General features: G+C 31.9%; 1 protein-coding gene and 2 pseudogenes across 2 annotated transcripts; 2 read left to right on the top strand and 1 right to left on the bottom strand.

Annotated features, from left to right (window-relative positions):
- The first annotated feature begins 3,327 nt into the window (after positions 1-3,327).
- LOC111294895 (aminoaldehyde dehydrogenase 1, peroxisomal pseudogene) lies at positions 3,328-4,162 on the top strand (annotated as a pseudogene).
- An 18,214-nt stretch (positions 4,163-22,376) lies between these two features.
- Positions 22,377-29,915, top strand: LOC111276184 (TMV resistance protein N-like). Of its 2 annotated transcripts, XM_089754789.1 has the most exons (8): positions 22,377-22,557; positions 24,991-25,129; positions 25,449-26,598; positions 26,683-27,000; positions 27,089-27,964; positions 28,170-28,626; positions 28,863-28,999; positions 29,194-29,915. In XM_089754789.1, exons 2-8 carry the CDS (start codon positions 25,056-25,058, stop codon positions 29,725-29,727), a joined length of 3,546 nt encoding a protein of 1,181 aa, XP_089610915.1. In that variant the 5' UTR covers positions 22,377-22,557; positions 24,991-25,055; the 3' UTR covers positions 29,728-29,915. The 2 variants fall into 2 exon arrangements, with proteins under 2 accessions (XP_089610915.1, XP_089610914.1); XM_089754788.1 differs by lacking the exon at positions 22,377-22,557 and having other exon boundaries at positions 24,561-25,129.
- Positions 29,916-30,408: 493 nt separating this feature from the next.
- LOC111290503 (uncharacterized) lies at positions 30,409-35,197 on the bottom strand (annotated as a pseudogene).
- Positions 35,198-72,089: the final 36,892 nt, after the last annotated feature.

The raw sequence follows: 72,089 nt of genomic DNA, 5'->3' as shown, positions 1-72,089 counted from the left end.
GCATCTTTTAAATGACCTTTGAAGATAAAAAGATTAGAAAAAAAGATTTTTGAGGAAAAGTTAAAAGTATCAATTTTTCTCGAAATTAAAGTTTCCAAAAAAATATTTTTGGGGAAAAGTTGGCATAAATTTTCGAAAAAGGTTTTTTTTTAGGAATAGTTGAAAGTATCAATGTTCCTCAAAATTAAAGTTTCCAAAAAAATATTTTTGGGGAGAAGTTGAAAGTATCAATTTTCCTTAAAAATAAATTTTCAAAAAATATTTTTTTTGAGGAAAAGTTGAAAGTATCAATTTCCTTAAAAATAAATTTTCAAAAAAGGTTTTTTTCTAGGAAAAGTTGAAAGTATCAATTTTTCTTGCACAAAAATGATCATTTTTCTTTCCCTTTTTATTTCTTTGGATTTTATTTAATGTCAAATAATCCGACAATGGAGCTTTTGCAAGTGAAACAATAGTTTTCTTGCATACTCTTGAGGTGAGGGGATTTTCTCAATTTTCTGCTAAAAGTATTAGAGTCATTGAGAATAATTTTCAATAATTAATCACTTGGTAAATTTTTAAAGCTTATTGGATAACACAAAATTAAGCTGGTACCATCTTTTGATGGGCATTGTGAGGGTGGTATAACCTTCCTCACACATAACTGAACTCTCGAACCTTGTTCTGGTTAGTAGACTTGAACCTATTCTTTTAGGGACCCTTAAGCTTAGGTGTTCCCTGAAAGGATAGATTCCTTAGGTGGCCAATCGCACCTAGATAAAAAAGATTGGTGGCAACTCCCTTAAGTCAATGTCTAGCAATAGATCCTCGGATCTAGACATTATGATAGCTTGGCGACTTCGCTGGGGAAGTCCGAGAGTCAGGTCAGCAAATAAATTTGTGTTATCCAAAAGCCTAATAAAATTGAACCTTTTGTATAGATTTTTTATTCATTCATGTTTATTTACTTTATTAATTATGTCATTCATATGCATATGCATAACATGAGCTCTATACCCGAGCTCTGTCCCTTTAGGAGGGAGTAAAGTACTTATTGCTTTCGTGAGGTTTAATGCCGCCGCAGTGGCTAGCGAAATACTCCCATTCAAATTGAACCTTTTTCGCTTGTAGCCTATAATGGGTGAGGATTAGGATGTCTTACTAGTCTGTGATGGACAATGAGGTAAGGAGCAATTTGGAAACCTTTAGACTTTAACCTTGAACCACATATGTTGAACCTTAGAAGTGCCTGAACCTAAGATAAAGCCATTTTTACCTAATGATAGATATACCCTGAAACTAAGACATAAGAAGAACGATTATCTAATCATTTTGATTGTCTGACTTTGTGCATCATTTTCATTATCATATGTAACATTATGCATCGGTATCACTTTCATTTCATTTATGAAACTAACCATGTTGTTTGTCTGATTTTATGCATCTGTATTATTTTCATGATCATGTTTTAACACAATCATTTGCATCCATTTCATATCAGATTTCATCCATAAAATGTACATTTCATTCGTGCATCAACGTATCATACATAAAGCATAGCATAGCATTTTTAATCATAATTGTGGTGCTAAAGGTTCAAGGATAGCTCTACCAAGCAACCCCACTCACCAATACAATATAAGAGCTCAAGCCAGACTAATGGAACAAGAAAATTTCAATCGTCTCGAGAGAATAGAGAAAGCTCAGGAGAAGTTAGAAGGGTAATTGAATAATATTTTAGAGGCTTTAAACAAGTTAAACAAGGGAAAGGCAATAGAAGAGAATGCTAGCCAACAAGATCATCCCCTACAAGAAGAGGATGACCCACTATACCCTCATGGTTTTAAGCCACATCAAGTCTAACCTGCACAAGGTCCATCATCACAGCAGTTCACCTATCTTGTAGGGTAAACATATCCCAGAATGCCATGAGATTCAAATTAAGGACAGTACCAAAGTTATATAAATTCTGTCTTTACTGAAGAGGCAGTAAAACCAATATCAATTTTTAATTTGGATGATCTAAAAGAATAAAAAAATTGAAGCCCAAAGAGAAGGAGCTTGTAGAAGCCTTAAAAGCTGAACAAAAGATAAACTTGTTAGAGGAAAGGCTACGAGTAGTGAAAAGAGTAGGTTTTTATGGTTCTGTCAATGCTGATAGACTTTGTTTAGTCTCGGATGTGGTTATCTCTTTGAAGTTTAAAGTGCCATAGTTCGAGAAATACGATGGTACAAGGTGTTCAAAAACTCACATTACTATGTACTGTTGAAAAATGGCTGCCCATGCCCATAATGAAAAGCTTTTGATGCACATTTTTTAAGACAACCTAATAGGCTCTGCTGCTAGATGGTATGTCCAGTTGGATATGACTTGCATTTGTTCTTGAAGCAATATGGCTCATGCTTTCATTAGTCAATATCGGTATATAATAGACTTGGTCGCTGATCGTCTTCTTTTATAGAATATGGAGAAAAAGCAACTGAATCATTCAAAAAATATGCCCAAAGGTGGAAAAACATGGCTACTTAGGTGCAACCTTCTTTGACTGAAAATGAGACCACTGTATTGTTTGTCAGCACTTTGAAATCCCCCTATTATGAAAAGATGATAGAGAATGCCACAAAAAATTTCGCTGACATGGTGATCTCAGGCGAAATCATTGAGAATGCCATTAAAAATAGCAAGCTGAAAAGAGGAGAAACCAAGAAGGCACCCGAGAAGAAAGAGACTAAAGCTCAAGCTGTAGGCTTTAACAGACAGTTCAGGGGATATCAATCCTATCCACCCCTAGGGTACTCTCCATGCTATCTTGCAGTGAACAATGCTTCATCTTATCCATACCAACCAGCCCCACAACCACCTAATTCATCCATATACCAGCCCATTTTTATCCCCCAAGCTCTCATATATAGCCTTAACAGTCAAACTCCTGCAAGACCCTAAATTCATCCTATTAGCCTGAGAAGTGGTTCACGAGAGCAATGGACTATTCAAGAAAAACTTGTATCTGATCCAATCCTCATGACTTATACCGAGAGCTCTATAATAGTCACCTGATTGCCCTAAGCCGTGTAGACCCACTCAAACCACCCTATCCTAAGTGGTATGATCCTACAGCTCACTGTGACTATAGCATTGTTGGCCATTGCACTAAAAATTACACTACTCTAAAGCATGAAGTGCAATGATTAATCAAGGATGGAATGGTAAGTTTTGATCAAGGAAGAGCAATAGGGGAACACGAGTACAGAGATTAGGGAAAGATCATAGAAGAAAAGAAAAAAGCTTCTTAGACACTGGTTTGAGGATGAGAGTGAAACCAAAAAAAAAAGGCAAATTGATTTAATATGGTGGTCCAAATTTTGAGTCGAATGTTACTTATCAACAGTGAATGGAGAGAGCCTGTTCTCAAGAAGTGAATTTCAATTATCTATCCTGTAATTGAATAGAACATCGGTCATATTCCAGTAGCTATAGCTGAAGATGTGGAGCTTACAGTGGCCGCTGCTCAGAGAGCTTTTTCTATAAACAAAGGCAAAGATTGGGCTTCAGCTTCTGGCACTGTTCGTGCCAAGTATTTATGGGCCATCATTTCCAAGATAACAAAGAGAAAATCTGAATTAGCAAAGCTTGAGCAATTGATTGCGGGAAACCACTTGATGAAGCAACTTGGGACATTGATGATGTTGCTAAATTTTTTAGTACTATACGCACCTTGCTGAAGGTTTAGATGCGAAGAAAAAGGTTGCTATCTCTCTTCCTATTGAGACATTTAAGAGTTATGTGCTTAAGGAACCACTTGGGGTCATTAGATTGATTACTCTATGGAATTATCCACTGTTGATGGCCACCTAAAAAGTAGTTTTTGCTTTGGCTGTAGATTGTGCTGCAATACTAAAACCTTTCGAGTTGGTATCTATCACCTGTTTGGAGCTGGCTGACGTGTGTAGGAAGGTTGGTTTTCCTTCAAGTGTCTTGAACATTCTGACTGGATCGGGCCCGAAAGTTGCGATTCTTTTGGCATCTCATCCCAATGTTGACAAGATTGCTTTTACCAGAAGCACTACAACAGGAAGCATGATAATAAAAATAGTCGCTCAAATGGTCAAGCCTGTATATTCAGAACTCGACAGGAAAAGCCCAATCATTTTGTTTGAGGATCAAGAATATGAAAAATCGTAATGATTCAATAGGGCGAGATAAAAATCCTTCACCTGATTGCATAGGGGCATGATTTTAAAGAGGATGTTAAAACTAGTTGAATGCTACTTGTCATTCTAAAAGTTCTTTTAAAGTAATGTTAGAATTTCTTTTTTGCAATATGATTTCACTTGTTATCATTTTAATAAGGGCAAGTTAATGCATTTCATTACATTTTCTCTTTCACTCGACCATTATTCCGTGCTCTGTTACCTTTCATAATTTTACATTCTCGTTCTCAAATTTTAGATGATGAATATTTAGACAATGATAATAATAATTCTGGAATTTAATTTTGAGAACTCATCCACATTAATATAGGGAGATGATTTGAGCAAAAAAAAAGGTAAACCGTTACCAGAGGTGAAATAGATATGTCTTGAAGATGTGCAATCTTTTATACAGGTTCATGAGCTTTGTTCAATAGATGATGTTCAAGAAAAGTATTCATAATTGAGATGAAAAATGGCCATCTTTCTTTTACCATTCGAAAAACCATTTATTGTTACCCCTTTGAGCCTATTACGATTTTTTTTTTCTGAAGAACCCTAACCAAGGATCACCCTCTACACTGGAGGGTAATTTTTGAAAAAAAAAATCACAAAAGGTCTCAAAGATGGAAAGAGAAAGAAAAGCAAAAGAAAAATAAATGCCACACATGATTTGGGGCAAAGTAATGAGAATCCTTTGTGTGAGGAAAGAAAAAATAGTGAAATGATGTGGGGGCAAAATGTCAAGTTGTATCAAATGATCCTTTGGTTTTGAACCTTTTTAATACATGTTTTGAGCCTATTATATCCATTTTTTTATGACCCTTCACCTTGGCCTACATTACAACCTTGAAAAGTCCATTTGGATCAAGTGTGAATGCTCAACTTAAATGATCATATGTTGAGCGAAGGCATGCTCATGATGAAGCAATAGAATCATGCTACATTGCTCTAAAGTTTGATGTGTGGAAAGATATCAACAATGGATGAAAAATGAGAAAAAAGAAAAGAAGATGATGAAAAATGAAAAAATGAAAAAAATGAAAAAATGAAAAAATGAGAAAATAAAAAAAAAAATTCAAATTGAAAACCTGAAAAGGTGATCTAGGTCAAATGGTTTACATGGATGGAAGATCAAAAGCATCTAAAGATCCCTCAAAGACTGGGGCAAAGTTCACCTAGCTCAAAATGACTTCAACAGTAAATGAAATGAGTTTTTAAAAAAGAATCCTAGATTAATGTCGAGAATTGTCTGAATATTCATCATTTGGACATACCATTCATCCCAATGACATATATCCAATTTATTTCCTTTCCCATTTGTTTTGTACCAAAATAGATCTTCATTGATTATCTTTACCATAGTTCACCTTGTGTTCTCTTATTGTTACATCCCTAGAATAAATTAAGAAAATGTATGAGTGCATTATAATTATCAAGAATTGAAATGATGATGAATGAATGACAATGTGCATAAAAAAGTCTTGTATTCCTTTAAAGAGAAATCTAAGATGAGGATGGCAACAAAATAAAGAAATGGTAGAAACCTAAAAGAGATGATTTGAAAGGACATATGATGTGACCAAATGAAGCATACGATGATGGATTGGATAATAAAATGAAGATGGGGCAAATCTTGAAAAGTGGTATAATCAAGTGATGAATATAGGGATGTACTGGTTGATATAACCTATGAGTTATGATTAAGTACTGAAAATTATATGGGGCAATAGATGAAACTGGTGCTGAGAAGCTTATGAATGATGAGCAAGTGACAGGTGATGAAATTTATTTTGAAATGGTTAGTGCTGATAAGCCTGGCATGTGGGGTAATAGGTAAAATTTGTTGGTGCTAAAAAACCTCCTGATGGTGATCAAGTAATGGAAACAATGATGATTAGTTGATGAAGCTTGTTCCAAAATGTTGAGAAGCTAAATAAAGGGAGAATGTGAGATGGTAGGGTCTTGAGGACCATATTCCACAACTATTTAGAATTTTATGACATTATTGACATTCGCATTACATGCATCATGGTGGCATCATCGCTTGAATAGTACATGCACATAATTTGATGAATTAAACTTTGTTTGGACATGCATGGCACTATGAGAATATAGGTTGTCGCGTTTGCATCATTAAGAAGGCATTTGCATCTTTGGTCATAACATTCATTCATGCAAATTTTTGAGTCACTTGAAAAAGAAATTGTGAATATTTTGATGAGAATTTTTGAGAACTCAAATGAGAATCTTTGAGGAGTGAAACCCTAAAGTTCGTCGAATGTGAATCTTTGAACAAATGAAAAGTTTTGAACTTTTGGATGTGAATCTCCAAAATACAAAGCTTCAATTTTTTGGATATGAATTTCTTATGTTTTAAATGAGAATCTTTGAACTTAGATGCGAAACTCTAAGTTTTATTGCATGTGAGCCTTTGAATTCAAATGAGAAGCTTTGAATTTTTGGATGTGAATCTCCAAAATTCAAATGAAAAGCTTTAGATTTTTGGATATGAATTCCAAGTTTGTTAAATGAGAACAAATGAAAAGTTTTAAACTTTTGGATATGAATCTCTAAAATTCAAATGAGGATCTTTAATGCGAGTCTTGCAAGTTGCAAATGCAAATCTTGAGATCTTGCAAATTTGAATAAAACTAAAATTTTGAGAATCAAATTTCAGTAAATTCTTCTGAAGTTGGAAGGTTCTTGCGAATCTAAACCTCTGAATGTTGAACTCAAATTGTGAATCTTTGAGTTCCCATTACAAAATTCCTTCAATCATGATCCATAATTCCTTTGAACATGATTCTCAATGAGCAATTTATTTTTCCAAAATTTTGTTGCCTCTATTTAGAGGAGCAATTTGCTTTTCAAAGTAATGGTGCCTTTGATTAGAGGAGCCATTTATTTTTCAAAGTCATTGAGCCTCTGATTAGAGTAGCCATTTATTTCCAAAGTCGTTGAGCCTCTGATTAGAGGAGCCATTTATTTCCAAAGTCGTTAAGCCTCTGATTAGAGGAGCCATTTATTTTCTAAAGTCATTAAGCCTTTGATTAGAGGAGCCATTTATTTTTCTAAAGTCGTTGAGCCTCTGATTAGAGGAGCAATTTATTTTTCAAAGTCATTGAGCCTTTGATTAGAGGAGCCATTTATTTTTCAAAGTCGTTGAGCCTCTGATTAGAGGAGCCATTTATTTTTCAAAAGTCATTGAGCCTCTGCTTAGAGGAGCTTTGATCAAATTTTAAAAAATAAAAATAAAAAAACAAAAAACAAAAAAAATTACCTCTGTTTAGAGGAGCTTTGTTTATGTTTCTCAAAGTCGTTGAGCCTCTGCTTAGAGGAGCTTTGATCAAAATTTAAAAAATAAAAAAAAAACAAAAACAAAAGAAAAGAAAAAATAAAAAATAAAAAAAAATCTAATTGAGTCTTGAATGGTTGTCTACGTCTTTGCACAATTTTTGTTTCATAAAAAATGTGTAAAGAAGGGCAGCTGTAGATACCCCATTTTGTCCGGGGTCCTTTGTCAATTAAAACCGGTCCAAGCTCGATTGTAAAAAAAAATTTTCATTTTTATATCATATTTTTATTTCATATTTATCATTTTTTAATTTTTATCTTATGGTCTACTTATTGTTTATTTTTTTTCTATCTTCATTATCTGATTATTTTTTTTAAAAAAAAGAAAGATTGAGATTAGGCTTGATGATGATCAGAAAGCATAATTAGTTGCTAATCTTTAGCATTGGATGACTAAGTGGAATTTAACTGAAACTCTATCAGCATGGTTTTATAAATCATTGTGATTCACAGTTTGAAAAGGGGTAGGAAAGATAGAAGAAGAATCTGAATAGGAGGGGGGAAGGAAAAAGAAAAACAGAAGAAAAACAAAAGGGGGAAGCCTCGTCGCCACTAGGCCCTCAAGGCCTCTAATTAGTGGGAAACAGCCATCAGAGGATGACAAGACAGATAGCTGCTTTAAGAGAAGCATAAGAGTCCAATATAACAGCTTTGAGAGAGGTAGTTTCACCAAGCCTATGATACGTTTTTTTTCATATGTATCTTATTCCCAGCCATCCCATTTTCTGCCATCGTCCTAAGGCCAGTTCCTACTGGAGTTTAAGTTGGAGAAGATTTTGGTGGTGATCCCTTCTCGCTTACGCTCGAGTCATTTCATTCCTTCTTTCTTTTTCGCTTTGCTTCATCCCTCTCCTTTCAGTTGAGTGTCTTTCGAACCTTCGAGCCTGAAGCTAGACTCAGTTCTATCATCTCACCAAGGTTCAAAGTCGGAGGCCATCGCCCATTTCTGTAATCATATGTTCATACGAAAACCATCTAGTGACGACAAGCTTCTTTTCGAACGTACTTTATCTATTGGGCGCTCCAAGTCTTTTTATTGGTTTTATCCCGCTGAACCTCCCTTTGTCCCATACGCTTGTTGGAGTTCGAAATCAGACTGCTGTGTTTAAGTCGTCTGGCCTAGCAAAGGGGGCTTGCAGTTTTTCCTTCTATCCTGATTTCTATGCCAATTGGAGCTTATCAGGATTTCTTTTCACTACGAAATAGAAAGAGGGAACATACCGATGCATCAGAACCTTTCTGTTGAAACTTGCTCATCTGAATGGCCTTAGCATGGCCCCTGGCAACCAAGCTAATGCAAAAGGAGAGCAAATGGTGCGCTTGATAGAAGCATCGCATTCTTCAAAGCAACTCCAGCAGATGGCTTCCCATTCTGATAATAGTTCTTAAGGTCAGGTTTCCACAGTACCTTCCGGTCATACACTGTCAGCTGTGCATCAACCCGTACTGCTAGCAGCTATTTGTTCAAACCACCAGCATTTGCAGCTACAATCACAACCATACTAAAAGCAGGTTAATCAAAACCAACCTGTCATTCAAAGGATGTTTCAGCAGAATCAACAAGTGAATTCTGATCCTCCCAGCAAATCCTACGCTGAGCCAGCTCAAGGTGACGGACAGCCCATGAACAATGCTTCACAGATGGGTACAACCACAACCATGGCAATGCCTCAGGCTGGTATTGATTCAGTTAACGACACAGTGCCGACCACCCTCACAACCGGAGAAACACATAAAAATCAGAGAAAGAAACAGAAATCAAAAAAAGCACACAAAATCAGTTAGAGAATTTTAGATGAAGTCTTGAGACTCTGCAGCTATACTTTTCCAATAGAGACCAGCGGAGCATAATACTGGACCCAGAAACTTGTTCGTCTACCTCGCAGGACGACATGAAGAAATTTACTTCCCTTTGACGTATCTAAGCAGCGCATTATCGAGTTGGTTATTATTATTTATTTATTTATTTATTTATTTTACAGGTTGCTCTGGCACAATATTATTTGAAGTGGATAGCACTACACTACAATTTTTTCTTAGTTGCAAGCAACAATAACAGTACGGGAAGGTTGCTAGGAGATTGCCTATGTTACGCCTCGCCTAGTGGTTGAAGTGACCAGGTTTGCTGTTGAGAAGAAGATGGGTGACTCTGTTGGAACATTATATATGTATTCCGATCCTGTTACCAGCTAGTTTGATTAGGACAGCTTTCTTACCTTTGTTACTACTGTCGCCTCTTTTCTTACCTCGGACAAGGGAGGATATTTTTTAACTTCCCGATTAGATGTTCCTCGATCTTGGTGTTTGCGTAACCAGTCCTCTATCAAGTACTGGTAGAAGCTGTGTCGCAAAGCACTAGCTAGAAAGTGAAAGAAGGAAAACCAGGCAATGTAACAAGCCAAAAGGGAGCAAAGGGCCAAGAATCGATGCACCTAAATCCGTCACCATCTCGTACGCAAATGTGATGCAGGAAGCTGTTCATTTGTTCTCATGTTGGACACCAAGTAAGTTTAAACTGTTTCACAGGTAATTTTGATTTTTTGGGCATCTTTTAAATGACACTTGAAGATAAAAAGATTTTTGAAGAAATGTTGAAAGTATTAATTTTTTTCGAAATTAAAGTTTCCAAAAAAATATTTTTGGGGAAAAGTTGAAAGTATCAATTTTCCTTAAAAATAAATTTTCAAAAAAGGTTTTTTTTGAGGAAAAATTAAAAGTATCAATTTTTTCTGCACAAAAACGATCATTTTTCTTTCCCCTTTTATTTCTTTGGATTTTCTTTAATGTCAAATAATTCGACGATGGAACCTCTACAAGTGAAACAGTAGTTTTCTTGCATACTCTTGAGGTGAGGGGATTTTTTCAATTTTCTGCTAAAAGTATTAGAGTCATTGAGAATAATTTCCAATAATTAATTACTTGGTAAATTTTTAAGGCTTATTGGATAACACAAAATTAAGCTGGAACCATCTTTTGATGGGCATTGTGAGGGTGCTATAACCTTCCTCACACGTAACCGAACTCCTGAACCCTGTTCTGGTTAGTAGACTTGAACCTATTCTTTTAGGGACCCTTAAGCTTAGGTGTTCCCTGAAAGGATAGATTTTTTAGGTGGCCAATTGCACTTAGATAAAAAAGATTGGTGATGACTCCCTTAAGTCAATGTCTAGCAATAGATCCCCGGATCTAGACGTTATGACGTATCCTACCTAAGATGTATGGACAAAAAGGAGGTAAACTATGTACTTAAGAAAATCTATAAAGGAATATATGAGAATCACCTCAGACCTTGGCCACTAGCTTATAAGGTCTTAAGACAAAGTTACTACTAGCTAACTATCAGAAAATACATGACCAACCTAGTGACAAAATTTGACCAATGCCAAAAGTTTGCTCACCTCTAACATCTACGCTCAACTGAGCTGACTCTTATAATAAGCCCATTGCCCTTTATACAGTGGGGTATGGATGTGCTCAAACTGTTCACCTCGACCGAATGACTGAAGGCCAAGGTACTACCTACTACAAATGAGTCTCAGGTTAAGAAATTTGTATAGAAAAACATAATCTATTGATTTGACCTACCTCGGTCTATAAGAACTAACAAAGGAAAACAGTTTGAGAACCTGAAATTCAAAGAATGGTGTTCCAACCTAAACATTGATCTAAGGTTCACCTTGGTTGCTCATCCACAATCTAATGGTTAGGCCTAGGCAAGGAATACGACCATACTTGAAGCCCTCAAAAAGAGGTTAGACGAAGCCAAAAGCAAATGGGTCGAGGAGCTTCTTGGAGTATTATGAGTTTTAAGGACAACCACCAAAGTCTCCATAGGGGAGACTCCTTTTAATTTGGCTTTTGGAATGAAGGTCATGGTCTCAGTTGAAATCAGCCTCCTAGCTTCTCTCTTGATAATGACAATAAGTTCATTAATTCATCTTCGGGTCAATCCCTAGGACTCTTTAAAAGTTAGAAAATACCGTGGATTTTTATCTCAAAATTTTTAACTTCAATTTTTAAAAGTAAATATATTTTTCTTGTCTGGAAAAAAAAATATTTTTTAACTATCATGCATGTAAAAATATTGATTTTTTATTTTTTTATTTTTTATTTCAATTTTAAATTGTCAAAAGAATCAAGAAATATCAAATTCTTTATTGAAAGATTGTGTAATTAATAATATTATCATTAATTTAAAAGTTATATTATTCTTTAACATTTAATATCATCATTGTAATATTTTTCTTTTATAATTTTATAAACTTGTTATAGTTACAAGTCCCATTAATGAAGGCTAATAAGAATTGATTTAAAATTATTCAATTATTATTTTAGGAAAGTTTTTACATTTAATGCATTACTTTTACTAAATTCAAAAAGAAAAGTAATGTTTTCTTTCCTTAAATGTCACCTTAATTAAGAGTTTTCCTACCACTGCACTTGTTCGTTAAGAATTGCTCTAATTTTACGATAACATTTCGTTTATATTATTCGATTGCAATGTTTCTTCCACCTAATCAAGGAAGCCTGAACAATAATATAAGACTTATAATATATGTTTAAAAGTTGAAAAAGATAAAAGAAAAATACAAGTATAATTGTCTATAATGCTTGATTTATTAATTATAAAGTCAAGTTTTCAACATTTTAATTCTGTAAAAATATTTTTTATTTTGTAGAAAATGTAATTTTTATTTTTTACTTTCACAAAAAAAAATTAATAATAACAAGCAAACAAAATTTTAATTGTTATTTTAAGTGGTAAAATAGGATAAGCTCCGTATAAAAGCCTAGACTTAGTTGGGGCAAGTATATATATTCTCTATCTTGTACCAAAAAAAAATCTTAATTTTTGTTCATAAATTTCAGTTATTAAATTACAGGTAATTAATAACAAATTTCTAATTAATGAATTAAAAAATTTCTTCTGAAAAAGTACACATAATAAATACCAAATTAATTTTGGTGAAGTGATAATTGTGATTAATTATTGACGTATGATATATATATTTATACAGTGCAAAATTTTTTAATTTTATATATTTACACAGTATAAATTTTTTTATACAGTGCAAAACATTGTAATTTTATATTTTTTTAACTTTTGTTTTTAATAGATCTAAGAGATGAAATATATAACTAAAAATAAGAAAAATTATTTAATTTCATCTCTTGGATCTATTAAAATTAATGGTTAAAAAATTGTGTAAAATTAAAAAACTTTTACACTGAATAAGCTGATCCTTCCGGTATATATAATTATATATCTTTTTAATTGTGACAGAATATAATGGGAGAAATTAACAATAACATGTCTAACTTTTAAAGTGCTAAAATTTTAATTCAAGTGATTATGATTCAATTTTTATTACTTTAAAATAAGAAACAGTTTAACTATTCTAGTTTTATTTAAAAAAGAAAATTTCTTATGTATGATTAACATATGCGGAAAGTGTTGTTAATGGCTTAATGTAATAGTTTTTTCTTATTAAAAGAAAAGTGTGTTCCACTTTCTTTTCGTAGAGAGTATAAATACAAACATACAACTAGCCGTTAGCAGAATTCTTTGATCTTGGTTTCTATATAATATGCCTTGACGTTTTGTTATTAATTTTTTTTCATTTAATGATACTGTTAAATTGTTCTGCAATATTTTAAGTGCCTCGTAAGTTAATCTAGATTTTTCCTGAAGAGATCTTCTTCGGTGGTTGTTCCAATGGATCACGAATCTTCCTCATCAATTCCTTAACATTCTTATCATGTATTCATAAGCTTTAGAGGTGCAAATACATATAAAAACTTTATAGATCACCTTTACATAGCCTTAGTGCAAGTTGGAATTCGCACACCTTTAGAGATGATGATGAAATTGAGAGAAGAGAAAATATATGGGATGAAATCGAAAAAATAATATTCCATCAATTAAAAATATCTATCCTTGTTTTTTCAAAAGATTATGCTTCATCAAGATGGTGTCTTAATGAACTTATGAAGATAATGGAACATAGGAAATCCTTCTAACATAATGTTTTGCGAGTTTTTTATGATGTTGATCCATCCCAAGTCAAGAAGCAGATAGGGAGTTATGCGGAAGCCTTTGCTAGACGTGAAAAGACCTTCAAGTTCAAAATGGATATGGTGCAAAGATGGAGGGCTACTTTAAAAGAAGTTGTAGATTTGGAAGGCATGGTTCTACAAGATAGGTACATTTAAGCAAGTTACATACTATTTGCCCATTTTTTAAAAATGTGTGTTGAATTCTTCTTGTGTAACACCCCAATCTCACGTGGATATTTTGAGGATCTGTTATGATATATATACATAAATATATAAATAAATACTTGTAAGGTTTTCTATATGAGACAAGATCATGAATTTTCGAATTAAAATAGATAATACTTTATAGATTGGATGCAGGTCTCCACAATTGAATCTTTATTGATTGTAATTTTGACTTTTACAAAAACCAAATTAGGTAGGAAAGAAATAAAAATGTTAATGATTTTTATTGAAATTTTAAGGTCTTACCTATTTTAATTTCAAATATCTATTTTAATATCTATCTTAATATCTATTTTTTAAAATTTGTAGGCATGAATCACACTTCATTCAAGATATTGTAGGCATGAATCGCACTTCTTTGTATCTATTTATTGGATTTCTCTTAAGTGCTTTATTTTTTTTAACGTTAATATAATGATTTCCTTTCAAGTTTGTGACTTTGATTTGTTCTGATCTATTGGTTCTTTTAGTTAATTTGTTTTGATTTATTGATTTTAGTTACAGGTTTTTTCTTTTCTTCTTGTTTATAAAGTTTGGTCTTGAAAAATTATAACATAGATGTCATAGTATTGTCAGTACGGTTTCAGTTATTCTATGCATAACCTAAATTAGAGTGCCTTAATCTATTACTTGTGGTGAATGCGAAATAACAAGATACATGGTTTTGTTGCTAATTCCAATTTGACTATTTTTTTATAGTATTATTGTTACAATAAGGTTATGTCTTTATGATCTGAATAATGTTGCTTATGATAATGTAAATAAGGAGCTTAGTACTACAATTTGGGACGCTAAATGTCTCAACATTATGATTGTTTTTTTTAATTATGTTTGTATTTCTAACTTTGTTATAGTATGTAGTACTTTTCCTTGGGTAATACAAATAATTGCGCATAAAAAATATTGGCATTCACATTCATACAGTGTATCTAAGTCATAGTTTCATGATTTTTTTTCCATTTTTTTTTCAAATCAACATAAAAAAAGAGTGAATCAGTGACTTCTAAACCTTTTTTTTTTTTGTTTCATTGACTGCAGGATATGGATTCAAAATTGTAACCTTTGGTATTTGCTTTCCAAGAACTTTATCAATCTAGGTATTTGATAAGTTTCTGTCTTTCCTTGGTTTTTAATCACTAATTAGGCTTGTTTGGTTTTGATATTAATTTGATTTTAAATTGAGTACTCTTTTGGAAGTTTGTTCTACATCGGCCATATCTAATAATCCTTCAGAGAGCTTAGAGCAAGCAATAGACAAGAAAATCAAATTTTCATATGATATCTCAATGAATAACATGGCCTCCCTTTCGAACTCTGAATGGATGAATTCTCGGGATGATGTTCCCAAATTCCAATATGGTGGGCATAATGAAATTAAAGAAAGTATTAGCCATGCAGAGAACGTTGAACCATGTTCTAAGGACAACGAAACCTATTAAGCCACAAAGAGTAATGACAAGGAAAATGCTTTGGCATAGTACATTAAAGTAACTAAAAGCAAAGTCATGGAAATTGACAATAAGGAAAATGCATTAGCTTCTTATGAAAACAGGTATGTAATACATGACATGTTGTTTATGCTTTTGTTTGCCTATCTAGAGGTAATGCTTTTGTTTATAAAAAATTGAATTATGCATTCAAAAGGTATATTATTCATAGGAATCATATTTTTTGTTTAATATCTGTTTCTTAATCGTTTGACACTATGTCATTTTTTTATATATATTCATAATGGTGTAGGTTACTAAAGTAATGAGTAATTGAAAGAAAACTTAACATTTGCAGTCAATGGTGCATAAAAGATGAAGTACAAAAAACCTCAGCTCACATATCCCAAGCCTTTTAGGCTTAGAAGTGATGTATTGTCACGCCCCAAATTGAGGCATAACACGGCCATATTACCTTGAAGAAAATCTCAAAGTAATACGAAGCCTTCTTTCTTAAACATTATAAAATTCTTGAATAAAACAATATACCAAGTAAAATTCATATCTTTAATCCAACTGATGATATATCTTTATATATCCAAATACAAACCATATAAAATACAAAACTGCCTCTTAAAATCTCATTGGCCAACATATTCTCTGACGATTAAGTAATCATACCCATTTCATCTTCTAGCTTCACATAAGACTAATCAACCTTATCACTTAGTCATCTGTAAAGAAAAAGTAAAAGGGGAATGAGCAAACCACATCTCAGTAAGTATAGGCTCACACACCTTATCAGATCAAGCATCATTTTCTTACACATCATATAGATCATTCAAAATATTTATCAAATCATAATATCAAAACATTTCAAGATCATCGTTTTGTCAAATATTTCATAAATTCATAAATCAATGTCAAAATATGTCACTTCATAAATCATTGTAAAATATGCTATCATTCAAACATCATAATCAAACCAAATCATGGATCAATCATTAAAAATCATCGTAAATCATCATTATCATAAATCATTATTATCATTCAAATCGTTAGCTACGGTCACTGCTATAACCCGTGACATTGGCCGTATCGACAATTTTATTCTCATGATCATTGCTAACTATTATAACCCGTTAGCCAGGGCTTACGCTAACTACTATTACCCATTAGCCAGGGTCGTATGATCATGTCTTTGCTAACTACTATTACCCGTTAGCCAAGGTCGTAGAACTAGTTCTGGTGTCGATGATCCCACTTCCCAAGGATGTAAAAACGTAGCCATCATAAAATCATTCTTTAAACATAAATCATTTTCTCATTTCATTTATAAACATGATCCATCATTTATATACAAAATAATCATATGCTTGATCCTATTTTCATACACCGAAAATAATGAAATAAAATATTTATTCATTTAGAAACATATATATATATATACATAGTTTCGAAAACAAGCAAAGTGTGTGAGATTCTACTTACCTCCATTCGATTCCACCACTTAATTTTTCCCCCCAAAATAATTAATGGCCTATCCAAGATCATTTCAACAGATCAAAATTTAATCAACCTTTTTTGAGACCATTTATACAAAAATCAACTAAGTTACACAAAGGGTTAACTTAACTAATTAATACTGGCAGCCTGACGTCTTTTCATTAAAACAGTCATATCTCAATATATCGAAATCAGAATTATGATCTCTTTAATGCGTTAGAAAGTAGACTTGATAAGCTTTCTAACCATATATGGCACACCTTGTAATTCCTTGTAGATTAATTATAACAATTTTTGAAATCCACGTCATATACTGCTGCCAAACAGCCTGTATACCTTCTAATAAAAACTATATATTTATTCACAGGAAACTCCAAATTCAATTCCGTTTTTTCATTGGAAAGTAGACTCAATAAGCTTTCCAAACATATATGGCTTAATCTGTAAATCCTTGTATACAAATTAAGAAGAATTTCGTAATTCAACCCTGATGCTGTTGTCTTACAGCCTGCATATCCTTAAGTTAAAATTAGACAACTCTTCATAAAAAACTCGGATTTGACTTTCATTTATTTCATTAGAAACTAGATTCAACATGCTTTCCAATGATATATAATAATCACAGCAATAATCTATCCATTAATGCAAAATTCTATTTTAATTCATTAGTACAGATCACAACATCTCATCCAAAAATAGAATTTCTCCTTCAATCTTTAAAAACTCAAATCCTTACTTTTAGCCTTCAAACTCCATTCAATAATCATCAATACATCTTAAGAACATGAAATAAACAAAGCCCAGTAATTTACCCAAATAGATCATCAAGATTAATGAAGGATTTCATGATTTTTCTTGGTTTTTTTCTCAAAACTTCAACTCCAAATAATAGCAATCAATTTGATATTTCTTTTCAAATAAAAAGAGGGCATGTACTCACCTTTAAGGGATTAACTTGTTTGTAGCCTCTGATTGTGAATCTCCAACTTGATTTTTCATATTCTCTAACCCTAAGAAAGATGAAGAAAAAGAACTCTATTTCCTTTCTGTTTCATGATAGTTAGATTTTCTTTCATCTAATACTTTAGCCCTTTTTCTTTTACTAAATAATGTCTTAATAAACTAATGGGCTTTAGTATTAGTCTAGCCCAATTATTATTTGGGCTGGGATATTACATGTATGCAAATTGTTTATTTAGATAATACTAAAAAGAAAAAGGTAAAAAAATTTTCATGTTATTTGATTATCTACTAGCTACTTAGGAAAGAGGAATTTTAAAGAAAGCAAACTTAGAGAAAAAGCATCTTCAAGCACCATTGATAGAAACAACTCTTCCAAGATTCCAAGGTGAAAACTCAATGAGAAAAATTATAATGTACAAGTGAGTGCTTTAAGTTTAGACCTATTAGATGGAATAAATAAGCCCTAGACCAATTGTTTTCTTTCCCTGTCTATAGAGAAATGATAAGTGCCTTGGACAAACTGAAATGGTTTGTGCACTTGAAGGTAGGGATGTCAATCTTATTTATACCTAATTGAGAATTTGAAGTTTCACTTGAATAGGGATGGGGATAGGAATGGGTATGGGAATGAATAATATAGCACCTGTCTCAAACTCATACCCTATATATATTTATTTATATATTTATATATAATTAGTAAATAGATTTTTTTATTAAATAATATAAATTATTATTTAAATTAATTAAAATTGATATATTTTTATTAAAAAAATTTTGTCATAACAATTTTTCATCCAGAGACTTTATCACTAGATGTAAAAGTCAAAGAATCACTACTAATATTTTTTGTTGAGGTAAGATTGGCCACCAATCCTATCTTTTGGTCTATGAATTTAAGATTGGGTTCAAAAATATGATTATGTATAGGGAATGTTATAACACCCTTACAGCGCCCGTCCAAAGACGGTACCAATTAATCTTATATTTATATTATAATAATAATAATAATAATAATAATAATAATAAAACAAAATGGGTACTTACAAATATATTAATATACATTTATAAAAATTACCTAAATTTACAAGTTAAAAAAAAATATTTTTTTTATTTTTTTAAAAAGCTATAGGTATGGGTAATATCCGTACCCATTTGATACTTAGGATGGGGATAGATTTGAAATATTCATTGGGTATGAGTACGGGAATTGATATAATATAGAAATTTAAAATGAAGATGGGGAATATTTTATCTACCCCATACCCTAGTCATTTACATCCCTCCATTAAGGCAATGACAATGAGCCAAATACAAGAATGCTGAAGGATCAACCAGCAAGTTAATTTACATAGAACTGGGAAAAGAAAAAAGAAAGAAAACTAAAGTCATAGACCAAGATTCTGGAGCAAAGCACGTTTATTAAATTTAGTTATTTTGATTTCTTAAACAAACGTTTCATATGATATGTGTAAATTTTTTATCCCCTAAATATAAGTTTAATGTTTTTTCTTTTTCTCTATTTTAAATCGAATTCAATATCTTCATGGTTGCTTTTTGAGTTGATCAAGTGATTTAAGTTTATATATATATTTATAAAATTTTACTTTAAGATTTCATATATGTAAATTCATACTTCTTGAAATCTATCTTTAATTCTTTTATTTTAAGTTGAATTCAAAATTTTTATGGTTGATTTTTTTTGTTAATCAAGTGATTTAAGTTGAAATGTGTATAATTTTTGTTAGACTTTACATATATAAATCATAGGTCTGATAGAGGTTATATGTTTCAATGCTCAATTGTCGAGAGTGACAATGAATAAGTATTACTCCTTTAATTTTTGTTTTTAGATATATCATGCTGTGTATTTTTCAAATTTAATCATTTTAATTTCATCTGACTATTCAGATTATACGCTAGCTCCTGTCTTCATATTTTCCTTTTATTCTATTGAGATTGGCATCTTATATATGTAGATTATTTTTCTCATACTTCATTAGTTAGATTTACATTAAAAATAATAAAAAATAATTTAAAATATTAAAAAGTCCTACGACAAAGTACGGGCATGATTCCGGTTTTTATAATTTATAAGGAATTTCAATTTGATAAATTCATTAATGTGTTTATTAAGACTAGAAATCGAAGAAGGGGATTTGAATATAAATGTTGAAATTAATCTATTTTTATTGTAGATTAAAATTTTAGGTTTTCATTTTTATGTTGCTTTTGTTTTATAATACCACTCAAAAGTCTAATTGTTTTTTTTTTTTTACAATTTTGGATAAGAGGGAAGAATTATTTGTATTATAATTTGGATTTTAAATTTGTAGGATGTCACTTTTTTAAAATGGTGGCAAAATTTTATTGAATTAAATTTTGAATTTTAAAGTTCAAGAAATTTTTTTGATACATTAACACTAACAGTGTAACTTTTTAACTCCGCAAGTTAAAAAACTATCAAATGTCTTTTTTAAATTATTTTTTATTTTTTAATATACATTAAAAGGTATGTTTCACCCAATTAATACCCAATTAATACTGTATTAATCTAAAAACTCTATAGTGAATAAGATAATTTTTCAAAATTTAATTGGTTTAATTTAATAGTGAACATATTTATCATAAGAATGTAGTGAAGTGGTTATTAAGTACACACTTACTTTTCCCATAAATCTCTACTTGTGCCAGGTCCATGCCAAACCAAAGGGGCAAAGTAGCCAATTTTGCTTAAGCCTCATCGTATATATTGTATTAATTATAAAGCTGTACATTTGTCTTTGCCGATCAAGGTAATGTACCAACAAGATGAGATTGCTCCATACATGTTTCTTTAATTTTATAGGTTCTTGGGGGCAAACTAGACGAAAGTGAATCTGGCTTAGATGCCGATGCCCTTTTAGATGTGGCAAATGAATTTGTTTGAATTTAACATTTAGTACCACTTATAACTCTTCCAAGGAAGACTTGGCAAAAATGAATTTGCTTCAATTTTCTTCTTCCTGTCGTAGCAATTGGGGGGAGTGATTGACCCGCTAACAAATTGGAAATAGTGATTTTCTTTTTCGTATAAATTGGGGGGAGTGATTGACCCACTGACAAATTGGAAATAGGCATTTGCTTGATTTTCTTTTTCGTATAAATTGGTGTGGAGTAAAAGACGGGCAAAAATATAATTGGTTCACACTTGTTTGCTGATGATAATTATGGCTTACTTTGATAATGTTATTGTGGTTGAAAAAAAATTCGGTTCAAAACAATATATTTGAAAAGTGTTATGAAAAATTATGGTTTGAACATTTTAAATGTTTGATATTGTTGTAAAAATGTATTAAGAAATTTTAAAATGCCTTAAAAAAAGATATTTGAAACGTTAACTGTTAATTTTGTAATTTATGACACTAAAAAAAGTCAGTTGTTTATTTCATTCCAAATGTTGATTTGGAAAACACAAAAACATCTATTTAGAAGCTTTTCTGTTTGAGTTTTGACCCAAACCATACCATGTTTAGCATTAGCATTTGATCCAAAAGATTTTTTCGTCACCGAAACGCAATGCCCCTGATTTTCTCCTTGAAAATGAGTTTATAAATTCATCTCCAAATCTTTGTCTGAGATTGGAATATTGAAAAAATGGCAAAAGTCAGTCTGAGATTGGAAATTTTCTTTTTATGTCTTTTTCTTTGGAGTTTTGTTTCCTTAAAAATAAAGTAATTGAAAAGTTAAAAGTAAAATCATACTAATTATATACTCAAATTATTTTATACTGAATATATAAAACATAATTTAATTGGTTCATATAGTCACATTTAAGAATTAACATCTAATAGGTTTGATATTCGAATCTTAATACCTGTAATCATTTTCTAATCTCCAGAATATGGCTTCTAATACAGAAAATATAAATTTTACATATGATTTATTTAAAGATCAGATTTTCTATTCAAATTCAAAAATCTACTTTATTTTTGAAGGACATTGGTAAAAAATATTAGGCCTATTAAATTAATCTAATAAAAACTAAGAGACTTATTTAAAATTCGAGTCAAGTGTTTAGTCTAATATTTAAGGCACGGATTTAGTCTGACTCATTCCAATAGTTATATGTTATAAATAGATAATTATAATATAAATAAAGAAAGGATCAAGTTATACTTAAAAAGTTTTTACATATTTTATATCTTTTTTTAACTATTAATTTTAATAGATCTAATAGATGAGAGAGACAAATAAAAAAATAGTTTAATCTCATCCCTTGAATTTATTAAAATTAATAATTAAAAATTTTGTAAAACTAAATAATCTTATACTAGTGTAAGTTAATAAATATGCTTAATAAAAATAAGTAATGTTAATCCTTAATAAGTTAATAAATATGCTTAATAATTTTATACTAGTGTAAGTTAATAAATATGTTTAATAAGTTAATAAAAATTTTATATTAGGGTAAGTTAATCCTTCTCTATATAAATATGCTTAGCTAATAAATAAGTAATGTTAAGGATTTGCTAACTGTAAATAAAGATAAAGGATTTGCTAATTATTAATAAAGATAAACAAGTAAAAAAGCACTAAAGAGTAAAATAAATAAAACAAAAACTAGTCATTAGATTAATAAAATTTTCAATCTTACCTAACAAATTAAAATTCAAGTCATTGATGGCTTGGGATGGCGGTCGTTCTTCATCTTTGAAAATTTGGGACTAAGTTCACCATCTACATCATCACCATCACCATCTCTTCTCCTCATATATACTTATATAGCATCATTCACTCCAAAACCATTATCACTCAAACTCTTATCTCTCTCATTTGTCTCCCACCTTTCTCAAGTACACATTTGGTCTCTAAGGTAAAATTATTCTTGTCTTTGTTATTTTCTATTTATTTTCTTGTATAATGTTATCATAATTATCAATTTAAAATGTCTAATATTTTTATTTAATTTCTTGTCACAAATTTTCATTAGCTTGCAGGAGTTGATTTCTTTACTGTATATTTTTTTTTTAGTTTACAAAGGTTTGTTTCAGGTGTTGATTTATAATCTTGTGTAGTTAGAATTTAGATTAAAATTTAAACTTAAAATCGAAGGATGCCGTAAATTAAAGTGATCAAAGTGTTGGTAATTTGCTTGAATTTTAGATTGAATTGAAGGCTGCTGTGTTAGATTTTAGTGTGATTTGCTCATTCTTTGAAATGATTATCATTTCAATTTTGGCTTGAAAAAGAAATTTTAATTTGACGGGTTTAATTGGGCCTTGACTCTATTTTTTTAATTAGGGTCGAACTTAAATAAAATCGAAATTCAAATGATTGTATAGGTTAAATCTAGGCAAACATTTGAACCGTTAATATCATGCCTATGCTCCATCAATAGCATGTCTATTTTATAGTTACGAGTCCCATTAATGGATGATCATAAGAAACGATTAAAAATTATTCAATTATTATTTTAGGAAAGTTTTTACATTTAATGCATTACTTTTACTAAATTCAAAAAGAGAAGTAATGTTTTCTTTCCTTAAATGTCACCTTAATTAACATTTTTCTACATTTATATGTTTTGCATTGTTAACACCAAAATTAATTAGTTTTAGCCAATATTTTCGTTTAAGCTTCTACAGCAAAATTACTACCATCCACCACTGCACTTGTTCATTAAGGATTGCTCTAATTTTTCGATAACATTTCGTTTTATATTATTGGATTGCAATGTTTCTTCCACCTAATCAATGAACCCTGTATAATAATATAAGACTTATAATATATGTTTAAAAGTTAAAAAAGATAAAAAAAATACAAATGTAATTGTCTATAATGCTTGATTTATTAATTATAAAGTCAAGTTTTCAACATTTTAATTCTTTACAAATATTTTTTATTTTGTAGAAAATGATAATTTTTATTTTTTACTTTTGCAAAAAAAAATTAATAATAACAATCAAACAAAATTTTAATTGTTATTTTAAGTGGTAAAATAGGATAAGTTCCGTATAAAAGCCTAGATTTAGTCGAGGTATGTATATATATTCTTTATCTTGTTCCAAAAAAAAAAAAATTATCTTAGTTTTTGTTCCTAAATTTCAGTTATTAAATTACAGGTAATTAATAACAAATTTCTAATTAATGAATTAAAAAATTTCTTCTAAAAGAGTACACATAATAAATAACAAATTAATTTTGTTAAAGTAATAATTGTGATTAATTATTGACGTATAATATATATATATATATTTACACAGTGTAACATTTTTTAATTTTATATATTTACAGTGTAAATATTTTTTATACAGTGCAAAACATTTTATTTTTATATTTTTTTTAATCTTTGATTTTAATAAATCTAAGGGATGAAAGAGACGAATAAAAATAAGAAAATTTGTTTAATCTCATCTCTTAGATCTATTAAAATTAATGATTAAAAAATTGTGTAAAATTAAAAAAAATTTTACATTGAATAAGTTGATCCCTCCTATATATATAATTATATATCTTTTTAATTTTGACAGAATAATGGGAGAAATTAACAATAATATGTCTAACTTTTAAAGTGCTAAAATTTTAATTCAAGTGATTATGATTCAATTTTTAATATTTTTAAATAAAAAAACAGTTTAACTATTCTAGTTTTATTTAAAAATGAAATTTTATTTTGTATGATTAACATATGTGGAAAATGTTGTTAATGGCTTAATGTAATAGTTTTTTCTTATTAGAAAAAGGTGAGTTCCACTTGCTCTTCGCAGAGAGTATAAATACAAACGTACAACTAGCCGTTAGCAAAATTCTTTGATCTTGGTTTCTATATAATATGCCTTGACGTTTTGTTATTAATTTTTTTTCATTTAATGATATTATTAAATTGTTCTACATTATTTTAAGTGCCTCATCAGCTAATTTAGATTTTTCTTGAAGGGCTCTTCTTCAGTCGTTGTTCCAATGGATCACGAATCTTCCTCGTCATTTTTTCGGCATTCTTATCATGTATTTTTGAGTTTTAGAGGTACAGATACGCGTAAAACCTTTACAGATCATCTTTACAAAGCTTTAGTGCAAAAAAGGATTCGCACTTTTAGAGATGACGATGAAATTGAGAGAGGAGAGAATATATGGGATGAAATCGAAAAAGTAATACTCCATCAATCAAAAATATCTATCATTGTTTTTTCAAAAAATTATGCTTCATCAAGATGGTGTCTTAATGAACTTGTGAAGATAATGGAACATAGGAAATCCTCCCAACATAATGTTTTGCCAGTTTTTTATGATGTTGATCCATCCCAAGTCAAGAGGCAAACAGGGAGTTATGCAGAAGCCTTTGCTAGACATGAGAAGACCTTCAAGTTCGAAATGGATATGGTGCAAAGATGGAGGGCTGCTTTAAAAGAAGTTGCAGATTTGGGAGGCATGGTTCTGCAAGATAGGTACATTTAAGCAAGTTCCATACTATTTGCCTACTATTTAAAAATGTGTGTTGAATTGTTCTTGCGTAACACCTCAATCTCATTGTGCATATTTTGAATATCTATTATGATATATATATAAATACATAAATAAATACTTGTAAGGTTTCCACAATTGAATCTTTATTGATTGTAATTTTAACTTTTACAAAACCAAATTAGGTAGGAAAGAAACAAACTTGTTAATGATTTTTATTGAAATTTAAGGTCTTACCTACTAGTTATATTTCAAATATCTATTTCAATATCTATCTTAATATCTCTCTTTTAAAATTTGTAGGCATGAATCGCAGTTCATTCAAGATATTGTTCAGCATGTTCAAAATAAACTCCATCGCACCGTTTTACATATCAATCCTTATTTAGTTGGAATAGATTTTCTTGTGACATGCATTAATTGGTGGTTAAAAGGAGATGGATCAAATAAAGTTGGCATTGCAACAATTTGCGGAATTGGAGGGATTGGGAAGACAACCATTGCCAAAGTTGTTTACAATCAAAACATCGAAAATTTTGAAGGCTACAGTTTCCTTGCTGATGTTAGAGAAGTAAGCCAAGAAAGCAATGGCTTGGTTCGTTTGCAAAGACAGCTTATTTCAGATATCCTTAGGGGAAAAGTAAACAAAATACACAATGCAGATGATGGAATTATTAAGATCAAAGAAGCGTTATGCTGTAGAAGAGTTCTTCTTGTTCTCGATGATGTGGATGATGCGGAAAAAATAACTAAAATAATCGGAACCCAAGTAGCTTGTCATCCAGGAAGTAAGATCATCATAACTAGCAGACATCGATCCATGCTGAATGCTTCTTTCACTACCCAGCTGCTAAATTTGGAATCATCATCATCCAATTATAGAGACATCTGCAAGGAATTTGAAGTGAAAGAATTAACTTTTGACGAATCACTTCAGCTTTTTAACTTATATGCCTTCGGAAAGAGTTGCCCGATTGAGATCAATTCTATGGAGTACGCAAGAAGAGTGGTGAAACATTGTGGTGGGCTTCCATTAGCTCTTAAAGTTTTGGGTTCTTCACTATCAGGAAAAAGTACGAATGTTTGGAAAAGTGCGTTGGAGAAATTGAAAGCAATCCCAGATAGCAAAATTCAAAAGATTCTAAGAATAAGCTATGATTCCATGGAAGATGATCATGATAAAAATTTATTCCTTGACATAGCTTGTTTCTTCATTGGGAAGGATAAAGATTACACAACTACAATTCTAGATGGTTGTGATTTCTGTACAACAGTTGGTATTGAAAATCTTATTTGCAGGTCTCTCCTAGTTGTTAATGAAAAAAATAAGCTAAAGATGCATCAAATGATTAGAGATATGGGAAAGGAAATTGTTCGACAAGAATCTCTTGACCTTGGGAAGCGAAGCAGGTTGTGGCATAAGGATGCATTTGATGTAATACGAGAAAAAATTGTAAGAGATTTCATTTTCATCTTCTTGTTTCTTTTTTGCAATTTAAAAAATTTTTTTGTTCAAGAGAAATTCTTTCTCCAACAGGGTACAAAAACTGTTAAATGCTTGACCATTGACCTACAAGGATTGCTACATCTTGTAAATCAATCAAAAAATCAATTTCTCATGTCAAATGAGGTAGATATGGAAACTGAAGCATTTACAAAGATGCAGAGACTTAAACTGCTTCAGCTGGATTATGGAAAACTCAAAGGAGACTATAGAGAGTTCCCGAAAGGCTTAAAATGGTTGCGTTGGCATGGATTTCCTCTACAATATATTCCAACAGACTTAGAGATTTCGAGGCTAGTTGTTCTTGACTTGCGCAGAAGTAGCCTAAAACATGTTTGGAAGGATTCAAAGGTGTGTGGCTGCAACTTTTTTTTTCTTTTTTCATGAAGCAACAACACATATCTGATCTAAATGTTTTTTATTTCTTCTTAATTTACAGTGTCTTCCAAATTTGAAGATTCTTAATCTCAATCATTCACATGGTCTTCTCAAAACCCCAAACTTTTCAGGACTCCGGAGCCTTGAGAAATTGATGCTTAAAGATTGCATAAATCTTATTGAGGTTGATCAATCCATCGGTCACCTAAAGACTCTTAATTTTTTAAACCTTGAAGACTGCAAAAATCTAAGGAAACTTCCAAGTACCATTGGTATGTTGGTATCTCTTGAAAAGCTAATTTTATCCGGTTGCTTAAGACTTGATCATGTGCCGAAGGAGTTGCGGTGTATGAAATCATTGAAGGTGCTTGGTTTGGATGAAACTGCTACATTTGACTTGAAGTCATGGTCGTCTTGGCTATCATTGAAAAGAAGAAAGGAAAAGAATTTGTTTTGGGAGTTTTTACCATGTTCTTTGGTCAAGTTGAGTCTGGAGAATTGTAGACTATCAGATGATGTTATGCCCAGTGATCTTAGCAGTGTACCCTATTTGCAATCTTTAAATTTAAGCAGAAACCCAATTCATAGCTTGCCTCAGAGCATTATCAGCCTTACAAAGCTTAAGGAACTTCTACTATCTTCTTGCAAACAACTCCAATCACTTCCAAAGCTTCCAATAACTTCTAGTGGCCGGCACATCAAAATTTGTGAATCAATAAATAGAATGTCAAGTCTATATTACCTTTTGTCTTTCAAAAGGTGCATTATTTTTGGTTGTGAAAAGCTAACTAAGGTTGAAGGAGTGTTCATGTTGGAACCAACTGAAAACTTTGATGTGGAACAGATCGAATGCTTATTCAATGTGGGCTCTATTGGAAGTAACAAAGTGGAAATTTATAACTATCTTACAGACACAAAAGTTGTTACAAACCCAAAGGTCTTAATTTTCTTGATCTTTTAAGTTATTATATTTTTTGTTTATACGCGGCTACCAAGATTTCAACTATGTCACTGAAGCTAAAAATTTAACAATCTACCAACATGTCACACTACTAATAGGATACACGGCTTTTGACCATATTTTTCAGTATTGTTTGTCCCTATCTGATTTTTCACAAATACTAACCATTTCAATGACACAGGTACTCCATGAATGTGGTATCACTAGTTGTTTCGTTTCAGGAAGTGAGGTCCCAATCTCATTCGAGCATCGTAGTAAAGTGTCAAAGATTTCTTTTTCTTTCCCATCATATGATTTTCCCGATGAAAAGATCAGTTGGTTCAGCCTATGCATCGTGTTTTCTCTTGTTGATGATAAAGATATACTTTACTGTCCTCCATGTGTGGCAATTTCTAACGATACCAAGCAGATCGATTTTGCTTATTACTCGAGTTTCATTGGAATTCCAGAATCCAATAATGACACAATGTTGTGGTTAATCCATTGGCCAGTAAAGCGTTTCCACTTCGAAGCTGGTGATACTGTGAGTTGCCTGGTGTTTTCTATTTTGAACATTAAAGAATTTGGAGTTGCAGGTAGATGTAAATCGGGAAACAACGTTACTTCTGTATGTGAACAACTTCAACAATTTCATCAAGGTTAGTTTTCAACAATTAATTTAAATTCAAATGTTTAAACGAGAATGACCAGGCTTAGGAAATGAAAAAACCGTATTTTTGGATAATTAAAATTATGAGTGTCAAAAATCGAACTTAATTTTATAAAAAACTCTTTTTTATTACATATGCAACTCAAATAATAAATAATTATAATAATAATAATGATACTTCTTTTTATGAATAATACTGACATATTTATTTATCAAAATTTTTAGGAAAAGATGAAGACAATGAGTTAAACATCGAGTTGGACCTAAGTGAAGAAGACTTACTCAGTTTGAACTTTAATGGAAATGCCAAAGTACAAATTTACAATCTCTTAAAGGAATCAAATATGGTTGCTTCCCCACAGGTTTGTTATTTTTCTCTCTAAGGCTTCTTTGAATTTATTCAAAATACATTCGTCTGTCTGTTCCTTTGGATTTGGATGGAAAATTAATAGAATTCACCACATGACACTTGGTGAACATAGTCTATTCATATTTTAACCATATGTTGACGAATTTATAACAAATGATGAAATTTACTTGTTACTCAATGCAACAGGTCTTATATGATTGTGGGATAATGAGTAATTATGATCCATTGGGTTGGTATGATCTTCATGTTGTAAGCAGGGGGTCTAAGATTTCATTTACGGTGCCCTTTGGCAAAAAGATTAGTTGGCTAAAATCGATCATCCTTCTTTTTTCTGACACTGACAAAACATTTGATTTTTTACCTCGTGTTGAAATTGTTAACGAGACCAAAGACACCAAGTGGACCCATTGTAAACATTTCGTCGGAATTCCTGAAGTCGAGAACTTGATCACGTGGATAAGCTCTTGGAAATTTAAGGGTGAATTACAAAGCGGGGATCATGTTAGTTTTACAGTGCTTTCTGATTTACGTGTGAAAGGATGTTTTATTGACTTCATATATGAATCAGATGACCATCTTGACCTATCTATATGCAACTCCAGTGACCGGTACTCGCTTGGTTCGATGAGATGGTCCACTCTTTTTTTTGAAACTTTTGTATATCATTCATTCCAATCCCAAAGGATCTTACATTGGATTCAAAGCTTAGACAAAGAATAGGGTATATTGCTTCAGTCGTTCTTAAACCTTTTTGTAATATTTTATTAATTTCATATGTGATCTAAAAATTCAATTAATTCTTTATCAAAAGTACTTTGATCATGTTCGTGGCAATTTACTTTTAATATACTTTTATATGTTTTTTATAGTAATGTTGCATAGAAGAGAAAGAGTTAGAAAGCTAAAATTTGAATTTATATCTATTAAATGTCGTTCTTTATAAACCAATTGAATTCTGAATTAAATCCTAAATTTGCATTTCTTTTATTTTTACTCGATTTTTGCTCCAATTATCTTCCCAAAAGTGTATATATATATATTCTTATAAAAGTCAAAAATATCATGTAGAACAACAAAATAAAATCAAAACACTTAAAAAGAAATTTCAAAATCTACTTTAGGTCCTTTGCACATTAAAATCAATATACTTTAGATTGGGCAAAAAGTTTCAAAAAAGTAGAATATTAGAATATTAGTAGGCATTTGGTTATTATTACAAACCCAAAGAAAAAAAATTACCAAAAATGAAACAAGAAAAGTACATAAAAAATCAAGAACTTGTTAAAAAGCCGAAAAAATCCTAGTGTTTGTTTCACTTTGATCATTTTGGATAGTAAAGTTGCATAACATCCTTTTTTTTGTTAAGGTGTTTTAGTTTTATTAATGTGAATACCAGTGAGTCTAATTTGTTTCACTCCCCACCCTTGGAATGCTATTAACTCCTGTGTAGACATCAACCTTAAAAATAGCCTGACAAATCACTCTTTCACTGTTTATCCTTAGCATTGCCCTGATTTTATTCTGCTCAAAGCTCATCAAACCTTCCTCACTGTGGAACATGAATCATGGAAATCCCCACAAATCACCATTTAAATCAGATTCATAATATCACCATTTTAACATTTTATTAGACAAAGATTTCATAGGAATCATTTAATTGGATTTGAAACAATGCAAGATTGAACCAATTTCACTGGAAAAAGAACCTATCAAGTACCTGTTGGGAAGGGAGCAAAGGATTTGGCGCAGCCTTCTTTGATGACGTCAAAATGATCAGATATGACCACTAAGCCATCAGCTGCAATTCCCCAGTACAGTTTAACCCGACCATCAGAACCCTGGAATATCAAAGATGCAACTCCAGTAAGTACTAAGGCAGCTAACAAATAATATTTTAAGGATACCATTTGGATAAAAATTCCATTTTCTTGATACTACAAGTCAATTCTGATACTTGGAATAATGACTTACTAGTGCAACAAAGACAGTTCCAGTTTGGCTATCATAGATAACAAAGGCAAATCTTCCATCAAAATCTTTAACAATCTGATTAATAGGGTATCGACCTCTGTCTCTCAAGGTTCTATATGATTCAATCACAAACATGGCCTCATTGCTTCTTTTGACAAACTATGTTGTCTATTCAGCATAAAAAGATTGTTTAAATACCCAAGGAAGAGGTAGTATACATCATTAAATCCACAAAACAACCTGCAAAAGTAAATATTGTCAACTATTGATCTTCATATCAGCAATTTCCAAATAAACTATTTCCCTAAATAGACCTAGAAACTGTTAGGGCATTTTAGGGTCCAAAGGGCAAAATGGAGCTTTCACCCCAAAATGTGACTCACCAGTCATATGATGGCAATTTAGTGAATTTAACCTAGCTAATGTTTAGAGCCAATTTGCATTTTCAAGCTCCATGTCAACTTGGTCACCTCAGCTAATCACCTGGTGGCACATAGAATGCTGACTTGTCATCCTTTGATTGGGTTGCTGACTGCCAGCCTAGCTTGAGCCAATGATGTCAACCCTTGTCTTATTACTTGGAGCCTAAGCCACTTAGGCTTAGTGCACCTATCGCAAAGGTATAAGTATCCCCTTTTAGGTACTTTTAAACCAACTTGAACTTTATATACATACTTTATGATTTCCTTTTCTTTTTACTCTCTTATTGAGCATTGACTTGAGTGTTAGAGTACAAACGTTGGAGAAATCTCTAACCTTGTTTTTGACCAATGTCCCTCTCTAGTGTTTTTAGATTTTTAACCTTTGCAGATAGTCTAGCACCAACATTTTAGTGCACTAAATTGGGAGATTTTAATCTAGTCGAGCTAATATGGCACTCAGAAAAAAAGTCATTAAGAAAGGATATAATGCTACAGTTGGGACTGATACCTAACTCAACTAACAAAATCCTAACCAACCTGTACTAGCAACTCCAACCATTAAACAATTTGAAGCACTCACCCAACAACTACAATCCTTAAAGGAAATGATACAAAACTTGACTACATTATAAACCTTCAAAGCATCGAACCCAACAACCCCAAGAACCCACCAACACAAAAGTTGCTAACCTACAATGACAACACTACCTATCAGCACCTGATGAAGATGAAACATCCATAACCCACAACCCTACAAATGCCTAAACATATGCCACCACCCAAAAGTTTGAACAGGACACATCAGAGCTATAACCTAATAAAGATTAAGAAGTTTGGATATAAGCAATGGAAAATGAGTTAAAGAATAAAGCCTCTACCTTTGATAACGAGTTGAAGTTCTTGGAAACCTCCCCATTAAGCAAGGACATAAACTGAGCTCAACCACTAAAAGGATTCAAAATGCCAATCTTGGAGACTTACAATGGTAAATTTGATCCTTTGATAAACTTAAACTTTACTAAACTAAGATGATGGTACAAGGAGCTAACGAGCCTCTTATGTGTAAAAGGTTGCCATAACACTCAAGAGGGTGGCCCAATCATGATATTGCAGCTTGGGGCTGAGGTTCATCAACTCCTTCAAGCAACTCGACCAATCTTTCTTATTTCACTTTGTCAACAGTTGACAAATAATGAAAACAACACTAAACTTGATGTCTATCTACCAAGGAAGAAATAAATCCTTGAAAGAGAATGCCACATGTTTTAATGCTAAGGCTTTTCAAGTGAAAAACTTATAACAAGCTATTGCACCAATTGCCCTAACAAGCAGATTAAGTAACAGGGAATAGTACTTCAATCTCACCCTCTTCCTAGAGCCATTGATACATTAGTTAACGTGCTCTTAATTGCTGAAAATACATCAATGCTAAAGTTATAATAAAAAATAGCCAAGGTGAAAAAGGCTCATACCCTATCTTAGCTCCAAAACAGGAAAAGAAATCAACAATTCCCTAAGAAGAAAAAAAATCTAAAGCTCACCTAGGGTAAAAAGCCCTAGTAGATGATATAATAACTACATTGCAATGAATACCTCCTGAGAGTGGATTCTAATACAAATAGAAAGGGACCCCGAGCTCAAATAGCCTCAGCCACTAAGGCAAAATAGTAGAAAAGACCTAATAAAAAGATGTACCTTTCATAGAGATTACGACATAATATCAATGATTGTATTGACTTGATAAGTGAGATAGATAATTTGATCAGCAAAGGTTGGTTGAACAAGTTTGTGTACCAAAAAAGCTAAGGATAGAAGAAAAGGGATTTTAGAAATAAGGATAAAGAAGTACAGTCTAAAAGGAACAAAGAGGAAAGGAAAAGAACGAGTAACTGAGGTGATGTTGACTGCAGGGCTGACTAGAAGAATGATGGAGAAAATAATGTAGAAAATAAGCCCATTGCAAAAATTATCAATGTACTAACTTGTGGGACTTTAACATCAGCCAAAAAGAAGTTTGATCAAGGGACAATTATGGCCAATAGGTGTCATATTGAACAGATTCATGGACCTACCATTGGATATGATTTTGAGAAGTCGCCACCAATATTTTTTGTTTAGGTGTGATTGGCCACCTGATTGAATCTATCCCATTTAAAGAGGAGTCTCAAGATTGACTTAGGTATCTTTAAATAATAAGTTTCGATCCATGAAATCAAATTTTAAGTTTAAAAGTATAGTTACATATGAGAAAAATTATAGCACCCTCACAACACTCATCAAAAGATGATTCTAATTTGATTTCAGATTATTCAAGCCTTGATCATGTTTGTAATTTATCAAAATATTTAATATTGAAAATTAGTCTTAAAATTTTCTCAATAATTTGGTAGCACTTAAAGATAATTCTCTCACCTCAAAAGTATTCATGGAGACTAGTATCCCACCCTAAAAAGGCTTCGTTGTCAGATTTATTAATATATTTTATTCAAAAAAATTAGTAAAGTCCTCCAATAGTTTGATAAGATTTAATTGTAAAAATATTTATAAATGTTTTTTGAGAAAATTCATTAAGTCTTCCAATAGTTTAGTAAGACTTAATTTAGGAAGCAAACCTCTAATAGTTTGAAGGATAAAAAATTATTTTTCATTTTTTGAGATTTATTTATAAAATTTTTCAATAGTTTGGTGGATTTTATAAAATTTAAATCTATGAAAATTCTCCAATAGTTTAATGGGATTTATGAATTTATTTGAAAACAAAAATTTTTACTTATTTATTTTTTTATATTATTTTCTAAAAATAATATAAGGAAACTTTTACAAAATATTAATAATAATAAATTACTCAATAAAAATAAAAAAAAAATGAAAAAAAAAAAACCTGCGATCGAGTTGGGTCTAAAAGCAGGTGCACAAATCAACCAAATCGCAAGTGGGTCAGAGCCTCTCCCAAAATGGCATCATATTACTTCCTTAGAGAAATAGCAGCATTAATTTGTTTGGAGGCTAAGTATATATGCTTTATAAAGGCATTCATCTGATAAACCATTCCCCAAGCCAGAAAATAGAGACACCTAGCCATGATGAAGCAAATTTGCCCATAAAAAATATAAACAACAGAGATGTAATGAACCCAAGGCCAAATATGTCAAATCTAAGCCTGGCATAGATTGGACTGAATAAACCATCAACAAATTGAATAAACCACCATGTCACTAGAAATGTAACAGCAACTGGAAAGAGTACCATGCAACCAGTTATGAACTTTTTGAGACCCAACTTTGTAGAATAGCATAGCAAGCCTTGTGAGTTGAGGAATTAGGAAAGCTAAAAAGAGATTTGGGGAGATCATCCAGGTCTTCAGGAATGAGTTGTGTGTGCTTGAATCACAAATTTATATAAAAATCCACGCTAAATCAATTCTCCTTAAATTTGTGATTTTATTTTATTTTATTTTAATGTGAATTGATTCTGGAATTAAATCTTGAAAACCTCTAAACATCATTTTAATGTGAATTGATTGTGAAATTAAATCCCGAAAATCTTTCAAAGATAAAAGTAAAATTAAGCCAAAAATTAAGTTAAATTATCTTTTCAATTGAGCCCAATTTACAGTTGAAGCCTGTTTTCAATTTTTAAAAAAATTTTGGATAAAATGAGGTGTCCACATTAGGTCCATGACTAATAAGCAGAAAAGTTGAAAGGACGAGATAATCTTTTTTAGCTTGGAGGATTTGGAAGGGACTTAGTTCTTGTATGATGATGCCATCATCATACAAGTCGTGGTTTATAATCATAAGGTCAAGAGGATCCTATTTGATAATAGGAGTTTGATCGACGTTTTGTATTTTTCAACTATGCTAAGGATGGGGATTACTAAGGAGATATTGAAGCAATTCACTACCATTTTGATCGGCTTTAGAAATGAACAAGTACTAGTAAAAGGTATAATTAGATTACTGATCACATTGTGGATCGAGCTAATAAGTATCACCTTGATCGTCAAATTCATGTTGGTAGACATCCCCTCTGCATATAACATGATTTAGGTTGGCCAAGTCAATTTATTATGAGAATTATTGGCTTAACTATTCATCTTAAGATTAAATTTCCTACCTTAAATAGGGTTGAAGAAGTCTAAGGAGACCAATCCATAACAAGACAATACCACGTTACAACCATGAGGGGTATAATTGGGAAGCAAATTGATAGCTCAACTAAAGTCAAGGAAATCTAAGCCAAAAGAGAGACAAAGGTCAAGGTCAAGGTCAAGACTATTTGAGATGCAAAAGAAAACAATCAAGGTAAGAAGCGTGAGACCAACCAGGTTGAAGAAAAATTAGAAATGCTCTTTTAAGAGCTAACACTAAGCTCTTGAGCTTATAATATGTAAATACCTTTTGAAAATTTTTTATGCTAAACTTTTAAGCTAGCATTAAAATCATACAAAGGTAATTTTTGACTAAGCTCTTAAGTTTGTTTTATGAATATGCAAATGACTACATTTACCTAACTATTCAAATCATACTTTTGTATCTAAACTAATGAGTTTAACACCTCAACACTCATGTCAGGATTTATAATTCTCACAGGAAATAGTCATTGACTAAAGGCCTAAAATGGCTATTAGTAGACCAAAAATAACAAAAGACCTCATGTTTGTGTCATATTTTTAAAATAATAAGGATAAATATATGTAAATAGGAGCCAAGCTCGACTAAAAGGAAAAATTGGTGTAGGTGTTAAAAGATAATGTTGATTGTTTGCATAGAACCCTTTAGATATGCTTCGAATTGATCTCACAATAATGGTCTACAGGTTACACATTAATCCAAACATGAAACTAGTTTGACAAAAAAAAGAGAAGTTTTGCCTTAAAAAATAAAAAGCCATTGAGAAAGAAGTCGACATGCTACTAAGGGCCAATTTCATCAGGGAAGCATATTACCAAAGTGGATAGCTAACATCTTCATGGTGAAAAATCATAGTGAAAAATGGAGAATGTGTGTTGACTTAACATATCTTAATAAGGTTTGCCCAAAAGATAATTTTCTTTATTGAGTATAGATCAACAGGTTGATGATAGTGCTAAACATGACTTGCTCAGCTCATCGACGCATATTTAGGCTATAATCAAATTAAAATGCTAAAGGAAAATTAAAGGAAGATAACTTTTGTGATCAAAAAAAGCTTGTACTATTACAAGGTGATGTTGTTCCGCTTAAAAAATACAAGGCGACCTAGCAAAAATTGGTTAGTAAAATGTTCAAGGATCAAATCGGTCATAATGTTAAGAAGTATGTTGATGACATAATTGTCAAGAGTAAAAGCCTAGTTGAACATCCCAAAAACTAGGATGAAACATTCAACATAATCAAAAAGTACAACATGAAGCTCAACCCAAGCAAATACACCTTTGAGGTTACGTTGGAAAAATTCCTAAGATACATGATCAACCATAGAGGAATAAAAGTTAACCCTAGAAAGGTTCAAGCTATTTTGGATATAAAAGTGTTGACCTCAAAAAGATGTATAAAGGCTGACAAGAAATATTGTCACACTAAGCAAATTTATGTCAAGATCAATAGATCAGTGTCTACCATTTTCAGGATATTCAAAAAACTTTCTAACTTTAAATGGACATCTCAATGTCAACAAGCCTTTAAAGAGTTCAAGGAGTTCCTTTTCTCTTTTCTTATATTGTCAAAGCCAAGACATAATGAGGAGTTATACCTATACATTGCAACCATAGATTAGACTATTAGCTCAATCTTGGTATGAGAAAAAGAAGGAAAATAAAGGCCTATATACTTTGTAAGTAAAGTGTTGATTGGGATAGAGCTCAATTATCAAAAAATAGAGAAGTTAGCTTAAGCTATCGTAACCTCAACCAAAAAGCTTAGACCGTACTTTCAATCCCACATAATGAACATATTGACCAACCAACCACTCAAGCAAATCCCGTAAAAGCCCAAATTGTTGGGCTAGCTAATTAAATGGATGATTGAGCTAAGTAAGTATGATTGACACATGTTACCCAGGTAAACCCTAAAGTCGCAAGTATTAGCTGATTTTGTTGTTGAATGTACCTCAACTAAAGCAAAAAAATAGCTAGCATGATTGATGACAAGAACAAAGAAGAGACCTAGGAACTTTTTACAAATGGGTCAACCATTACTAAAAAAAGTAAGGCCAGTCTAATTCTATCAGCCTAGCAAACATGCAATTTCAATATCCGTTAAAGTTGGTGTTCAAAACCTCAAATAATGAATAATATCATGAAACGTTGATCGAGGCCTTGAGATTAGCTATCAACCTAAATGTGTAAAATCTCCTTGTGTATAGTGACTTGCAACTAGTGGTTGGATAGGTGAATGGAGAATTCCAAGCCAGAGAAAAAGGATAAAGAAATATCTATACAAGGCACAGGCACATTTGGCAATGTTCTCAAGGGCCAAGGTTAGAAAACACATTAGTTGATTCGCTATCCAAGGTAGTGTCTAGAATCACAATAGAGAGCTCGGCATACATCATGGTCAAAGAATTACTAAAAAAGAGCATTGACAAGAAACAAGTCGACCAAATTAAAGAGAAGGATTCATGGATGCTCTCAATTAGAAAATATCTAATGATAGAAGAATTACCCAAGGACAAAAATCAAGCTAAAGCTCTAATAAGAAAATGATTCTTAGTATACTATTATTAATAGAAAGTTGTATAAAAGATCATTCAGTTTGACCTACTGTCATAATAGTTTTGGGACCACCAGACGTAATGGTGTTTTAAAATCGAGAAAAATAAAAGGAAGTCACCATTAATCCTTGTTAGGGTGTGATTGGACACCCAAAAGTTTATCTTTTTAATAAAACTATAAAAACGGGTTTAAAGTTTATCAAAAAGATAAATTTTGGTCTACAAAAAATCAGGTTAGGTCCGGGAGTCGATTACATATGGGGAAGGATTAGCACCCGCACAACGCCCATAAATTGGTACCATTTAATTATGCGCTATTTTCGGTATTGGATAAAAATGGTTTTAACTTGAAATTTAATACTAATTCCCTTCGTTTAAAAAAATATTTTTGCTAAAGTTTTTATTTAGAAATATTGAAAAAATCTTTAATTTAAAGAATTATCTTAAAATTCTTCAACATCTAGGCAGAATTTAAAATAACTCTTTTCGCTTAAGATTTAACACAACAATCCTTAAAATGAATTAACACTCTTTATAGAAAATTGTTGGTGACTCTCCAACATCTAGGCAAAGTACCAATAATTATTTCTTTCGGAATGTTATTTTTATTTTATTTTATAATATCAAAAAAAATTTTTAAAAAATGTATTATTCTTTTTTATTACAAAATGTTTTATTACCAACTAGTAAATAAAAATTAAAGATAGAATAATACAAATAATCTCTAATAATAACATGCTAATGTATGTATGCCAATAAATGTTATGTAGGATAAGATGCAATTTTAAAGTTGGATTCTTAAGTATAATGAAACCACCCCGACTCTCTAACATCTAGGCAGAGCTTAGGTACGACTGTTTATATTTAAGATCCCAATTTACTATTATACTTTTTATTCATTAATCTTATTATTAAAGTAAATTAAGAACTCATATGAAAAACTTAAAGAAATAAAGTTTCCTAAATACCCCATCATCTAGGTAGTATTCAGGAACAAATAATTTCAAATGGGATTCCCACACGTGTCCTTAAGATTTTCAGAAGGTTTTGAGTAAGGGTTTGAGTAGAGGTTTTGAAGGTTTGGTTTTAAGGTTTAGAGGATTTTAAGGCTTGAATTTTAGGATATGGAAGGTTTAGGATTTTGATTTAAGGGATTTTGGATTTTTAGGGTTAGTGTTTAAGGTTTCTTTTTTAAGAAAATACGAACATCTCTAAAAATCTCCAACATCTAGGCAGATTTTCGAAGCAAGTTTGATTTTAATGACTTTTGAAAATTAATAAAAAAAATTCCTATATATAATTTTTTATAAAAATTTATTAATAATAACTCCCCAACATCTAGGCAGAAAAAATAATAATAAGTATTCTATTATTATTCTTATTATTTTTAAGCATTTTTAATATATATTTTTAATCATTATCTTACTTATTTTCATTTTTATTATTATTAAAAAAATTAAAAAACTTATCTAACAAATTAAAAACTTATCATGCATAAATATAAAAAAAATACTTAAAATAACAAAAATAATAATATATAAAAAAATTTAGAAATTTCAAAAAAAAAATTTTTTTACTTGAATCGGACTGGTCAACGATCCGATCAATGATGGTTCGGTTGGATCGAAAAAGGTTCGGTTCGGCATACGGTTCGATTGAGCTGACTGAGGCACGATTCAGGCCGATCTAGGGAGTGGTTTGGTCAAGTCTGATCAAATTGATTCAAGGCTGCTGAGAAATCGAGTTGACGGGTAGGTTGCGCAAACCCCGGGTCAGGTCCAAGTCTACGCGTGGATCTTCCCTTGCCCAATACGACTTCGTTTTGGCCTTTAGGCCTTTATATATAATGAAAAAAAAATTTTGTTCATTATTTTTCTGTTTCAGAAAAAAAAAAAGAGGGGAGAGCTCCAGAGCTCTCATCGTCTGGTCGCTGCTTAAGTCGTCGGTGGTGGTCATCCGGTGATTGTTGGTGATCAAAAAATTTTTGAAATTCACCGTAATGCTTTTCTCAGCCTCTTAAGTTTAGATTCAAGGTCCTTTTCGAGAGAACAAGCCCCGATTGGCGTATATCGGAGTTTGAACTTTTTTGAGTTTTTTATTTTTTTTTTTTGTAAAACGAAGACTGATCTGATTTTTTTACTCTTGCAAGGAGCTTCAGTGCTGAGGTTCCTCCCTATGGGGAGGATTGTGTTGTTTTTTTTTTTTTACAACGTCACTCTCTCTCCTTTTCTCCTTTTTACAGTTCAGCCAAGAGCTCTATTTATAGAGCTTCGACCATGCATGGCACAAAGATCAACATGGGGTGCAAGCACGAGCCCTATGCCATTTTTATTGTTTTTTGTTTGATCTGACAGTGAAGGTAGTAAATAGGGTATGGGTAGTAAATAGGGTATGGGTAGTAGGATAAACGAGCAGTGATATGGGTGATTAGAGGGGTGGGATAAGGTGGTAGGGTATGGTGGCAGTGGTGCTAGGGAAGGCACCATTGCCATCCCCTCCTTTTTTATTTTTTTCTATTATGTTCTACTTTTTTAATAATTAATTGATTTTTATTTTAATTAAACCAATTTTATTATTATTATTATTAAAATCATTATTGTTTTATATATATATATAAATATACCGGATAAAATCGATGTCTACAGTTGCCCCTCTTTGCATAATACTGAGAATTAGGAATATGACAAAGACAAAGACAACGATTTTGTCCGAAAGCAAATCATGGATTTCTCAAAAGTTTTTCTTTTATTTTTTTTTGATGAATTTTTTAACCACAATTCGAGTGATAAAGAAAATGACCAAGATGACATCGCGAGTTGCAAAATAAAGAATCAATTAAGGCAACATCACAAGTCGGATAATAAAGAAAATGATCGGGGCAACACCGTAGCTAAAGGAATAACAAGATCAGGATTGAACTTAGATTGAATCACAAGTCAAAATATAAAGAGACCACGATTAAACCACGAGTCAAAAAAAAACAACAATCAAGATTAAACTGCGATTTTGGATTAAAGAAATCGAGATTGAACCGCGAGTCAGAATAACGTCAACTTGGATTGAATCACAAGTCAGAAAATAAAGAGATCAAGATTAAACCACGAGTCAGAAAATAACAACAATTGAGATTAAACTACGATTTTGGATTAAAGAAATCGAGGTTGAACCGCGAGTCAGAATAACGTCAACTTGGATTGAATCACAAGTCAGAAAATAAAGAGACTGAGATTAAACCATTAGTCAAAAAATAACAACAATCGAGATTAACCTGCAATTTTGGATTAAAGAAATTAAGATTGAACCGTGAGTCAGAATAACATCAATCAAGATTAAGCTGTGATTTTTGCATTTAAAGTGATTAGGATTGAACAACGAGTCAGAATATAAAGAGATTGGGATTAGATCGTAAATTAGAAAACAAGGAGACTGGGATTAAACCGTAATTGAAAAACTATAAAAATGATCAACATTAAACCACGAGTCAAAGATTAAAGATAACTGGGATTGAATCGTAAGTCAGAGAAATAAAAGTGACTAGGATTAAACCGTAAGTCGAGAAGCTATAAGAATGACTGGGATTAAACCACTAGTCAAAGATTAAAGATAACTAAGATTGAACCGTAAGTCAAAGAAAAAAAAGTGACTAGGATTAAACCGTAAGTCAAGAAACTATAAGAATGATCAGGATTAAACCACGAGTCAAAGATTAACGACGACCGAGACTGAACTACAAGTTAAAGAAATAAAAATGACTAAGATTAAATCGTAAGTCGAGAAGCTATAAAAATGATCGAGATTAAACCATGAGTCAAAGATTAAAGATAACTGAGATTGAACCACAAGTCAAAGAAATAAAAGCGACTAGGATTAAATCGTAAGTTGAGAAGCTATAAGAATGATCGAGATTAAACCATGAGTCAAAGATTAAAGATAACTAAGACTGAACCACAAGTCAAAGAAATAAAAGCGACTAGGATTAAACCGTAAGTCGAGAAACTATAAGAATGATTGGGATTAAACCATGAGTCAAAGATTAATGATGATCGAGACTAAACCGCAAGTTAGGAAAATAAAAGTAACCATAACTGAGCTATGATTTGAGAAATAGGGGATTGGGTACTCCATAAACCGATAGTTTGTTTTTAAGAATTATCTTGGAGGTAACATATTACCTTCAAAGCCATCATATTTGTTTTGGAAAAGAGGACTTCTTCTTGATGTTTCATAAAGAAACCTTTTATGCAACTTACCAAGAGGTATCCGATGCATGTAATAATTGTGATGATTGAAAGGATAAAGATGCAACCAATGAATTATATCATGCGTTTTCATCCAAGTTAATTTAACTTTTGGTTCAATTTTTTCAATCTTTAAAAGCCATTTCCAATAGTCTTGCCCTTCTAAGTCTTTCGATTCTCCTTAAAAAATCTTCGTCTTCTAGTAGACCCATTTGGCTTTTAATTGTTCTAAAAATCTTCTTTGAATTCTTTCTTTATCTTCTCTCTTTCTTTGTCTTCAATGATCAATCAATCTCATTTCATTTATTCTGACCCCATATTATTATTTCTATCATCCTTATATTGCATTCTCTTTTTGAGCGATGCATTGGTCCATTATGAACTTTATCAATCATTATCTTAATTTTAAATGACAAATGCAATGATTTTTGATTTAAAATTAGGTGTGAAATACGATCATTAATGGGGTATTTTAGGTTTAGAAAGACAAAGATAAGCCTTTCGGGATACAAAGAACAGTTAACTTAAAAGTATTTTAAGAACCAAATTATCAATTCTCTAGATAATGAACATTTGAATAACCTTAGCCTACTCAGACCAGGTCTTCTCTAAAAACTCATTACATTTATGATCTTATCACGTGTGATTTCATATGACCAATCTTTGCCCCATATCTATGACTAATGGGAACTAGCCCCCTAAAAGTCATCTCCTTTAATTCTGGTGAGAATTCATCCATTTGGTGCCACTCTTTCATTCTTTGAAAGACCTTCTCGAGCTTCACTTTCATTCGAGTCGCCTTTTCAGGTTTTCAGCTCAAATGACACCTTTTGATTCAAACTGCCCTTTTCGGGTTTTCAATTTGAATTACTTCTTTTTTTTATCCATTTTTTCTCTTTTTTTTGTATTTTTTTCCTTTTTTTCTTTTTTCTTTTTTTTAAGCAAAATATTTCTTGATAGTGTTCGAATTTACAGGATTTAGCAATTCATCACCGTCCATTTCTGTAAGGATCAGAGCTCCACTAGAAAAGGCCTTTTTTACCACATATGGACCTTTTCAATTAGGCATCCATTTTCCTCTATTGTCATGATGACATGGCAAAATCCTTTTCAAAACCACTTCGCCCTCGTGAAAGCATCGGGGTCATATCTTTTGGTCATGTGCTCGCATGATTCTTCTTTGATATATTTGTCCATAACTGAGTGTTGAGAGCCTTTTCTCTTCAATAAGATTCAGTTGCTTGAAACGATCCTGAGCCCATTCTGCCTCATCCAATTTTGTCTCCATCAACACCCTTAGAGAAGGAATTTCCACCTCAATTGGTAATACAACTTCCATCCCATACACTAGTGAAAACGGGGTGGCCCCTATGGAGGTTTAGATTGATGTTCTATAGGCAAGCAAAGCAAAATATAACTTTTCATACCAATTCTTATATGTGTCAGTCATTTTTCCCAGTATTCTCTTGATGTTTTTATTCACAGCTTCTATTGCACTATTCATTTTTGGGCAATATGGTGCTAAATGATTATGCTTGATCTTAAACTGTGCACACAATTCTTTCATCATTTTATTGTTCAAATTGCTAGCATTATTTGAGATGATCCTTTTTGGGAGCCCATACCGACATATTATCTCTCTTTTTATAAATCTACACACCACGTAATACTAGCATACTAAGCTGTTTCTACCTATTTTGTAAAGTAATCGATTATCACAAAGATAAATCGATGCCTATTTGAAGCTTTTGAGATTATGGGTCCGATCACATCCATTCCCCACATGGAGAAAGGCCATGGTGGTGCCAAAACGTGTAATGGGACTGAAGGGGAATGAATTTTATTTGCATAAATTTGACATTTGTGACACTTTCTAGCATAACTGATGCAATCATTTTCTATTGTAGATCAGTAGTAACCAGCTCTCATAATCTGTTTGGCCATCATATGCCCGTTAGCATGTGTTTCACAAATTCCTTCATGTACTTATTCAAGTATCCTTCTTGTTTCCACAGCATCGACGCACCTTAACAAAATTTGATCTCGTCTCTTTTTATACAAGATTTCTCCATCAAGCATAAAACTTGCTGCTAATCTTCAAATGATCCTCTTATCATTTTTTGAAGCTGCTTTGGGTAGTTTTGACACTTGATATATTGTACAATGTCATAGTACCATGGTTGTCGATCTACCTCTTCTTCCACGTTTGAACAGTGGGCTGGTGAAATTTTCATTTGTACTTTAACGGGCTAAATTCTCGTACTATTATTTAACCTGAACATTGCTGCCAAAGTAGCCAAGGCGTTAGCAATATGGTTTTCTTCCCAGGGAACATGCTGAAATTGGATCTCTTTTAAAATGTTTCATTAAGCCAGTTATGTGCTTTTGATATAACACTAATTTTGGGTCTCTGGTCTCCTATTCACCTTTTAGTTGATAAATTACTAACACCGAATCCCTATATACTTTTAGTGTTCCAATCTTCTTTTCAATGGCCATCTGTAACCCCATGATGCATGCTTCATATTCAGTAACATTATTTCTACAGTTGAAATCTAACCTTACAGTACAGAGGTAGTAATTCTCTTTTAGAGATATTAGCATTGCTCCAATGCCATGCCCCATTATATTGGATGTCCCATCAAAAAACATTTTCCATACTTCTCTTGCCAGCTCTTTATCTTCATCTGAAAACTCAAACTTTATAGGTTCATAATCTTCTGTAGTTCGATCGGTAAGAAAATCAATAATTACACTCCCTTTTATGGATTTTTATGTCACATACATAATATCATATTTTGAAAGCATGACCTGCCATCTTGTTAGCCTATCTGATAAAGATGGTTTTTCAAAAATGTACTTGAGGGGATCCAATTTCGATATTAGCCATATCGTATGGTAGAGCATGTATTGCTTGAGTCTACGAGTAGTCCAAACTATGGCACAACATACATTTTTCTATTTGGGGGTACTTGGCGTCGTACTCTGTAAACTTTTTACTCAAATAGTATATAGCATGCTCTTTCTTATTAGTTTCATCTCTTTGCCCCAATACACATCCTATTGATTTTTCTTGAACCGTTAGATATAAAATCAATGGTCTTCCTGCAACTGGTGGAACCAACACCGGTGGGCTTATCAAATACTCTTTAATCTTTTCAAATGCATTTTGGCATTTTTCATCCCATTCACCAAGATTATTTTTACGAAGCAACCTGAAGATTGGATCACATTTCGAGGTAAGTTGGGATATGGAGTGAGAAATATAATTTAATCACCCCAAAAAGCCTTTTACCTCCCTTTGCGTGCGTGGTGCTCACAATTCTTGAATGGTTCAAATTTTATCAGGGTCTACTTCAATACCTCTTTCATTGACTATAAACCCTAACAATTTTTTAGATTTAACACCAAATGTGCATTTGGCTGGATTCAGCTTGAGCTAATATCTCTGTAATCTTTCAAAAAGCTTTTTGAGATTAACAACATGTTCTTCCCCTTCCTGAGACTTAGCTATCATATCATCAAAATATATCTCTATCTCTTTATGCATCATATCATGAAAAAGAGTGACCATCGCCCTTTGATATATGACACTAGCATTCTTTAGCCCAAAGGGCATAACTTTATAACAAAACGTGCCCCACATTATCACAAATGTAGTTTTCTCCATATCTTCATGAGCCATTTTGATCTGATTGTAGCTAGAGAACCCATCCATGAATGAAAAAGTGGAGTGCGTAGCAGTGTTATCCATAAGGGTATTAATATGTGGCAATGAAAAATTATCCTTTAGGCTAGCCCTATTTAAATCTCGATAGTCCACACACATTCCAACTTTTCTATCTTTTTGGGAAACTGGGACTATATTGGCTACCCATTCAGGGTACTTGTCTACTTCTAAGAAACCAGCGTCAAATTGCTTTTTTACTTTTTCTTTTATCTTCAGTAACATTTCTAGCTTCATGCGTCTCAACTTCTACTGTACTGGTTGGCATTCTAGTTTTAAAGGTAACTTATACTCAACCACCTCTGTGCTAAGTCTTGGCATATCCTAGTAAGACCATGCAAATACATCCATGTACTCTCATAGCAGATTCCCTAACTTTTACTTCTCCATCGGTGATAGTAAAGTATCGATCCTAACTTCTTTCTTATTGTCACCATCTCTCAAATTTAATGGGTCAGTTGATTCTTGGTGGGGTTCTATAATTTTCTTCTCTTGTTCCATCCATTTCAATAATCATAAGGTAAATCATAGTCTTCTGAATCAACATCGTTATCAAGCTCACTAATGTGAGTCAAATTTTTACAATCAAACCCGGTGTTATTTTCTTAGTCATCCATAATGTTCATTATTAGAAAACCTGAAAATGGGTGTAATCACAAAGAAATATATATTGATCTTGGCAAGGGCAAAGAAAATGGTAATGAAAGAAAAGAAAAATGAAAAATAGAAAACATGGTATAAATGAAATACATTGCATTCATCATTTTATTAAGACAATGAAAATAAGCCCATACATTTCCTCTGCATGCTCTTGGGCAGAAGCAATTGGAATTTTTGAGTTAAAAGGTTCAAATATAACAAAATGGTACACCATTATTGGGTCTCTTAACCTAAAAAGATCTCTTTATTCTGCATGACTCCTTTCTCTGCTCTAATTTGAAATCGAGAAAAGACTTCCTCCAATCCCACTACCAGTTCCCTTTGTTTGACCTCTATTGATCCAGGATGGACATACCTGCCTGAACGAAATGTTTTATACAAATAAGGGAATACCATTTTTCCATCAATCAAAATTTGCCCTTTGAGGCATGCCATTCTCTTTTCTTTCTTCTCCAGCATTATATTCTTTTTATCAGTAGCTATATGCTTATAGCCTAACCCCATCTTTCTTTATTTTCAACCAAGCATGTGGCTCTCGCAATTCCTTGTAGAGCTTTCCTTAAGCCTTGCCCGACTCATCAGCCTTTGCCAACAGTCTGCTTGATCACCATATTCGTAGCTTTTAACAATTAAGGGATCGGTATCCTTGACTTTTTTCTTATGTAAATAGCGTTTGCTACTTCAAAAACTCTAAAAGAACATTCGATCGCTTCTTCTATTGCCTCAACGTAGGGAGTTGTTAAAGTCTTTGTTACTAATAAATCCTCCTCACCATCCATACAAACTTATTTTTCTTCCATGATAAATTTTACCTTCTGATGTAGAGATAAAGGTATAGCTTCAGTCGTGTGAATCCAAGGTTTTCCAGTTAGACAACTATATGCATGAGTTATGTCCATTACTTGAAATATGACATTAAAGGTACAATAACCGATCTGTAATGGGATCTCTATATCACTAATTATCTCTTTTTACATCCCGTCAAACGCTCTTAAAATCATATGGCTATTCCGCATGTGATAGGGATCTACTGGAAGCTTTGACAATATCGTTAGAGGTATAACATTAATAGACGATCCATTGTCAATCAGCACTTTGGCCATAGTGTGGGACTTGCACTTGACAGTAACATGTAAAGCCTTAACATTATCACGTCTTTCTCGAGGTATTTCATCATCATTAAAGGTAATAAAATTTGAGGCTATAATATTCCCAACCATGTGATCTACCTTCTCAACAAAAATTTTATGCTCAACATAAGCTTGGTTGGGCACTTTCAGCAAAGCGTTCCTATATGGCTCAGAATTCAATAGTAGTGATAGTAAGGAAATACAAGCTGGTAGTTTATTTAATTGGTCAATCACACTGTACTCGTTGTGTTTAATGATATTTAGAAACTCACAAGCTTCTTTTTCTGACACCGATTTGTTAACTTGCACTTTTGAACTTACCACCGATTGAGAATCTTGGCTTTCCCTTATGTCTTCTTCTCCTATCTTGCCTTTCTTTTTCCTAGCCCTTTGTGACATTTAAGAGTGTAAATTTGACCACTTCAGGTCATTCTTCCTATTCTCGTTATATTAGCAGTATTCTCTGTACTTTGATTATTCGAAGTCATATTAGGCCCTCGCATCACCATATCATAATCGTATCTCCATGGGACTACTTTGTCAATTTGATAAGGGAATGGACTAGGGACATAAATGGTCATTGGTGTCCTAGAAGAGGAGATGGTTTTCTCAGTCAGGGGCTTTGGTTTCTCATCATAATAAACAGTAAGAGGTTTGGGAATAAAAAATTTGCTAGGACGATCGTCACCTACTGTATTCACACTATTTCCATCACATTTATCATAAAACTCAATGATGGCCTCATCTATCAAGCTCTACAATATTCGTTTAAAGTCCTCACAACTTTGGATCGAATGTCCAATCGATCCTCCATGGTACTTACAAGAATGGTCAGGGTCTCCATGACTTCCATTGTTATCCAAAAACAATGGTTAAATCATACTCGCCTCGCATAAACAGTCATACACCCATTCAAAATAAGTCTTTATTTCATCCACACATCTTTTGATTTTCACATCTTTTTCCTTATCCAACATATTAATTTTCCCTCCGATGTGATCTGGCAAAGGGTTTTCACTAACACTTGGCTTGAATTTGATGTTAAAAGTTAAAAGGCCATCGTTTATCAGACCCCTTATGTTTAAGTGCTGTACAATTTTTAGTAAAGTGTCTTGTAGCACCATAATGATAATCACACTTAGCGTTAGGGTCATACCAACTCGGGTAAGGTGGCTTTAATGGTTTTACATAAGAAGGAGCGATAAGATGACCTCTCACCAACTGAGAGTACAAATCAATATAAGACATAAGAATTGGATCAAAATGAGTTCTTTCTCGATTGTTATTATTTTGTAAGGTTCTTTGATTGTTGTTTGGATGGATTGGTTGGGCAAATGGTCTAGTTAGAGGTACAGAGGTGTAATTGGATGGCTGAGGGCTAAAGCTTAGTCTGGGCGGTGGTTGTCAGGGTACTCGATAATGATATGGTTGTTGAAAAATTTGGTTAGCGACAGGGTAGTAAGGAGGGTATGGAGGGCTTATATTATATAGGATAGAAGGATGATGCGAAAGATTTCTATGAGTAACAACATATGTCTCCTGCTCTTTCTTTTTTGAACTTGTTGTTTTCTTTTCGGGCCCTTTAATTTTGCCACTTTTGATAGCGCTCTCTATCATTTCTCCTTAGATTACCATGTCAGAGAAGTTTTTCATGGCATTCCCCACCAACCTATCATAGTACGGAGCTTTCAGTGTGTTGACAAATAGCACAGTTATCTCATTTTCAGTCAGTGATGGTTGGACTTGAGCTGTCGTATCTCTCCACTGATGTGCATATTCCTTGAAGGTTTTCATTGATTTATTCTCCATATTTTGTAGTGACAACCTATCAGGGGCTATATCCAAGACATGTTTATACTGAGCAAGAAAAACTTTGGCCAAGTCTTTTTTCGAATGAATTTTGCTTCGATCTAACTGCACATACTATTTTGCCGTTGAACCAGTCAAACTATCTTGGAAACAGTGTATCAAGAGTTTGTCATTATGGGTATGACCTGTCATCTTTTTATAAAACATGGTAATATGAGTGGAAGGACACTTTGTTCTATCGTATTTCTTAAAATCTGGGGTCTTGAATTTTGGTGAGATAACCAAGTTAGGCACTAGGCTCAGTTCATTGGTGTCAACAACCCGATAAATGTCATTACCTTTAACCGCTTTGAGCCTCTCTTCAAGTTGGTCATACTTGTTTTGTATTTCTGAGTTTATAATAGGCTCTAACATTTCACGAGACTTCTTCTGTTCAATTGGTTCATCAAGATTTGGTACTATAGTGGGATCAACTGGGATAGGCCCAACATTAGTATTTAAGTGGATTGATTATTGGCCAGTAGCACGATTGACATAGGGATATGGCTGCATACTTGGTAGGAGTATGTGCATGCCATGAGAGGCTTGAACTTGGGCTTAAGGTGGAGTGAATACAGGAGGATAAAGTGGTTCTTCCGTATTAACTTCTTCCCCTATCCTTGATGCCCTAGTAACTTATTTACCTTTCACTGAACCAATTAGTAATTATCTTAATTCAGCCATCTAGGCTTCGATACTTTACTATATCTCCATCACTCTTTCTCTTATTTTTTCTTGTGCCCTTTCAACTCTCTCAAATCTGGTTGTGTTCTCTTCTTCCATAACTCGAGCTTGAGAATGAGTATTATATTTATGCGAGATTGTCTGACTTAGATTCTTTGGCTTTGCTATCCTTGAACCCTAGTTTATTAACCATGAATTAGAACGCATGATATAATATCATTGCTTATTTGCCTTTATTAAAATGCATGTATGGAATGAATGATACGCAAATTATGGGTATTGTTTTAGATCAATCGAAACAAAAAGAAACTTTCATTAACCATGGGGGCCTTTATACATCATCTGATCATTCTTGCGTTAAAACCATAAAAACATTTTATTTGAGCATGTTGCTCCCTAGCTTCAAATAAGAAATTCAATAATCTTTGACCATTGCTTTGAGTTGGTACAATCTCCTGTTCCAGTGCTTTCACCTTTTCAACCATGTTGCTTGCTTTTTTGAATAGCCTTATAGATTTGAGCAGTCAGATGTTCGATGTATTACTGCCTCCCTAAACTTTTTGCTCTCCACATCTTTCTAGCATCCACCTCCATATTGCAAGTGTGAGCCTAATAATCTTCTCTCTCTTACCACTCAGTCAAAATCTTGTCTATGTGACTCCGATTGCTTGTTAATTGAAGCTCTAAGCTCATTAATTAATGCTCTAAGGCTTTTTTTTCACTTTGCAAATCAGAGTTCCTATTTTGTTCCCCCTTTAGTTTAGCTTTTAGCTTCTCTCTTTCTCTTTGGTGCCTTGCTACTCCTGAAAGTTTTTCTTTCCATTCATGTTGTTCTTTGGTGAGTGCAGAGATCATTTCTTTGTTCTCTCGAGCTCTATTCTTCCAATACTCTATAATATCTCATAGTTCTTCTACATCCTTCTTGGATCCCTTCAAAGGTTTACTGTCCAACCTCAGTTTCTTATTTTCTTGATGTAGATTTTATAGATCTTCTTTCAATACTTTGCGTTCTTTAGTCAATTTCTGTATTACATCATCTTTCATCATTAAATTATATCTCAATTGGTTAACCTGATCCATCATAGCCATCTTTTCTTTCTCTAACCTTTTCTTTTCAATCTCAAACTTTCATTAGGTGATCTTAAAAGTTGACAATACCGATACTAAAATAGGAGCTGGTAACTTTTCTGAAACATCAACTGGTAGAGGCCTAATTTCGTTAACCCTTTTCATCTTTCAGGTAAAGTAACCTTCTGCAACATTATCTGTAAATCTAGCTGGACTTATTCGATTGATTTACTTCTATGCTTTGATGATTTCACGAACCCTTTTCACGTAACCGGGTGTCCCATAATTGAACTCGAGTGAACTGAGTCCATGAGTCATAGGGATAAACTGCCGTGAGTCATATTATCTTTGAACCATAAGGGGTGCATAATTCACTGCCCCCCATATTCCTAACAAGGGTACCCATGACTCGTTTCAACAACTATACAAGACGGCCATAGGAATCATCCATGGTGCCTTCCATGTTACATCCTCACTAGTGAGTTCCAGAAAGAATGACATCCACTGACTTTTTATCCAATCCCTTCTCCATTCTTTGGCAACAAACTCCTTAATGGGAATGAAATGAACGAAAAATGGTCGAAATAATATCTTTTCTTCTCCATAAAAATGACTTCTGAGCTAAACAAAAAGCAACTGAACATACCCTATAAATCGCCCTTCACCCTTCTTTCTACAAAAATTAAATGATTTAATAGTCTCTACCAAAATAGTCGGTGAAAGATTTATACCTTTATCCAATTGCTTAAAAAAATCAACCATTGATGCTTCTATATGTCTTAACACCTTAGGGAATATCATCAATCCATACATGGCCAAAGTAAACACATCTAACCCCTGATCAGTATCAATATAATTTTTTATATATTCGAGCAAAAAAGCTGATGGAATGGTTTCAACCCCATTCTTTTCCTTTTTGTGCTTGTCTATCTCTTCAACCTCTACTTGCATGATCTTGGCTAACTTTTTTCTGTATCCGACAGTCTTATGCTCTTTCCAATAGATATTATCTTGATTGGTAGACTCTATTCGGAGTAAAGAAGAATATTCTTCAATCGTGGGGGCCAAGTCTTCTTGGTTGAATACAAAGCATCGATAAGATAGATCCCAAAATTGTATTGTGGCTCTCATCAGTTGTTCATCAACCTTCACTGACATAAGCAGTGCCACATCTCTGTATTTCTTAGAAAAAGATTCTATTCTCTCTGTTTTGCACTGTTTCCAAATAGCTTCCAATTCTGATATATTATTCTAACTGAGATCCATATGCACTGACTGTGGTAGCACCAATATATGACCATCTACTAAGCAATCTCCTTCTTTCCCTTGAGTACTTTTTGAATGACTTTTGACCTCTAAATAGCTCTTACACATGGATGACATCTTTTAGGTTTTTTGAAAGTTTTTCTTGCTAAAGATTGGTGAAAAATAATACCCTCTAGAAATATGGTACCTATATGACACATGCAACAAAATTGAAGACAACAAAAGAATTAAACAAATCAATAATGTAAATAAAACAAATAAATAAAAATGAGTAAATGAATGAATAAGTATAACATGCGTCATAACAGAATATACATAATGTCCTAATTTAGGTAATTTTCTTGTAAAAGGGACAGCATGGCTCTATCCTAAAGTTAGACCTTACGGCTCGCTATATGCCGGGTTAAGATTTATGTGTCTAAAGGTTCCTAGACTATTGCTCACATCATCATCCATTATAGACTAGTAAGGCTCCTTGATCCTCACCCATTACAGGCTAGTAACGGAATGGGTTCAATCTGAGTTGAAGTGTTTTGTTAGCAAATGCAGAGGTTATCACCTCACGAGAGCATAGCTACTTCATTTCCTCCTAAAAGGGATAGAGCCCGGGTCTAGAGCTCATGCATGAATATGCAAAGTGTATGCAAAATAATGTATTAATCAAAATACCATAAACACAAAATTAAAATAAAATAACAACTAACATACAATTTATCTTATTCATTAACGCATATTTTTTGAAAAATCAAAATAAAAGGAGATTAAATGAAATATCAAATAAAACCAATTAACTCCAACAAATCTTAATAGCGCGTAATTAAAATTTTTGGCTTGACTCTTAAATTAAAATCCCCAATGGAGTCACCAAGCTGTTATAACGGTTTTAGGACCACCAAACGTAATGGTGTTTTAAAATCGAGAAAAATAAAAGGGAGTCGGCACCAATCTTTGTTAGGGTGTGATTGGCCACCCAAAAGCTTATCTTTTTAATAAAACTATAAAAATGAGTTTAAAGTTTATCAAAAAGACAATTTTTGATCTACGAAAAATCAGGTTAGGTCCGGGAGTCAGTTACGTGTGGGGAAGGATTAGCCCCTCCACAACGCCCATAAATTGGTACCATTTAATTATGCGCTACTTTCGATGTTGGATAAAAATGGTTTTGACTTGAAATTTAATACCAATTCCTTTCGTTTTAAAAAATATTTTTGCCAAAGTTTTGATTTAGAAATATTGAAAAAATCTTTAAGTTAAAGAATTATCTTAAAATTCTCCAACATCTGGGCAGAATTTAAAATAACTATTTTCGCTTAAGATTTAACACAACAATCTTTAAAATGAAATAACACTCTTTATAGAAAATTATTGGTGACTCTCCAACATCTAGGTAGAGTACCAAGAATTATTTCTTTCGGAATGTTATTTTTATTTTATTTTATAATATCAAAAAAAAATTTAAATTGTATTATTCTTTTTTATTATAAAATATTTTATTATCAAGTAGTAAATAAAAATTAAAGACAGAATAATACAAATAATCTCTAATAATAACATGCTAACGTATGTATGCCAATAAATGTTATGTAGGATAAGATGCAATTTTAAAGTTCGATTCTTAAGTATAATGAGACCACCCCAACTCTCCAACATCTAGGCAGAGCTTAGGTGTAATTGTTTATATTTAAGATCCCAATTTACTATTATACTTTTTATTCATTAATCTCATTATTAAAGCAAATTAAGAACTCGTATGAAAAACTTAATGAAATAAAGTTTCCTAAATACCCTATCATCCAGGCAGCATTCGAGAACAAATAATTTCAAATGGGATTCCCACACATGTCCTTAGGTTTTTTAGAAGGTTTTGAGTAAGGGTTTGAGTAGAGGTTTTGAAGGTTTGGTTTTAAGGTTTAGAGGATTTTAAACCTTGAATTTTAGGATATTGAAGGTTTAGGGTTTTGATTTAAGGGTTTGGATTTTAGGGGTTTCGAATTTTATGGGTTTGGATTTAAGGGAATTTGGATTTTTAGGGTTAGTGTTTAAGGTTTCGTTTTTAAGAAAATATGAACATCTCTAAAAATCCCCAACATCTAGGTGGATTTTCGGAGCAAGTTTGATTTTAATGATTTTTGAAAATTAATAAAAAAATTCTTATATATTTCTTTTTATAAAAATTTATTAATAATAACTTCCCAACATCTAGGCGAAATTATTTCTTTAGAAAAATATTTTTTATTCCCTCCAACATCTAGGCAGAAAAAATAATAATAATTATTCTATTATTATTTTTTTAAGCATTTTTAATATATATATATATATATTTTAATCATTATCTTACTTATTTTCATTTTTATTCTTATTAAAACAATTAAAAAACTTATCTAACAAATTTAAAACTTATCATGCATAAATATAAAAAAATACTTAAAATAACAAAAATAATAATATAAAAAAAATTAGAAAATTCAAAAAAAAAAATTTTTTTTACTTGAATCGGACCGGTCAATGACGATTCAGTTAGACCAAAAAAGGTTCGGTTAGACACGCAATTCAGTTGAGCCGGCTAAGGCATGGTTCAGGTCGGTCTAGGGAGTAGTTTGGTCCGGTTTGATCAAACCGATTCAGGGCTACCAAGGAACTGGGATGGCAGGTTGGTTGTGCAACCACAGGTCGGGTCCCGATCCACGCGCAGATCTTCCTTTGCTCAATACGACGTCGTTTTGGCCTTCAGGGCTTTATATATAACGAAAAAAAAAATTTCTTCATTATTTTTCTATTTCAGAAAAAAAAAAGAGGGGAGAGCTCCAAAGCTCTCGTCGTCCGGTAGCCAGATTACAGTGCGACCATCGGCGGTCGTTAGTGATCGAAAAATTACTGAAATTCATCGCAATGCTCCTCTCGGCCTCTTAAGTTCAGATCTGAGGTCCTTTTAAGGAGAACAAGCCCCGATTGACGTAGATCGGGGTTTGAACTTTTTTTAGTTTTTGTTTCCTTTTTTTTTGTAAAATGAAGATTGATCTGATTTTTTTGTTCTTGTAGGGAGCTTCGACGCTAAGGTTCCTCCCTACGGGGAGGACTGTGTTATTTGTTTTTTTTTTGCAGTGTCACTCCTTCTCTTTTTCTCTTTTTTATGGTTCGGTCGGAGCTTTATTTATAGAGCTCTGCCCATGCGTGGCATAAGGCTCAGCATGGGGTGCAAGCACAAGCCCTATGCCCTTTTTATTGCTTTTTGTTTGATTTGACAGTGAGGGTAGTAAATAGGGTATGGGTAGTAGGGTAAACGGGCAGTGATATGGGTAATTAGAGGGGTGGGGTAAGGTGGTAAGGTATGGTGGCAGTGGTGCCGGGGAAAGCACCACTACCTTCCCCTCTTTTTTTTATTTTTTTATATTCTGTTCTATTTTTTTAATAATTAATTGATTTTTAATTTTAATTAAACCAAATTTTTTATTATTATTATTAAAATCGTTATTGTTATATATATAAATATACCGGACAAAATCGGTGTCTACACTACCTGAGGTGTGTGAACTAAGGAGGTAAATTATGTACTTAAGAAAATCTATGAAGAAATATGTGAGAATCACCTTAAAACTTGGCCGCTAGCTTATAAGTTCTTGAGGCAAAGTTACTACCGACTAACCATCAGGAAAGACATGGTTAACCTAGTGAAAAAATTCAACCAATACCAAAGTTTTGCTCACATGCAACATCTATCCTCGATCAAGCCGACTCAACATCTATCCTCTATCAAGCTGACTCTTATAATAATCCCATTTGGGGTATAGACGTGCTTAAATTGTTCACCCTGACCCTTGGGCAAAGGAGATTTATGCTAATGGCCATTGACTATTTCACCCAACGGTTAGAGGCCAAGGCATTAGCTACTACAACTGAGTCTTAAGAAAAAAATTTTGTACGGAAGAACATAATTTGTCAATTTGGCCTATCTTAGTCCATAGGAATGGATAATGAAAAATAGTTTGAGAATCCAAAATTCAAATAATAGTGTGCCAACCTCAGCATTAATCTAAGGTTTACCTCAATTGGTCATGCACAATCCAATGGTCAAGCCTAGGCAACAAATAAGACCATACTTGAAGCCGTTAAAAAAAAAATTAGATGATGCCAAGGGCAAATAGGCCGAGGAGCTCCCTGGAGTATTATAGGCTTGAAGGACAACCATTAAAGTCCCCACAGGGGAGATTCCTTTCAATTTGGGATTTGGAATGGAAGCCATGAACCTAATTGAGATTGGCCTCCCAGCTTCTAAGTCGAGCTTAGCACTAAAAAGGGTGTTAACCTTAAATTGATAAAATATTTTGAAATGACAAAATAAAAATTTGCTAAAATTGAATTAAAATTATTTAAACTTAATTTGAATATTTTTCTAGCTTTTTAAGTAGCCAAAGAAGTATTCAATTCATTTGGCATGATTTAAAAACAAAATTGGCCAAAATTGTATAGAAGGGATTGATCCCTTCCTCAAGAGATCAAATGATTTTTTGGCCATAAAGATTTCTTGTGAAATTTTTATGAAAACCAATGGATCCCCTCATTGTATGGATCAACTGGTACAAGTTTTCAAAGATATGATCGATCCCCTCCTTTAGGGATTGATTGGTTTTTTAATCAAAGTGAAAATTTGGTTTCAAAAAATGAAAAGGGATTGATCATCCAGCTAGGTGATCAATCACTTGGCAAAAAGATCAATTGGTACCCATTATGGATTGATTGGGCATGTCTTTTCATGCAAAAATTTGTTTGTATTTTAAATAACCCGAATTGAACCCCTATATGAGGGGATTGATCACCTTGTGCCTAGAAAGCAAACAATGGCTATTTTTTCTAAAATTTTATAGAGATTTCAAACAATTAATGCAAGCAACGGCTATCTTCCACTCTCAACATATAAAAAAAAGTCTCCCACCACATTTCAAGCTATCAAGAGCCAAGAAAACTTATTGCTTCCACCTACCATATTCTCCAAGCATTAAAGAGCATTTTGTTGTGTGAAAAGTGCAAAAATTCTTTTCGTATTTGTTTCTCTCTTGATATTCTTCTTATTCTTGATTCGTACTTTAAATTAGCAAACACTCAATCTTAAAGGGGTTCTTTGAGTTTGCAAAATATTTCAAAACTTCTATTGTGAGGTTGTTAGCTTAAGAAGGAGGATAACACTTAAGAGATTGTGTTATTGATTGTATAGAGCTTTGAAGAGCTAGGTTGTAACATTCAACACATGGTGGATTGAACTCATTGACAAGTGAGGCTAAAAAAGAGAATATGTGGTCTGTCTGGATTGCTGAATCTTGAGCCAAATGAAAGCTTGAAGTTTGAATATATTTTTCTAACTTATTTGTCTAAAGTATGAAATAACAATATATTTGAAATGCCTAAAGTCTGAGCTAACTAATTATACCGGAAGTCCTTCATACTAGTACCAACCTTAGACTCATGAATTATTAATTTAGTTTTCTTGATTATAACAGCTGAGCTTATTATATGGAAATATTTGTTTATAAATCAATAACTGGAGATCAGTGAATAAGGATACCAAGCTAAGAGATGGAAAAATAAAATCTTTTCATTAATATACTCCAAATTTGAGGTATTTTATCATCTTTTTCAGAGTTCTTTACAATTGTTCTCACACTCGATGGTTAAAGAAATATAGTAATATATCCATATTCCATAACATATTCCTATCTGATTTCGCAACCTTGTGCATATGTAAACTAGCTAAGAATTCCCAAACTAGAATGGCTAAAGAAAATTCTTAACATATCTCAACACCAACTTTAGACCTATATTGGCTTTTTTTTATCCCAATTAAAATGCAATGGCAAGCCTTTTTTATGAAAAATAAACAATTTTAATAATTTTATGGCCTTTTGTATAATTATCCACGAAACAAAAACCCTAACTTTTTATAAAGCGTATATACCTTAGCTTTTATATAAGCTCTAATCTCTCTCGATAATCTATTCCTCGCTTCTTCAACCTTAATAATTACTTTGGTGCGTCCAGGAATCTCCGGTGGGGCTGAATTGAGCATGATCATTCGGAGCAATTTCAGCCGCGAATTGACTGCATTCGATGCTTGCAACAGCTCTTACATTATGGTGACTTTCTTCAAAGCTTCTGACATCTCGGCTTCAATTATGTAGCCTTTGGTCTTCGTGTTCCCTTTGATGGTCACGTTTTGTGGACGTGGATAGAAACGGGTTCGATTATAAAATGTCGGATTAAGGCATCCAATTTCAGCTTCATCACTCGGAGCGTGGAGGGTTCGAACAAGATGTCATCATCTTCCGTCTTCTTTTTCTTCTTCATGCTCGAAGACGAGGTCGACTTCATCGTCATCGTCGTCTTTAATGTCAAATTCAGCGGCATGCTCATGTTGTTGGTTTTCCGGGTCAGATTTCGGGTGAGGGTCGGGCATTGCTAGAAATTAGAATAAAAGAGATGAAGCGAGAGTGAGGACTAAAAGAGTATTACTGCCGACAGTCAACAAAGTCAAGCAGTCAATCGTTTTTTTAATTATTATTTCATCTTTATTTTACACATATTTTTAATATTAAAAAAATGGTGATTTTTTTTCCTTCTAGCATCACTTTGTTTGTAATTTATAAGGAATTTCAATTTGGTAAATTCATTAATTTGCTTATTAAGGTTACAAATTGAAGAAGGGGATTTGAATATAAATACTGAAATTAATCTATATAGATTGTAGCTTAACATTTTGGTTTTTTCCATTTTTCGATTGCTTTTGTTTTATAATACCATTTAAAAGTTTAATTGGTTTTTTTACAAAAGGATTATATTTTGGGATAAAAGGGAAGAATTATATGCATTAAAATTTGGATCTCAAATTTATAAAATGCCATATTTTTAAAATGGTTGTATAAATTAATTTAATTAAATTTTAAATTCAAAATTTTAAAAATTATTTTTTGATACACTGATAATATAATTTTTTTAACTTCACAAATGAGATTTAAAAATCTGCCACATATCTTATGTTCTTTTTTAATCAGTTTTTTTTAATATATATTAAGGGATATGTGTTATCAAACTAATCCTATATTAATCTGGATAATTTTTCAAAATTTAATTGGTTTAATTTAATAATGAACACATTTATCATATGAATGTAGTTATGAATGCAGTGAAAAGTGGTTATTAAGTAGGCACTTACTTCGCCCATAAATCTCTACTTGTGCCAAACCAAATGGGCAAAGTAGCCAATTTTGCTAAGTTTCATCATATATATTGTATTAATTATAAAGCTGTACATTTGTTTTCGCTGATCAAAGTAATGCACCAACAAGATGAGATTGCTCCATTTATGTTTCTTTAATTTTATAGGTTTTTGTGGGCAGACCAGATGAAATTGATTCTGGCTTAGATGTCGATACCCTTCTAAATGTAGCAAATCAATATGTTTAAATTTAACATTTAGTACCACTCGTTTACTAATGATAATTATGACTTAATTTGATAATTTTTTTATGGTTGAAAAAATTTCAGTTCAAAAGTGTTATGAAAAATTATGATTTGAATATTTTAAATGTATTGAGAAAATTTAAAATGTCTTAAAAAAATGATATTTGAAACGTTAACTGTTAATTTTGTAATTTATGAAAGTAAAAAAAAAAGTTAATTGTTTATTTCACCCAAATGTTGATTTGGAAACCACAAAAGCATCAATGTAGAAGCTTTTCTGTTGAGTTTTGGCCCAAACCACACCATGTATAACATTGGCGTTTGATCCAAAGAGTTTGTTTCTTCACCGAAACGCATTGCCTCTGATTAATCTCTTGACAATGAGTACATTCATTCATCTTCCAGTCAAGAAAAGAAAAGAAAAGCCAAGTCTTTTCCTTTCGAGTTTTGTTTCCTTAAAAATAAAGTAATTAAAGAATTAAAAGCAAAATCATACAAATTATATATTCAAAATATTTTATATTGAAATTCCAAACTTAACTCAATTTATTTATATAATTATATTTGAAAAATAACATGTAATAGATTTAATATTTGAATCTCAATACTTTTAACTATTTTTTTACTCAGACTACTGCCTCCAAAATGAAGATATACATATTTTATATATAATCTATTTAAATATTAGATTATTTGTTCAAACTCAAAAGCCTACCCTAATTTTGGAGCAGGTTGGATAAAAATATTAGATCCATTAAATTAATCTAAACAAAAACATGAGATTTATTTCAAATTTAAGTCAAGCTTTAAGCCTAATATTTAAGGCTTGGGTCTAGTCTAACCTATTTCGATAGTTATATATTATAAATATATGTATATATATATGTATGACATGAAAGAAGAAAAATCAATTATATCAGTATAAAATTAAAAAAAATTATATTTTTTAATTATTGATCTCAATAAATCTAATGAATAAGAGAGTTAAGTGAAAAATAAATAAATTAATCTCATCATTTTAATTTATTAAAATCAATAATTAAAAAATAAAACTTTTGAATATAAGTTGATTGCTCTCAAATATAAAATATGCTCAATATTAATAAATAAATAATGTTTGCTAATTGCTAATAGAAATAAACAAATAAAAAGATATATTAAAATGTAAAATAAATAGGATAAAAGTTAACCGTCGAATTAATAAAATTTTCATCCTCTCCGACAAATTAAAATGCAAGTCATTGATGGTGTTCGGTCTTCATCTTTGAAATTTTGGGATTCGGTTCACCATCAGCATCTTCTCTCCTCATATATAGCATCATTCACTCCAAAACCATTATCACTCACATTCTTACCTCTCTCATTTAAAAGTTCTAATATTTTATTTAATTTCTTTTCATAATTTTTCATTAGCTTGGGATTGAAAGATGCTGTAAGTTAAAGTATGTAAAATGCTGATAATTTGTTTGAATTTTAGATTGAATTGAAGGATGCTGTGCCAAATTTTACCGTGGTTTACTCATTATTCGAATTGATTATATTTCAATTTTGGCATGAAAAAGAAAAAATAATTTGGCTGGTTTGGCCAGGTTTTGACTCTATTTTTTTTTTTTAAATTTAGGATCGGATTTGAGAAAAATTAGAACTCAAATGATTAGATCGGATTTAGTCTAGGCAAATATTTGACCTGTTAATACCATGTTTAGGCTCGATTTATAAATATATCTCTTTTATATTAATAAGTTCGATTAACGAATATTAATAAGAATCGATTAAAAATTATTCAATTATCATTTTAGGAAGGCTTTTACATTTAATGCATTACTTTTTCTTAATTCAAAAAAAATAATATTTTCTTTCTTTAAGGCTCCATTTGTTTTATAGAAAATAAATTTCAGAAAATGATCTTTGTATTTTCAGATATTTATTTGACAAAAAACTAATAGATCAACAAAAAATGATTTATTGGTCAGCAGAAAATAAAATAATTTTTTTGAAAATTATCTTTCCATTTTCAAAAAGAGAATACAATTTTCAAAAAAGAGCTATTTATGAGTAAAACTATTTATCAATATGTTTGAGTATAATTTTACTCAAGTTAGACTTATACATGATTTTTTAAGCTCAAACTTAATTTGACCCAATACAAAATTTATTTAATTTTACTTAAAAATTAAAATATTAATATTAAAATTCTTTTAATATTTTATAATTATATTCAAGTAAAACTTTGAACATAATATTTTAAACTCGAATTTTAATTGTTAGTTTAAGTGGTCAAATAGGACAAGGTCCGAATAAAAGCCTAGATTTAATTGGGGTATGTATATATATTCTCTATCTTGTATAAAAAAAAATCTTAATTTTTTTTCACGAAATTTAATTATTAAATTACAAGTAATTAACAGCAAATTTCTAATCACTGAACTAAAAAATTTCCCTTGAAAGAGTACATATAATATATAACAAATTAATTTTGGTGAAGTGATAATTGTGATTAATTATTGACGTATAATGTAATGTAATATATGTATATATAAAATGAGAGATCAACTTATACAGTGTAACACTTTTTAGTTTTATATTTTTTTTTACTTTTGATTTTTATAGATCCCATAGATGAGAGACATAAGTAAAAATAGAAAAAAATGATTTAATCTCATCTTTTGAATTTATTAAAATTAATGATTAAAAAATTATGTAAAAGTAAAAAAATTTTACACTGTGTAAAATTGTCCCTCCCATATATATATAAAATTATATACTTTTTTAGTTGTGACAAACTATTGGGACAAATTAACAATAATATATCTAACTTTTAGAGTACTGAATTTTTAATTCAAGTGATTATGATTCAATTTTTAATATTTTCAAGTAAAAAAATTGTTTTACTTTACTAATTTTATTTTTTAAAAAAAGCTTTCCTATGTATGATTAACATACGTGGAAAGTGTTGTTAATGGCTTAATGTAATAGTTTTTTCTTATTAAAAAAAGAGTGAGTTCCACTTTCTCTTTGTAAAGAATACAAATACAAACATACAACTAGCCGTTAGCATAATTCCTTGAACTTGGTCTCTATATAATATGCCTTGATGTTTTGTTATTAATTTTTTTCATTTAATGACATTATTAAATTGTTCTACATTATATTAAGTGCCTCATCAATCAATCTAGATTCTTTTGAAGAGCTATTTTTCAATGGTTGCTCCAATGGATCACGAATCTTCGTCGTCAATTCCTCGACATTATTATCATGTATTCTTAAGTTTTAGAAGTGTAGATACACGCAAAAACTTCATAGATCATCTTTACACCATTTTAGTACAAGTAGAAAGTTACACCTTTAGAGATAACAATGAAACTGAAAGAGGAAAGAATATAAGGGATGCAATCGAAAAAGTAATTCTCCATCAATAAAAAATTTTTATCCTTGTTTTTTCAAAAGATTATGCTTCATCAACATGGTGTCTTAATGAACTTTTGAAGATAATGGAACATAGAAAATCCTCCCAACATAATGTTTTACTAGTATTTTATGGTGTTGATTCATCTCAAGTCAAAAGGCAGATAGGAAGTTATGCGAAAGCCTTTGCGAGACATGAGGAGAGCTTCAAGTTTGAAATGGACATGGTGCAAAGATGGAGGGCTGCTTTAAAAGAAGTTGCAGATTTGGGAGGCATGGTTCTACAAGATAGATATATTAAAGCAAGTTCCATACTATTTGCTCCCCATTTAAAAAATGTGTTGAATTCATCATGTGTTACATCCCAATTTCGCATGGATATTTTGAGGATCTATTATTATATATATGTAAAGACTTAAATCTATACTTGTAAGGTATTCTGTAGAGACAAAACCATGAACTTTCATATCAAAATGGATAACATCTTATAAATTGGATGCATGTCTCTACAATTGAATCTTTATTGATTGTAATTTTTACTTTTACAAAAACTAAATTAGGCAAGAAACAAACAAACATGTTAATGATTTTTACTTGATTTTCAAGACGTTACTTGCTAGTTATATTTCAAATATCTATTTTAATATCAATCGTGATGGTTTTGTGTCCGTCCGACGAATTTGGAAACGAAAATAAAAGAACAAAAAATAGAGTCCGCACCAATCTTTTTTGGCTAGGTGTGATTGGCCACCTATCAAAACATATCCTTTTAATGAAATCTCAAAATTAGTTAAAATTTATTAAAAGGATAATTTTAGGGTCTACGTAACAGTCTAGGTTTGGGAGTTGGTTACGTGTGAGGAAGGTTTAGCATCCCCACACACCCGTTTAAAACGGTACCAATTAATTACGTGTTATCCTTTGATTTTGATAAAAAACAGTCTCATTTTTTATGTTTTAAAAAATAATTTTCTTAATTTTTTATTTATTAGAAATTATTTTTTATTTATTAATTATTGTTTCATTTTTATTCGAGAAAAATAAATTAGAAACTTTTTTATCAAAATAATTCTTAAAATGCTCCAATACATTTGTAACATTAGAAGAACTTTTTCTCACTTAGAGATTTCTTAGGCATCACTTCTCGGAATACCTTAGAATCCCATCCTTTGAGGCTCAAATTTACTTTTCATAAAAAATTATGCCATGCATGCGATACAAAATATTACCATGTTAATGCACACATTTTATTCTCTTTAGAAATTTTATTAATTAATTTTATTTTTTTATTATTTTCAATTGAAATTTTGAAGAAAAAAGAATTTTATTATATTGAAGATTTTCTATAAATATTCTAATACACTGGTAATATTAAAAAAAATCTTCTCACCTAGGGATTTTGTAAAGCATCACTACTCGGAATACTTTTAAAATCTCATCATTGGATAAAATTTCCTTTTTCCTTATTATATTATTATTTTTTAATATGCTGATTAATTTTTATTTATTATTTTACAATAAAAAAAGAAAATTTTTATTGTATTGAAAATTTTTTTTATAAATACTCAAATACACTGGTAATATTTAAAAAAAATCTTCTCACCCAAAGATTTCGTAAGTATCACTACTCAAAGTACCTTTGAATCTCATCGTCAAATAAAAAAATTTTTTTTCTTATTTTTTTCTTATTTTTTATTATTTTATAAGATTTATTCTAAAATTAATATAATTATCAAAAACTTTTATTATATATTTTATTATATTTTATTATTAATTATTATTATAAAACAACAAAAATTTATTCTGTTAAATTTAAACATTTGAACATGCATAAATATTAAGAATAATAATTAAAATAACCAAAATAATATTTTAAAAAATCTTTAAAAAATTCAAAAAAAAAAATTTTACCTGAACCAGACCGATCAACGTGCGGTTCGAACCGGTGGTTCGGTCTAGCGTCAACGGTTCAGTTTGGGTCGATTTAGTTGTTTGGGGCGGTCTGATTCGGTCTGGTTGGGTTCAGATGGACCGATCAGAAGTTGAAGGAGAAACGGGTCATCGGGTCGGGTGCGCGGACCCTGGGTCAGATCATAGGTTGATGTGAGGATCCTCATGGTTTAAAACGATGTCGTTTTGGTCTTTATTGAAACGGCGTCATTTTGGTTTTCACCGTTTATATAAAATGTCTAATTTTTTTCAATCATTCTCTTCTCCTCCCAAATAAAACCATTTTTTTTCAACCAAACGTAGATGGCCGGTCGATCGTTGACATCGTCATCGTTGCTGTCACTGGTAGTCGTCGGCCGTCATCGTCAATGATAAAAAAAAATTAAAATCACCTAAAATATTTTTTTTAACCCCCTGAACACAGATCCAGCTTTCATTTCACCTAAAAGTATCATAAACAGTGTAGATCTGGCCTGAAAGTTTCGATCAAACTTTTTTTTTATTCTTTCTTTTTTTTAAACTGATTTTATTTTTTTCTTTGTACAGGAACTCTCAGTGCTGGGTTCCCCATTCTAGGGGATTGAGTTATTTTTTTATGATTTTTTTTTTTTGGCAGAAAGTTCTTTCTATTTTTTGTAAGGTTTTTTCCTTCTTTTTTTTTTAAGTTTAACCATGAGCTCTATTTATAGAGTTTCGACCGTGCCCTGTGCTTGAGTAGGTGGCACAGGGCTCGATATGGGGGTGAGCACAAGCTCTTCACTCCCATTTATTTCTTTTGTTTTATTCAATGGTAGGGTAAGATAGCTTAGGATAAAATTTACAAGGTATGGGAGAGGGATAGGGTATGATGGGTAGGGCATGATGGCAGTGGTGCCAGGGAAGAGTGGTAGGGTAAGGTGGCCAGCGGTGCTGTGCCAGGCACCACTGCCACCGATCTTCTCCCTTTTTTATTTTTTTTGTTTTTTTTGTTTTTTTATTATTGTATTTTGTTTAATAATATTATTATCTTATTTATTATTTAATAAAAATAGCAAATTTGATCAAAGTCAGACAAACTTGATGTCTACAGTTGTCCCTCTTTGTACATTACTGAGAATTAGGAATAGGATAAAAACAAAGACAATAATTTTGTTCGGAATCTAAAAGGATATTTCTTTTCTTTTCTTTTCCTTTTTTTGAACATAAACTACTCAGGAAGTTTTTCTTGTCAAATCAAAAATGCTCCTCTCAATTGAAGCTCGATAACTTTTGAAATTTTAAAATCTGAAAAAGACTCCTCTCAGCAGAGGCTCAACAATTTAAAAAAATTTATCTTAAAAAAAGGTCATCTCAGTAAGGCTCAACAACTTTAAAAATTCTCATCTTGAAAAAGCTCATCTCAGCAGAGGCTTAAAAATCTCATTTTAAAAAAGTTCCTTTCAGTAGAGGCTCAACAACTTTAAAAATCTCATTTTGAAAAAGCTCCTTTTAGAAAAAGGCTCCTCTCAGCAGAGGCTCAACAACTTTAAAAATTCTCATCTTAAAAAAAAGCTTCTCTCAGCAAAGGCTTAACAACTTTAAAAATTCTCATCTTGAAAAAGCTTTTCTCAACAAAGGTTCAACAATTTTTGAAAATTTAAAATCTGAAAAAAAAAACTCCTCTCAGTAAAGGCTCAACAACTTAAAAAATTTTATCTTAAAAAAGGCTCCTGTCAATAGAGGCTCGACAACTTTAAAAATCTCATCTGAAAAAATGGCTCCTTTCAGTAGAGGCTCAACAACTTTAAAAATTTTCATCTTGAAAAAGGGCTCCCCTCAGTAAAGGCTCAACAAGTTTAAAATTTTAATCTGTTCTCCAAATCGAGTTCTCATCTTTGAACAAGTAAATTTTTCTCTTTCGAAATCTTTTGTTTGATCTTGTTTTTCATTAGGAAATGGAAAGTCTCTGTCCTTATTATTCATTGATGCATGTACTTAGTGCTCTAAATATAATGCATGTAATGCAATAAAATTATTCATTGTAGTAAAAAGGTTCTTAAAATCTCTTACTTTTTGGTTTCTTTTATCAGAATTGCCACATAACCAATCTATTCTTAAAATCTGACCATTGTATTCTTCCTTAACAATACTTTTCTTCTTCAAAAGTCTGCAATATCAATGTATTGTCATGCTTTTCTCTTTTTTTTTCATCTGCCTTTGTCAATTTTTTAAAAAAAAAAATAATGCTGAGATCTTTTGTGTTTGTGTTTTTTTTCATCATTTTAAGTTCAAGACAAACAAAATGCAATCACATGTTTCTTTTATGTGTACGGTGAAAAAAAATATCAAATAAGAATAGAGGAATGGATAGGCATTATTTCCAAAAGAAAGATAGCATATTTCATTAGACCGATAATAAATGCATGGCAACAAAAGTATTTGAGTTGAAACAAAGTGCCCTAGTAATGATCACAAGATAATCACAAGCAAAATATTCCTAGATTCTTTTTCTAAAACTAAATCAAATGATTTCCTTGATTCTTCAGAGTTTGTCAAACTACACTTACCCTGGTGTTGTGGGATCTTCTCTTGATGATGCTTCTCCTTCATATCCAAGCCACCTTTTTTAGGTTTTTATTTTAGACAAGTCATCATTTTTCTTCTTTTTTTTTAAGCAACATATTTCTTTATAGCATCTGAATTTATTGGAATAGACAAATCACCTCCATCCATCTCTGCCAAAATCAATGTCCCACTAGAAAAGGCCTTTTTCACCATATACGGGCCATTTATCTTGATTATCATGTTGATTTGGAAGGATCTTTTTTAACACTAAGTCTCCTTCCCTAAAGTGACGGGGATGGATTTTTCTTGTCGTGTGCTATCATCATTCTCTTTTAATATAATTAACCATGACAAAGTGCTATAAGTCTTTTCTCTTCAATGAGGTTCAGCTGCTTGTAGCAATTTCAAACCCATTCTGCTTCTTCTAACTCTACCTCTATTAGGACTCTCAATGAGGAAATTTTTACTTTGATTGGTAGCACAGCTTCCATTCCATATACCAAAGGAAATGGGGTGGCCCTAATAGATGTTCGAACTGATGTTCTATAAGCATGCAAAGCAAAAGGTAACTTCTCATGCCAATCTTTATACGATCAGTCATTTTTTCTAAGATTCTTTTAATATTCTTGTTCGCAGCCTCCACTAGCCCATTCATCTTTGGACGATATGGTGCTGAATTACGATGATGGATATTGAATTGAGTGCACACTTCATTCATCATTTTTCTATTCAAGTTTTTCACGTTATCAGAAATAATTGTCTCTGAAAGCTCATATCTGCATATTATCTCTTTTTTTATGAATTTGCATACCATAGACCGGGTCACACTAGTATATGATGCAACTTCTATCCACTTGTTGAAGTAATCAATCATCACAAAGATAAATCTATGCCCATTTAAAGCTTTTAGAGTGATGGGACCGATGACATCCATACCCCACATAGAGAATGGCCATAGAGAAGCCAAAATATGTAATATTGTTAGAGAAGCATGGATCTTGTTAGCGTACATCTAACACTTATGGTATTTTCTAGCATAATTAATACATCACTTTCCATTGTCAACCAATATTAACCGGGCCTTATAATTTGCCTAGCCATTATATGACCATTTGCATGTACCCCACAAACTTCATTATGCATTTCTATAATAATTCTCTTTGCTTCAGTTGCATTCACACATCTTAAAAGCACTTGATCTCAACCTCTTTTGTAGAAAATATCTCCATCCAGAAAAAAAAACTCGTAGCCAACCTTCTGATAGTCCTCTTATCATTTTTTATTGCATGTTTTGGGTATTGTTAGCTTTTAATGTATCACATAATGTCATGATACCATGGCTTCCCATCGACTTCTTCTTTAACACTTGAACAATGTGCTGGTTCATCTTTCACATCCAGCTTGATGAGTTGGTTTCAGTATTTTCATCTATTTTAATCATTGCAGCTAAAGTTGCCAATGCATCAGCAATTTGGTTTTCTTCTTTAGCCAAATGCTTAAATTAAACTTTTTTGAATTGCTTGACTAACTCAGAGATGTATTTATGGTACTGTAACAACTTGGAATCTCTCATTTCTCATTCTCCTTGTAATTGATAGATGACTAGAGCTGAATCTCCAAGTACATCCAACATTTTGATCTTCTTTTCAATCACTGCTTGTAGACCCATAACACAGGCCTTATATTCAGGCACATTGTTTGTGCAATTGAAATTCAACCTAGCTATGATTGGATAATAATATTCATCGGGAGATATTAAAATTGCTTCAATACTATAGCCTAAAACATTTATGGCTCCATCAAAATACATCCTTCAAAACTTCTTAACAGGTTTATTTTTTTCAATGGCCATCACATCTTCATCAGGAAAATCCAATTTCATTGGCTCATAATCTTCGGTTGCATGATCGGTAAGAAACTTAGCTATCGCACTTCCTTTAATAGCTTTTTGAGTCACATAAACAATATCATATTTTGAAAACATAACTTGCTACCGTGCTATCCTTCTTGTCAATGAGGGCTTTTCGAAGATGTATTTAATAGGATCCAACTTTGCTATGAGCCAAGTAGTGTGATAAAACATGTATTGTTAGAGTCTTCTAGTTGTCCAAGCTAATGCACAATACATCTTCTCTAATGGTGAATACTTGGACTCATAATCAATAAATTTCTTGCTCAAGTAGTAAATCGATCGTTCTTTCTTGTCAGTTTCATCTCTTTTCCTCAGTACACATCTCATTGAATTTTTATGCACTATTAAATACAAAATCAAAGGTTTTTCTAAGATTGGTGGCACCAACACAGGTGGATTTGACAAGTATTCTTTAATTTTATTAAAAGTTTTTTGACATTCATCATTTCATTCTCTTGGATCATGTTTTCTAAGTAGCTTGAAAATAGGATCGCACTTATAGGGGAGTTGAGAGATGAAGCAAGCAATGTAGTTTAATCTCCCTAGGAAACTTCACATTTTTTTGGGGTATGAAAGGGAGATAAGTTGTGGATGGCTTATATCTTATCTAGGTCTATCTCGATTCCTCTTTCACTAACCATAAAGCCCAATAGTATTCCTAATTTGACATCAAATGTACATTTAGCAAGATTCAACTTCAGCTAAAATCTTCTTAACCTGTCAAATAGCTTTTTGAGGTTAACTACATGATCTTCTCATTCACAAGATTTTGTGATCATATCATTCACATATACCTCTATTTCTTTATGCATCATGTCATGAAAGAGAGTCACAATTATTTTTTTATAAGTAACACCAGCATTTTTCAACCCAAATGACATGACTTTGTAACAGAGTGTCCCTCATATAGTCACAAATGTAGTTTTCTCCATATCATCTTGAGCTATCTTAATCTGATTGTAGCCTGAGAAGCCATCCATAAAGGAAAATATGGAATACCTAGCAATATTATCCACTAGAGTTTCAATGTGAGGGAGAAGAAAATTATCCTTAAGGCTTATCCTATTCAGATCTCGATAATCGACACACATTCTCACTTTTCTATCCTTTTTAGGAACTAAAACTATGTTGGCTTTAAATTGATTAAGAGTTTTAATTTGACAAAATAAAATTTGCCTAACTTAAATCAAACTTTCCTAATCTTAAATCGAACATTTTTTCAGCCTTTTATCTTGCCAAAATTCATTTAGAAACTAAAACAAAGTAAATTCTCAAAACAAAATAGATCAAGGCATGTTTTGGATAGAAGGGATCAATCCCCTAAGGGAAGGGATCGATCCCATCCCTTACCTAATCGATCCCCTGGACAAAGGGATCGATCCATTTTTCTTCCAAAAGTAAAATTCATGGCATTTTGGCAAGAACCAATCGATCCCCTCCCTATAGGGATCGATTGGTTGGGGTTTTATGCTTACCCGATCGATCCCTCCGTTAAAGGGATTGATCCTTTTTTTATACAGAATGTAATATGGGTTCAAAAATGCATAAAAGGGATCGATCTCCCCACATAAGGGATCGATCTCCCCACATAAGGGATCGATCTCCCCACATAAGGGATCGATCACCTAAGCATAAGATTGATCTTTCCCTTAAAAGGATCAATCTATTTTTTACACAGAAAGTAAATTTGGTTTGAAAATGAACAAAAAAGATTGATCCCCTCACATAGGGGATCGATCACCCAAGGAATGGATTGATCAGGTATTCTACCTTATTGATCGGGTAAAGTTTTTAAGGCACAAAAATGAGCTTTCACATAACTAACCCAATCCATCCCCTACATGAAGGGATCAATCCTCTGATGCCCAGAAAGCCCTAATGACTATTTTTTTGTTTGAAATTTTACAAGTTTAAAGTATTAAATACAAGGCAATAGCTATCAACTCCTTCCTACGTATAAATGAAGGCTTTCACTGCAGATCAAAAGTAAAAATTGCTAAGAGAACTTATTGCCTTCACCAACCATCTTGTTCAAGCATTCAAACTAATTCAAAAAAGAGAAAAGTGTAAAAAAATCCTTCTTGTATTAGTTTTTCTCTAAATTCTCTTGTTAATATTGCTTTGTACTTCAAGCTA

This window comes from Durio zibethinus, chromosome 25, assembly GCF_047325235.1.
Source record: "Durio zibethinus cultivar Kanyao isolate XHJ-2024 chromosome 25, ASM4732523v1, whole genome shotgun sequence".
Lineage (NCBI taxonomy): Eukaryota > Viridiplantae > Streptophyta > Magnoliopsida > Malvales > Malvaceae > Durio > Durio zibethinus.
Note: the sequence above shows the minus strand (reverse complement) of the source record. Positions and strands in the feature narration are given on the sequence as shown.

What these genes read in the sequence shown, in the direction of transcription:
- LOC111276184 (XM_089754788.1), top strand. Translation starts at nt 24,645, where the DNA reads ATGGATCACGAATCTTCCTCGTCATTTTTTCGGCATTCTTATCATGTA. An exon ending in GGCATGGTTCTGCAAGATAG is followed by an intron (nt 25,130 to 25,448) that starts GTACATTTAAGC and finishes TAAAATTTGTAG; the next exon opens with GCATGAATCGCAGTTCATTC. An exon ending in ATGTAATACGAGAAAAAATT is followed by an intron (nt 26,599 to 26,682) that starts GTAAGAGATTTC and finishes TTTCTCCAACAG; the next exon opens with GGTACAAAAACTGTTAAATG.